Source organism: Tympanuchus pallidicinctus, unplaced genomic scaffold (genome assembly GCF_026119805.1).
Source record: "Tympanuchus pallidicinctus isolate F22 unplaced genomic scaffold, pur_lepc_1.0 scaffold31, whole genome shotgun sequence".
In the NCBI taxonomy this organism is placed as follows: Eukaryota; Metazoa; Chordata; class Aves; order Galliformes; family Phasianidae; genus Tympanuchus; species Tympanuchus pallidicinctus.
Window position 1 is genome coordinate 74,915 of NW_026294749.1, and position 72,089 is coordinate 147,003.

General features: G+C 34.7%; 1 long non-coding RNA gene across 1 annotated transcript; it reads left to right on the forward strand.

Annotated features, from left to right (window-relative positions):
* The first annotated feature begins 19,343 nt into the window (after positions 1–19,343).
* LOC128087715 (uncharacterized) lies at positions 19,344–56,316 on the forward strand. The gene is made up of 4 exons (XR_008209964.1): positions 19,344–19,412; positions 21,843–21,990; positions 52,747–54,471; positions 56,189–56,316. It is a non-coding gene; the product is annotated as an uncharacterized LOC128087715 (long non-coding RNA).
* The last annotated feature ends 15,773 nt before the right edge of the window (positions 56,317–72,089 follow it).

A 72,089-nucleotide genomic window follows, 5' to 3' on the forward strand; every position in this document is an offset into this window, starting at 1 on the left:
ACTTGTACACGTTAATGGCAAAAAGTGATTTAAGTAACACACTTTTAAAAAATATATTATTATTACTTCTAGTTGTTCACTGTTTTGAATAGAATGCATTAGACATGAGAATTTGCTTTTTTTGTTCATTTTTTTTTGTTTGTTTGTTTTGTTTTTCCTTAAAGACAAACTGATATGTGGGCAGTCTGTAAGGAATAAACATGTGCTGTGTACCATGGCCATCTATCTACTCTTGGTGCGTTTGAGACACTGCACTGCATAATAACCAGTGACTTAATTGCAGAGCCAAAAAAGTAGTTGCTCAGGGGAGATTAAATCATTTCAAATTTAAGCTACCTGTGAGAAAAAGCAGATTAAGGTCACTGTGTAATTATAATTTTCAGCTCAGACACTGTAGCACAGCAAACTAATATGTCTGGTGTGTCTTGCTAAAGGCATTCTCTGGACCTCTCAGTAACTGTGGAAAAGGAGTCATTTATAAAATCTCTTTTATTTATTTATTGTTTAGAATTTAAATTCAACAAAATAAAGCTTGTATTGTGGTTAAATGTGTGGCAATTGGTTAAAAAGATGGAACAATTGTGTCTGAAAATGTGTAGTGTGATTACATCCAAACAAGTCTATTTTTACTGAGCTAATTCCTTTCAATATCAGCAAAACTGTTACTTCTGTTAGTGATTAGTGTCAACCAACCTGATGTTGACCGTAACATAAGAGAATGTGTGATGTTCCCCATATAGAGCAGTGTAATTAGCTTTGGAAAGGGTGCTTTTTTAATTTACCTGTTCAATATTTTCTAAAGTTATGTTTGTTCATAACAAGCTAAGATCTTAGGCAGAGAAAGTCTTCTCTTTCTGAAGAAAACCATCAATACAGTCTGTGTTGTAGTGTGCCAGTTTATATTTCCATCACCATTAGTGGATTTTATTGCACTTTGAATGGAATGGAAGCAAATTCTGTCAGTTGCAGTCTTTGTCTATAATATTACATTTACCGTAGTATCTGGATCTCTGAGAGATGTAAATTTAGGGAACAAATTTCATTCAAAACTACTAAGTTAGGATACTTAACATTAATATTAGGGATATTCTGTGTTTAGATAGGACAGAAACAGACTTTCAGAATGTCTTGGTAAACAAGAAAAACCTCAAATTTTCAATAAAAAGACAGGTGCAATATGGTACCCTATGAAAAAGATGTTGGGGAAAACTTTGTTTCACTCCCATTCTCTAAACTTCAAGCATAGATTTCCTTAGATATTTAAGTCACTACTACCTTATAACAGGAAATCTGAGTTTTGAGCTTTCTCCGAGTTAAACTGCTGAGGTGGTATCACTAAGAGAATGAAGCAGGGCAGACTGGAACTGTAAGAAGTGATTGTTACTTGCCTAAAATATGGAATAGAACTGCCACTTTTGGAGAGGATGTTGAGTCTTTACCGTAGATGAGGATCAGATTTCTAAAGTGGTTAGTGTACAGGGCTAAGCTTTCTAGTTAGAATTGCTTTACTGAGTATAAACAGTTTACTGATTTAGAGAGAGAAAGTGAGAGAATCTGTATCTACAGCTCATCTGGTAATTGCATTACTCTTTAAGAATATGAACCCACATTTTCTAACAATAGTAGCTACTTGACTGTTCCTGAGAAAAGAGGATAGTTCCTAAAGGGGAATGAGAGTGGTTCAGATATTACCAAGGAGCAGAGCCTTAAATTCACATTAAGGAACCTTAATCAACCTTAACCTATGTGTTTTTATATGGGGTGACATATTCATAAGTCATCCTATATAACAAAGTGTTCTAGTGTCTAGAACAATTTGATATTAGTGTGTAAATTAAGCAGATGACATATGGTAGTAACAATGACACATGGCACTGGCAGTGACACGTGGAGAGTGGATTGGGCTTTTTATTGCCTTTTCAGGCTGAATGAATCTACCAAACAGAAATGGGAGATATATTATCTTTCTATTGTCATGACATGCACCCAGTGAGTTGTGTAATAGGAGAGGAAGTCTCAGACAAATTCACACAAAGACCTTTTCAGTTTCACTGCTAGTGACTAGCTGAATGTTAGCCTGCAGCAGCACATAGCAGTCTCCTTGTTTTCTTTACCACATTGATTTATGTGTTTACTTTCTTTTTTTTTATTCATTTATTTAAATAAATATACTAGATTACAGTTAAGACAGAGATGTTGTCTCTGGCCTAATTTCAGTCTCATTCTTTTATTGTATTAAGTGCATTTCCAGATTGCAATTATTATTATAAAATATTGTAAAACTTAGGAATGCTCCTTCAAAACAGCAACAACAAAAAAAAGTATGAAGTCCTGGATCCTATACAATAACAATGCCAAGATTTGGGGTATGTTTTATTTCTTTTGGAATTCCTGCTTTCATTTTCTGCAATAGTTGCCTAATTGGAAGTTACTGGTAGTGTTCTTCCTTTTCCCTGCTTTGGATACACCACTGGAAAGCACCAAATTAACATTTAAAGTAGCGACTGAGAGCACTTATTAAACACTGAAAAAAATAAACTTGATAGCTATGCAGCAAACACAAGGATAGGATTATAATTTAATTCCTTTTGTTTGTTTGGTTGGGTTTTTTTTGGTGGTGATGCAGTTGTTGTGTCTAGTTCCTCCCTCCCTCCCTCCAAGAAACTGGCTCCACTCCAACATCTCCATGTCTTTCTTGTACTAGGATCCTGCATCTGGATGCAGTACTCCAAATGCAGATTCTTGAGATCAGAGTAGAGAAACAGAATTGCCTCCCTTAACCAGCTAGCTACATTTCTTTTGGTTCAGCCTAGTGTACAATTGACTTTCTGAGCTGCAAGAGCAAATTATTAGCTCATATTATTTTTCAGTCACCAATACCCTCAAACCTTTCTCCACAGGGCTGTTCCCTGTCCACTCATCACCAAGACTGTATTCATGTTTGGGATTTTCCTGACCCAGAACAGGATCTTGCAGTTAAGCTTGTTGAACTGCACATTTTTCACATAGGCCCACCTCTTGAACATGTCAGGGTCCCTCAGGATTTGATCCCTTCCCTCCAGTGTATCTGGGGATTCTTAAACTGAGTATGATACCAGTTTCTATTTCCTGCTCCTGCACTCATACAATGTGCTCTATAATAGACTAACCCTTCCCTGTCTGTTAATGTTTTTACTTTACCTTTCATTCTAGTAGAAACCATATATTGGTTAGAGCCCAGAACAGGAATTCTCAACAGCAGGCAAAAAAAAATTCAAGGAAATTCAAAATTCAGGGAGAAAATTCAAACAGAAAAGGCTAATGGGAGCACTTAAGTTGAGTCACCTTCTTGTCTTTGTTCTTCAGGATGCTAAGCTGACTTGTTTGTTGATGTTCTCTTTCTGATCTGCAAAGTCTAACATCAGAGTTCATGAGCTTTTAATTGCGGCACATTAGGAACAGTAGAGAGCAAGCCACTCAAATATACTTATGCAAGAACATCTCAACAGTGTGCCTAATCCAATGTGACTCTGTGATTGTCAATAGAAAATGATTCCTATTAACTCCAATATTTGAGCTGTATAGAAATAATTAACCCAAATATATTCTCAGTTATACCTCATGGCAGGACATGTTGGTCAGTAATACCAGCAACTAATAAGTTTTTTTATTATGTACTAATTAACAATTTTGTATTATGGAAATTAATGAAATAACTGGGGTTGGCTAGCTTCTGTTCTTAACATTTTGCTTTTATCATTTCTGAGTATTTTGTTTTTTGAGATCTCTTTTTTCACAAGAATCCAGTTTTCTCTCTAGATTCTTCCTAAAAATTTCACTTCAGTTGTTGTCCAGTTTTGGGACGTGTTTGCATTAAACTGCACTACCTAGAGAGTACTTGGAAAATGTAATCATAGAACACCTTTTTGTACTTTGAAGATTCATAGCTAAGACCATTTGCACAAGCAATATGGCATTTAAGTGATAAACATTAAGTAAGGAATACATCTAAATGGTTCTGAATGTGCAGGAGTTATCATGACTAACAGCTGTTAGCACAGTCAGTTTTACAACTGTCACCATCTTATAAACACTGCTGCTTCTGATACACGTGTCCATAAAATCAAAGGCTGAGCCAAGCATTTCAACAGAAGCCAAAATACATGGGCAGGCAATGTGATATATTTTCTATTAAAAAAAAAAAAAAGAACAAAAAAGAAAAATGGAAAAAAAAGGGAATAATCTTCTTATAATGGGTACTAATGTCTTTATTTTGAAACTTTTTGTCTATTTTAACTGTAATTAATAATGACTCATAATACTGGGACTCTTTTTAAAAACTTACTGAAAAGCTATTTCATCATACTAATGGTTTTCTATTGATGAAAATAATCAGATATTTAAATATATATATTTAGTTAAATTTATTATTTAATTATCATGTATTATTTATTGAGTTAAATGTATTGAAGTTCATTTTTTAAAATAAAAAATAATTTCCTTTTTTTTGTTCTTCATAGTATGCTTGCTTTTTTCTTTGGAAACATTTCTGTACCTAAAGGTATTTCTACCCTTTTGAAAATACATACAGAAACAGAAATAGACATTTCATTAATAGCTATCCTCCTTCATGTCTCATTTTTTCAAAAAATTTTAGTTCAGATCTTTGTGGTCTTCTAAGTTTTTTGTTGTCTTTAGACTTCAACATGTGAGAGTGCTATTGTTTCTCACAGCTTCTTTTAAAGGAATGAATAAAGTTGGAACTTCAGATTGAATTTATATTTTTAAAATTCCCTACAGAAATGGACTATTAGAAATAGTACACCTCTAAGATGTAACAATATGCTGCATATTGAAAGTTTTCTAAACTTTGAATAAATTTGAGATCAGATTGAGAAGAAGCCATCTCTGTAAAAAGATATCTCAACAGTATAACAACACAGAGGAGAACAAAAATGTAAAGAACACCCACAGCCATGAGAGCAGTGACTTGCTGCAAGCATATATTTGTGAAAAGCTTTCATCTAAAAAGAGCAGAGAAGGAAAGAGCTAGCATCAGCACCAACTACTTCATAATAACATATTTGATAGTTTTAATCTGAAAGTGACATGGTCTCAACACTAGGATAATGAAAATTGATAAGATTACAGCACAAAAGATGGAAAAGTAGAGTCATAGGGAAGGGATGAATATTTTAGAAGTTCAAGACACTGACAAGAAATCCCCAAGCTAATGAATAAATCTATGTTTAGGAGTCACAAGCCCAGATTCTGTGACTGAATTGTATGACTTTTTACAGACTGCTTAATACATTTGGTCTTTGCTCATTTGTATTCAAAATGGAAACAAATGCTTGCCTGTCTTTCATCGGCCTCAGGTTGACAATCTGCGCTTCTGAGCAGTTGCTAAAGGTGTATTATTTTACCAGCAATATGAAAAATGTGTGTAATGTACAAAACAGGAATAATTTTCTATTTTCCTTTGGAACAGGAGGTGAACTTAATATATTCTAGTATGTATTTATGGTTTATATGCCAAGTAGTGTCTGCTTTTCTCTTTGCTGCGGATCGTTTCTCAGAGTATGATACATAAAATGCCCAAAGGAAAGAACAGTACTGGTCGTCAAATTGTTCATTTGTAGTTATGTATATGTAGTTACGCTTGCAGCAATAATTTCACTTATTTTGTGGAAGTTTTACATGGTAATGATGATTTCACTTTTGGTGATTAACATCTGAAAGTTATTTTTGCCGCTACAATACGTAAAGCAGCAAATAGTATAAAAACACTGGTTGTTTCCCTGAAAAAATATGAAAGGAACTTCCTCCCTGCACTAATCACTTCACCAATCATTTCTTGTACACACATTTACTTCTCATTATTACCTAACCAATAATAAAGTAGGATGAAATTGATGTCTTCCTAATACCCAGTTGAATAAAAAAATAATTTGAATAATCCATATAAGAAGTAGCTACATCCCTCCTTGTCCTCAGAATTTATTATCAGTATCACAGGATCTATAATTAAGTGCATTTTTGGGGAGGGATAAATTAGTTAACCGAAAAATAGCACAACTTGGACCAGTGCTAACTGATACTGCCAGTGAAACTTTGAAATTTATGCAGGCAGAGACAACGTGTACCCTCAGCCCTATTCAGAATAGCCCATCATCATATAATTGAATTTACACTACACTGTGAATGCAAAAGAAAGTTTCCTAATGGAATTCCTTACAGAAAACCATGTTGATAAAATCGTTTTGTTTTTTTTTTCTCCTCATTTTTAATTTCCTTTTCATGGTTTTCCTCCCTTTACTGTTGTCAATGGTTTATGGGCTGGTTCAGCTGGTGTGGAATACTGATAACCAAAAATCATAAAACCGTGACAATTGTTAAAATAAGATCATGTGCAAGATTGACAAATACTATGAAAAAGTAAACCTATGTGACATTCATTAATCTTTAAATGTTGTGTTAGCTTTGAAATCCAAATAAAAACATTCTCAAAAAAAAGAAAAAGAAACATTTAAAAGTAATATTTTCCTATAGCTTTGATAGAAAAAAGGGAAGGGAAGGGAAGGGAAGGGAAGGGAAGGGAAGGGAAGGGAAGGGAAGGGAAGGGAAGGGAAGGGAAGGGAAGGGAAGGGAAGGGAAGGGAAGGGAAGGGAAGGGAAAAAGGACGTATCTAGATGTTTCCATTCTTCAGCTCTATAAACACATAATGTGTAGCAAGATGTGCTGTAAATCTTCTCTCTTCTACCCATTTAGGAGGAAAATAGAGACAGAAGACCGTGCATTGACATTTGTAGTTATTAGTGTCTATGACTATGATATGCAGATGAAAATCTATATATACATCCTTACTGAACAATTAGAAGTGCTTTATTTGATGGATAGGATTAGGATTCTAATTTAGGACCAAAATCCTAGATCCCCAAAGCCCGTTCCATCCTTCACCCAGCTAACATGAAAAAGTCTCCTGCATTGATTTTCTTTTTTTCCCCAAACTCTCCAGTCATCTAAATACAATCCACTAAGAGTGCTTTTGATACTTTAATGTCAAAATCACTGATTCCTTTTTTATTTATGGTGAAACCTTCTCCTGTTTCGTATTTCCCTCTGCATCGACCTGGAAGAGTCTAGTCCATTAGGATGCAAGTTGCCCAGGGCAACCTGATCTACTAGTGCCTGATTAAGTGGGGACTAATCTTGGAAACATGATTTTTAAGGTCCATTCTAGCCCAAGATTTTCTATGATTCTATGATTTCATAGAACCACTTTGCTGCACATCCAGTTATTTTTTTACAATGCATAATAAGCATCATCCACGCAGTATTGTTTAAGTTGGACTCTTTTCTAGAGGTTGCCTTTATTTAAGGCTGTCACTGATTTTCTGATATTCTGAAGAAAAAAAGATGCAGCAAGGGAGACAGTCACTGTGCTGAGTTGATGCTTAAGTGATTGATGCAAATAGAGGATGCTCTGACCCACTGGCTCCCACGTTATAACCCATACTGTCATCCTGTCTAGCATTTTATTTTGTATGCTGCATTTCCAAAGCTCATAAAGACTCAACACATAAAGCAGCCATGTGCCCTTCATCACAGTTCAGCTTCTGGGTTAGAAGACTGTCCATTGGGCTTTGACTTGTGGTAACTGATGAAGTAATGAAAGTCAGACATTATGGTTTTAAGTACCTTCACATATATTAAAATGTCACAAGCATGAAGGCTTAGTAACAACATATATTAAAATGTAAAGGATAAGGTTTAAAAAAAGTCCATGCAATAGAATTCAGAGATGGCAGATAACAATTCAGAGGTGGTAGGCAACATACTTTTAACACATATCTGCATTTTACCTGAATTACTAATGGACTCTGAAAATAATTTTGCATGCTCAGGTAGCTTGCAGCATTACAGCATACCTCTGACTGCTCTCTGGTGAGAGCTTGCTCAGGTAGGTCACCCCAAATTTTGTAGCTGTGCCAGCAGCTTTCCAGAAATGCAACATTTATGCCTTGTATTTATATTTAATACTTTGATGTAACTTTTGTATTTGCAGTGTTACTGGTAAGATGTGATGTATGTTATGCTTTCCATCTGAATTTGGTCATTTTTCTCTGTTAAACATCTTTTACAACATTTGTTAGTGTGGTAATCTTCTGGCCAATATCTTAAACTTCTGCGCCTCTTCCTAATAGCAGTTTGCTGTAACTACTTGGGACAATTGCCTTTTACTGGCAGATATTCCTTGCAATATTAACAATTGCAGGCAATTGCACTGTACCATCTCCTGGCCTTCATCACAGCATGATTAGTGCCGAGCTTCTGTAAGAGAACAAGTGATCAGTCTGATAGAAAAGGGAAAGGAGTAGACAGCTGATTTCTAGAGGATTAGCAGAACACAGCATACAAGAGCTGAAATGTGCGTGAAGGATATGAAAAAACAAATACATAGGTTTCTATAGGAATGTTAGTAAACAACAAATAAGAAGAAGCTGCTCCATACTCAGCAACCCCTGAGCAACCCCCTGTCAAAATAATCATGCATTCACAGTAACAATAATTGTGTAGCACAGTGAATATCAAATATCAGATACTTTTTCTAGACTCCAGAAATCATAACTTATCTACTCTTTTACTGGACTTTTATAATAATAATTAAAACAATCACTCTTCAACCACATTTGGAAAGATCAGATAAACATTGCTTTTCTTTTACATATGTAGGAAAGGAGACATGAGTACACTGAGCTGCAAAATGTTAGGGAAATAATTAACAGTATAATTAAGAGTATAATTTAATTTAACTGTCATCTATTTATATGATATTGAGCCAAGGAAAAACAAATATATGTTGATTTTCAGAGCGATTAAAATCTAATATCCCACAATGTGAGTCACCATATTTCGAAGGATAGCAAGCAAATTTAGCTCTCTGCTTCACTGAATAAGAATTCATTTTCAAAAGTGTTTTTGTTCATACATACTTTCTTTGGTTTATAAAGAGCTTAAGTAATGAGCAGTATTCTGAGTAAAAACAGTGATTATAATCACTGTAAAAAGACATGTATTTAATAGTTACTTTTTAATTTAATAAATAGATTTGGAAATAGATCATGTAGGGAGTCATCATTCAGCCAGAGTACCCTGTCAGGCTAATAAAAAATACATTTTCATCCTCTTATTTCTATTAGTAGTTTAGAATTGTTGGTAAAATAATTGCTAGTAAAGCTCACAAATGACAGATCTTGGTAGGATTTTCTAAACCTGGAGTGTAATCTTGATTAAAAACTAACCCAATTCTTCATAAATCTCATATTTGTTTCAGAGTTTACTGAAATACAGCAAAAACTGAAGTACTGTCACATGAAAAATAGAAGGCCATTATTAGAAAAGATTTTACAGTGGGAAGTTCACTTTTATTGTCCTTGTTCTAAAAAGAATGGTTTACAAATAACAAGTGCTCTCAAAATGAAAGTAAATAAGTAAATCACATTGCTTGGGCTGTAGAATTAGATTTCTTTTTGGCCTCCTGGGATCAGAAATAATGACAATAGAGTAGCCAGAAATCTGGAACAGTTCTTATAGATCATTTCAGACGTCTGATTTCTAAAATTTTAAAGGTAAAAATTTAGAAAAATAAACCCTATAACCAAGTTTGGAACTGGTTATATGTAACTGGATACACTTAACATTTCCATAAATCAGGTTTGCTGATTTAACCAAGTTCTAAGGTCAGCTTAATGTTACATTTATTTTTCCAGAAAATTCATTTAGTTGGGTTCATAGCAGGGAATAGGATAGAGAGCTTTATCTTTCTGGAGTGCATTATCTAGGCAATCCTGTTTGCCAGATTGATATCTGGCAATCCTAATACAAAATCCTAATACAAAACGCACCAAATTTGGAAAAAAATTAATTGCATAGGTGGACACTGCATGTTCTTCAAACAAATACTGCCTTGGGAGACTTGGTCATGGATAATTTCCCAAAATAGATCTATCATCTTAGCAGGTCTGCATTACCCCTGTTTGTTTGTTTGTTTGTTTGTTTGTTAATAATTTGACAGAAGATCTTGAAATATTACTTCCTTTCAGACGGTGTGGGATTAAATGTTATCCAAACACAAAACTTACATCTTGAAAAACTAAGCTATTCCAGACAGTAAAAGAAAATTCACAGATAACTGATACTCTAAATCTACATAATGTCACTCAGTTAAAGCACGGTGGTACTCTATAGCACCAAATAAATAAATAATTGTATATTTAAAAATATGTTATATATTTATATATATTTTATATATTTCTAAATTTCACATATCATTCTTTACCTGTTCCTACGGTCTTTAAATTTCTTCCTGTAACCATGAGTAAATACTGACGAGGTTGTTATTTGCATAGCAGAATTAAGAGGCACAGAAGATAGACGATTCCTTTAACCCTCAAAGTCTTCCTGTTTACTTCTTTGTTGTATCAGTTTATGAAGTCCTAACTTAAGGAATCTTTGGGATAATAGGCTTAATAAATGCAATAAGAAATAGCCTTTTTTTCATTTCCACCATTGTACTATTGATCCACGTTATTTGCTGTGGGTTTTTTGATAAAACTGTAGAACGACACAAAAGTTTTCCCTGATTAAAATTTTACTGAGTTAGTTTTTTAAATATTCAGCATGATAAACAAGATTTCTCCATGAAGTGCTTAGTTTCCCCTTGTCAATGCTGTAATCAATAAAGGATTTCCTATAATCCTCCAGGATTTATTCATGGTACTGTTTCTTTGTTATTTCAGTTATTTTACATAGCTAGCAATAATTTGCATTTTCACTGTACGTGTGAATGTGCATAATATGCTGCATCAGATGAAAAGTTGTTCTAGTCCTGTACCTTCTCTCCATCAGTTACATGGAGTGTTTCTGTGCTCACTGGCAGATGCTGGAGGAAAGAGCACGAGAAACTAAGCAAATAGAATATAGTAGAAATTATTAATGAACAAACAGAACAAAACAGGAGATACTCCACTCTTTGCTCACATCTTTAATATTGACAGTAATTCTGTTTTCTTCCCCGTGTGGAAAAAAAGAATGCTTTTAAAACTGGAAGATTCAGAGTAGAAGATGAGGATTATCACCCTAATGAGCCATCAGAAGGTAGACTAAGTCTCTCAATTCTTGCATGCTTTTCAGTATGTAGGAAAATAACTAAGTCAATTTGAAGAAAAAATTGAAAGTAAACTGAAAAAGTGGAATACTAAACTCTGAACAAGAGCTTTCTCTGTATGATCCAATGGGATATAGGAAGAACTCTCAGACGTGTGCATATTTGGATTATGATTATGACAGTTCTACTATCTATAACTAGTCAGTAGTGGAAGTAAGGAAAAGGGAAGAAAGGGAATTACTGGCTGTCTTTCAAGCATGCAAAACAAAAATATTCTCTTGATATTGTGATAACCCCATCATACCAGTTGCTCCAGAGTTTGACTTCAAGAATAGTATAGTACAAACAGACAGAGATATTCAACAGATATGACTATCCATACCAATATACTATTTGTTCATGATATTGGTATTATGTGCATTTTAATATTTGTGAGAAAAAATATATATATTAAGGATGAAATCTTCTCTGCATTCTTTGTTATTGAACATACACCGACAATTTATACAACATTTACAAAAATACTGAATATGAAACTTGCACTTTCTCAAACAATTATGTACTTTATCCAACAGAGGAAAAAAAAGATAAAGTATTTAACAATATCATTTTGTACTTTTAGCTGTGTAAACTGCAGTCTGCTACACATAAGTTGAGATCAATCTCAATAACCTATGACACATATGTTGCAGTTTTATTTTAAGTGATTTTGCAAGTTTTATTGTAAGTGATAAATGAATATGACACTAACTGATCAATTTAGAAAGCTTTCTGGTTAGTCATCTCTTTTAATTAAAAATATAAACAACAGTATTTTATGCATGCACTGTCCCTTTTTATTCATGGTTAAATATTAATGATTGAATAATTGATACATTGTCAGCCAGAACTACAGAGACCCTTTGGTATCTGCCTTTTTTTTTTTTTTTAATATTAATAGACTGAAGTATATAATAGATCATGAAAATTGATAACAGTTTACAGATAGACATATAATCGCATTGCCATGCTATAACTTTCTTATAATTTGAACTGCTAGCAGATTTCTGGTACAGTAGACAATAGAGGTTAAATTTAAACTTGGTTAATTGAAAGTAAATTGCTCTGTGGGTTCTGCAGGTTGAAAATGAAAACAACAAACCTGAGATTGTATCTTTGACATAAAGCAAGATAGAAGCATAGGAACGTGCCAGAACTTTTAGTAAAAACAACAGCAAGAACAACAAATGATGAGAATAAGCAGTATTTATAGATACTGATAACAAAGCTAATTCATTATCAGGGTTACCAATACTGAATCAGCAGAGCCTCACTTTCTCGTAAGTTGACCGTAAACAAATAAATTCAGTAATCTAATAAACTAATGAAGAATTAAATCTTTATGCTTAAACAATTTACTTGTCATTTTGCAAATAAATTTATTTTAAGAAGTTTCAGAGTGACAATACACATAATATTTTTCCACTTTTAAAACCCCTACGAAACCAAAATTACCACTTGAGTCTTTTTATTACTTAGAACATGTCATCGGGGAAAGTGATGCTACGGTATAGAAAATATGTCTAGAAACGCAGTGTAGCAGAATAGAAATTTTGACAATGGAAAAAAAAAAATACAATGAATGGAATAAAATGCTGTATTTAATGGCAGTGTTGTGGTTACATCTTTGACCACTGCAGATGATAGATAGATGTCAACAATTTTTGATATATTAGGAGAGGATGGTTCGAGGTCACTTTCTTTTTTAGGTAATATTTTCAAGAGTTGACATTTTCTCTGAAAAAGAACAAAAAAATCTTTGTTTAATGTATTGAGCTCAGGAAGAGTGTTAAAGGACTTCAAAGAGATTTTTAGATGGTGGGCCTTTTCTTCTCTGAATTAAAATTTTCTACACAATACTAGTTTGACTTTTTAAGTTTTTCCTGATTTAAAGGAAAAATGAATTTCATTGTACCAGAACTACAAAACTTCTAATGAAATCAGGAGTTTTCTTGCTTTGTATCAGAATAACAGCTTATTCCTAGAAAAAGAATGTGTCAAAGAATATATAACTTGTATAGTGAGAAGATTTCAAACAAAATTTGGTGAAAAAATTAAAATCCATTTTCACCCTTTTGTTCTGCCTCCCCTCTGAGAAGGCAATATTTCTGTTGTTGATGTGGTCAGCTTCAGGACAGGGCTTGCTCCAGAGATTAATCTATCCAATATGAATTCAGTTTAGTTTCACAAAGGGAATACATTATTATTTTTATTCACAGGGGCTCAGAGGTGGCAAAATTAGGATTATATACATGGTATTGGATAGCAAACAAGATGGGAATGGTTGTGTTTCTTCACCAAGTCTTGTGAGTGACAATTAAGTCTTTTCAGCCCATCTAGGATAACAAATGAGTGACAAGACCTGAAAGAGAGATGCAGGAAAACTTTCATGTTCCAGATAGAAACTCATTAAAATATCAATGCTTGAGTACTTATTTGGCACCCTCAAGAAATCTTTTCAATTCCAGTCCTGCAGATCCATTTTCTCTGGCTGCCACATATAATGGCACTAACAACGATGTTTTGACATGACCAAATATGTACTCATGATTAAGGAAAATATTGTCTACTTTCACCTGTGAAATATCTGGATAATTCTAAATAGAGCATTTTTCCACAGAAGAATTTTAAGGTCCTTTCCTCACTCACCATTCCAGAGTTTCTCCTTTACAAGTCTTGCTTCCATCTGTTCTGAACATTTGTTAGAAGAGTATTACAGTTAGACCATTTTTTTAGATTATTGCATTTTGGCAATGCAATGTTTTTAATTTCATTCTCAAGCAAACAAGCATTAAAGTACAATTTTGTTTAGATTAAATTATTATTATACATATTTATTCTACTGTTGCATTCCTGAGTTCAAAACCGTAATTTAGCATATGTCAGTGGTAAATCTGACCATTTTTCAAATTTGAGGTAGACTGAGATTATTTCTTTCTTTAACAATAATTGAATCCCCAGTGCACAATACTAAAATAATAATTTCAGACAATGAACAGCAGCTTGTTATTCCATTATAACTGCTTCAGTTTTTTCCTTTTTTTTTTTGTGTGTGTGTGTGTGTGTTTTTATTGTTTGTTTTTTTTGTTTGTTTTTTTGGTTTTTTTTTGTTTTAGAAACAGGAGATAATTTTTCTGTATCACGCAGGAGTGTCATTTGTGTAGATAATCTATACTACTGTGAAATAGATTTCTTGTAACTGATTCTAGCAGTTCCATCTCAACTGTATTTCAACGTTATTTTAGGTTCATTTTTGTAATTACTCCTGAACTTTTAATTCCATCTTTCCAGATGTAGGAAAACACTTGTCTGAAAGTTTTAAAAAATTAGCATATTTTGTTTTTTTTTATTGCCCACTGTTTACTTCTCTGCTCCCTCTGCAGAGTACCACCACCTTTCTTTAACATAGCATGTAGCTTAGTAATTACCTCAGTAAAGTTGCCTAAAGGACAAATGGAAGTCCCATTAACTCTGAAGTATATTATGTGTTTGACAGGTACTCATAAAATAACTTCTTTTTTTCTTTTCCTTTTTTTTTTTTTTTTTTTCTCTATATTGACTTTGTCTATATAAAGGATTAATTACAGTGTAGCCTACAGTCTCATTGAGCAAAACACTGGAAATACAAGATTTTCCTTCCACACTTTGCACATTCAAAAGAAAAAGAGATTGTATTCTTAACAGGAAGACCCTAGTATGGATCTTGTTATTGTAAATGAGACTAAACAGATGGGTCCAAAATCAGAAGTAGTACATAAAACAATATCAACTAGGCTCATATTTGCTTATATTCCCTTAAAAATTCTATGTACTTTGTAGCAATAAATCTAAAACTACTTGAATATATGTCCTGAAAATAGCATGGCAATAAATCTATTGGAACTTGGCTGCTAGTGACATTGATATTAAACATTTACCTGCAATTTTACAAAATTGGGAAGAATGATGAGGGCAGCAGTAGAAATGTAGACAGGAAGCATGGATTAAATGCTGGAAATATATCTTGAATTCAGATTCTAAACTATCGAATGCAGAATAGGGAAAATGGAGGGAGTAAACTACAGTTCCATTTCTTGCTGAGATTGGAAAATATATCTGTGGCCAGGGTTCTACTAATTAGACAGTCACTTCTTGAGTAGTCACTACTCTCTTGGCTCTTTTCTAATCCTGTCTTCAGAGTATCAGTTGCATTATTTTTAATTTTTTCCACTGTAAGAATAAAAGTCAGTTTAAATTTGTCATCCATTTCATTTTAAAAACATAAATTAACAGAGATAAATATATATATGAGCAATAATTTCCACTAAGTTATCAAGCAATCTTCTTCAATATTCAGACATTTGAAAAATTAATTAATGAATGAGTAGCATTTTATTTCCTATCAGGCATAGTTATTCCATTAGGTGTAACTTCAAGCCATTCTGGGAATAATTTTAGTCCAGTTGCCACCAGTTCAAGGAAGAGACAGCTTATTCTGCTCAAGGTGAACTATAAAGTTTGTAGGATTTCACTGGAGCAACTAGTTAAAATTTTCTATCCTGTTATGGAGCTGACACAGCAGTGGGATTGTACACTCTTTGGGACTCAAAAATGAAGGTCTGTCAAAAGTAAAATGAGGTTTTTGAATTTCTTGAGAAATAAATTAGAAATTCAGAAAGTTTGGTATGAGATGAAGATGAAAAGGCCTACTGGGCTTAAGAACACTGAAGCTGGGGAATGGAAAGCTAGCATTCTGAAGCATGGATGGATAGGGACAGAAAAGAGAAACAGAAGGGAAATCAAATAAGCAAGAGAAAAGTAATAGGACTCTCATACAAGTTTCATGAGTTTTAAATAAATGTAATAACAACTTAAAAATTCATATGGTTTTAGTCCAATGAAAATGAAACTTGTGCAGCTCAGAGCTGCACTAGACATAAAACATTATGGTATGACAAAAAAAGAAAACAATTCTCACCCTTATTTCCCATATTTATAATACAAAAATAACAGATTTCTCATGACAGCGTGTATCTGTCTTGACAATGAAATACTTGACATGCCTTGCTCTTGGTAAATACACTGTTTCTCATAATGCAGTTTGTTCTGCAACTCTTCTCTGATTGTATTTGACATAAGTATTCCTTCTCTCACTGTCTCTTGCAATGCTGAAATTCTAACTGTGAGGGGAAAAAAAGAACAAAGCAAAGAAATTCTTTTCTCAATTTAGTATTATCGGGTTTTTTTGAGAACACCTTCTCTTTCTGATCTTGAAAGCAGTACAGTTGAATTGACCTTCTAAGCCAGAGTACTGACGCTACTTACAATTCTGCTCTAGAAAGCTCCAGTACCCATGTAGTGCTTCTTGCAGAATTTCACTCCAAACAAGGAGGTCATCAAAACCTCATCCATTCAGATTGGATTGCTTCCTCTGTAAATATATAGAGAAATAAAATATTTTGGTCTGAACATGAGAAGTATTCTGAAGAACAGACTGTTGTATTCACTTGCAAAATGAAATAGTTATGCATGTTAAAAAAAATAGAATCTGGGAGTCAATACAGAAGCAAGCTTGATTTCGTAATCCCTACCTTCTAGAGAAGGAAGGAGAATTAGAATTCATTTCTTTTTTTCTTTTTCTTCTTTCCAAAGGAAGGAAAATCTGAGAAAAACAGCCACACTAAACCAAAATAAAAAAAAAAAACACCCATCCTGATTGAAAAGAAGGTTGCGTATATTTATATGTTGTGCACAAACATAATGCCAGTGCAAATATTCATAACAGCATTGATCAGGTATCCCACACCCTTTTCGTCCTGAGATTTGAACACGTTTACTCATAAAGCTGTTTTTGTAGTTGCATAAATACATATTGTTTCTGAAAAGGATAAAGTAATGGAGAGAAAATCGTGAATAACAAAAAACCTTGCATATTCACCCACTTTGATATTGAATAGCCATGGTTTCAGATTAGATAGTGTTAATAGCATGCTGATGTTTTAATTGTTGCTGAGTGATGGGAACCAACACAGGACTAGGCCAGGCTGCTGGGTGAGGCAGAGACACTGCCATGATTGCTGTGGGACAGGGAGGAGCCAGAACAGGGTCTGAATGAAAATGGGGGTTATTCATGACACCACACTGCAGGCTGTGATGTTGCAGGCAGTTGGCTGAGGATGGCTGCTGCTGGGAGATGGCTGGGTGTCAGTAAACTGGTGGTGAGATGCTGAGGTACTACTGGGCTGTAGGTCAATGGGTAGTTGTATTGTTAGCAGTGCATTTATCATCAAGAGGTAAGTAATTGCACTGTGATTATGTATATACTGTTATCATTGCATTTTTGCTGCCATTTTTCCTTTTCTGTCTTAGTAAAGAGTTTTTATCTCAATCCACAAGTTCTATTTTATCTCCAGTTTACTCCCTTACCCGCTTGATGGGGAGTGAGCTAACAGGTGTCTGGCGCTGAGCTGCTCCTGGGTTACACCACAATGTAAATTCTAACTTTTATGTACCTTGCAGAATGAAAAATATTTTATCTCATTTCACATGTTGTGAAAAGTAATCTTCAAAGTGGTTGGAATTTCCATTTAAATACAGTGTGATAACATGATGATTATCCAAACTATCTACATCACTTTATGTGGGATCTAAAACTCACAGGAACATAGGGGCTAATGAAATTGCTGGGACTTGCTTTCTCAGAGGTCAGAACTACCATAGTAATGCTTCATCATTACATTTCATATTTCTATTCCAATTGGATCAGAATTTATAGTTGAAACTTGAAAAGCTATGTAAAAGGAAAATTTAAAAAAAAAAAAATGACCCTAACTTTTTTAAGCATCAAAGAAGCTCTCGTCAAGTTCAGGTAATTCTCATTTTTATTGGAACATGTTTAATTATTTTTTCTCAAACAGAGGATTATGAATTCTTACACTTTTTAATCACTCATGACAGATGTTTTAGGAGCTGTGAGAAAATTAGATCAGCAACCTTGAAAAATGTTTACAAAGATGTTGCCTGGCAAGCCACTGTCACCTTTCGTCATATCAGAAACTCTCTTCAGGTAATGAGATGCCTCAAAAAAATGTGAAGAAATTGTAAGTATGCTATATGTTTTTCTTATATAAATATTTTTCCTTTAAAAAAAAAAATTGTTAGAAATCCAAAGCAAAAGCCATATTAAAAAAAAAAAAAAAAAAAACATCAAAAAAGAAAAACCCACAAAAAAAAAAAAAAAAAAAAAAAAAAAAAAAAAAAAAACTCTTAGCTCTAAAAGCATCACTATTTTGTTCCCATGTCTTTAAAGTATTTTTCTTCTATTCACAAAGGCTGTTAGTGGAGTCAGTGTATCAATCTATTTTGATACTGATGATTAAAAACTTTTGTCTTTTCAGTTGTATTGTTTTATATATGACTAATATATTAGACTTACATCCTCTACTACAGAGAAAAATCAGTCTTGCAAATACTCTTTGAATTATATTGGAGACTTCAGAAGAAGTCTGGTAAAAGTCGTAATGATCTGGAACAAAATTTTGAAGGGTAATTTTCTTTTGAAAAATAATGAAAGATGCCATAAAAATGATGACTGTTTAAGTTATTTTCTGCTGCATTCCATGCAAGATATTTTCATGCAGTGGATAACTAGTGTACTGCTGTGTACTGTGTATTGTAAAGAAGCTGAACTCAGACTAATTTATAAAGTAAACAAACAAAAAAAAAAAAAAATCAGCTTTATCTCTAGAAAACATTACATTGTTTCATTAATGACTTCTAGCTATTAGCATCCTTCCATCTGCTATCTGTAACTGAAGCTAGTGAACTACTCCATTGTACACTTAACTGGCAAGAAGTAGGAAGGCATCTAAATATGTGCTTAAGGACTGGGTGACCTGAGGTTTGTTCTACATTCAAAGGATGCAGTGTTATGGCTAGTCAAATGTCATAATTGCATCAAGATGGCGTTCTTATAACACTGCACAATTGCTTAGTCTGCCAAATGTATTCTATGTGGCACAGTGGAATTGCCAGATCACAGCCTGAACCAGTGGCTGATCACCAAGTGAGAAAGGGTGGCTAACTAGGGAACTCAGGTGGAAGCAATGCAGCTGAGTGTTTGGAAGGGGTGGAGCCAGGATCCACCTCTCCTCACCCTCATTTAAGGGTTAGCAGCTAAGGGTTCCTTGCTTCTATCTGAATGGTAATTTCACTCTTCTTGAGTTGTCACTCACCACTGGAAGGGGTGAGCTAATTTACCTTATTTTTTTACCTGCTACTTTTCTATATGGTTTGTATCCCATTTGCAAATACTGTTATTGCCTTCTTTTGTACTCCAAATATGGAGCTGCCCTCATAAAGCTTATAGTTAAAGTATAGAAAGTTACTAAACATTTTAATTTTAATGCTTTAAGTTAAAACATATAAAGAGAGCAAGAAAAAAAACCCATACAACTAGTAGGATTCTTGTCCTTGCTTTTGGGAAACTAATGCATCAGGCTGGTTTGATAACAGTATTTGCAATTCTTAATTCTTGAGGTGTTCAGCAGATATTTTTCATGCAGTTTTACTGTCTGTACTTCATCCTTCAAAATAGTTGTTTACAAATATATATAGTACCAAAAGGTGTAATGCAAACAAGGTGTGACTGTGAATTGAGGAATATTTCTCTCTAGTAAGAGGGCTTATAGAAGTTTGGTTAAGAGTCATAATTAAACTTTCAATTGCAGCTGTGTAATTCCTATCTGAAAATTCACTAGTAGTGTATTTATGTCACCTGAAAATGAAGTTCTAAATAAACAACAACAACAAAATTTTACTGGTAGACTCAAAGCCTCTTCTCAAAATTGGTTATCAAAGCAGAAAGCTTGACTGCATATTTTTTTCTGTTCACTGGGCTATGCATATCTGGTGTATCAAAACAAGTGAAATTATTTGCCATAACTTGAGTCAGTATTGCATTATGTTTCATGCCCTGGTTTCAGCCCAGGTGAATTTAATAGTTCACTGACATTCAGTGGAGCTGAGCAGCTGGGCTAGGCTGCTTGGCAGGCCTTAGCTGCTGCTATGATGATGTGGCAGCAGGGTGCAGGCTGCACTGTGAGTTGTGCTGGGCCCCATGTGCTCTGCTAGTGAGGGGTAGATCATTCCTGCCCTAGCATCTGTTCTAAGAGGAAAGAGTGGTTATAAAGGAAAGAACTGCTATTGTGTATCTCCAGTGTTAGCACATTTGTGAAGGTAAATCAATGTAGCTTGAATTGGGAAAAAAAAAAAAAAAAAAAAAAAAAAAAAAAAAAAAAAAGAGAGAGACAATGAGAAACTGACAGGAAAAATCTGAGGCAATGACATGCTCATAAAGAAAGGGTTTTAGTATATATTTGAAACATCTAGTTTGCCTTCAGGAAGGGTTTTATTAACCTTAAATGGGTGTGATTCCTGAGAAGAGGATGGTATTTCACTGAGTACACAGTAACACTGTACCTTTTAGAATTTTAAGGAGATGGATATGTGACAGTGAGTGGCTTATTTTCATTTACTGTGAAAGATAGGTGCTCTGGATATAGTTCTGAAGATGAAGACAGAGTGGAAAGAGATTTAAAATAAGTGAATTGCATTTTTCATTGTAATTAGAGATAGCCACGAAGAAAATAAGAAAAGTTAGATGCAGCTGTACTTACACACTGACTGCTTAACAAATGTATTATTGTTAAAGAAGGAAATATTTCACCTGAGTACCTAGAAACATATAAAATGAAACTATGTTGTACTTATTATGCATTCATAATTTGTTAAACAGCTGAGCCTATGCTCAAACTTCTGATGTTGTATTTTAAATGAATATAAACACAAAAAGCTATAAGGTTACTTTTATATTTTAAAATGGAAGGCAGTCTATAGAGTTATGTCAAAAAAAAAAAAAAAAAGCCATACGCTCTCTTCTAACTCTTAAGGGTCAAAAATATTGGATATGAGCATGTTGGGAAACAGCTAAGAATAATTGCTTCACCTTAAAGAAAAGTGGTTATGTTGTGGATTTTCCTATCAGTGAAGAGCACTTTAGTACCTCTTTCTTACGTTATTTTACACTTCTTTTTTTCTTGTTCTTAAGGGATGGAAATACTAGCACAAAACTGGTAACTAGGTTTTGTTTCTGGTTTTCAAATGAATTGTACATCTTAAATAATTTTTGTTGCAATTGAGGAAGGCGACTTAGCAGAGGTTCTTTGTGTAAATGTTAGCATAAGACAGGTTCTTTTCAGGAAAGTGACATAATTATATTCACTTGTTGAGTATCCTACTGAGGCAATCCTTCTAGAAATAAGTCATATAAAAGGCTCATGGCAGCATACACGAAGGATAAAAATGCTTGATCAATTTAAAATACTCTAAGATACTTGTTGTTCATTTATGGTTCTTTAATAGATTAAACTCCGAAAGTAATGTATGCAAGGCAAAACAAAACTCAAAGAAAAATTTCATGTGTTTCTATACAATGAATGTTACTGAAAATGTTTCAGTCTTGATTGTACGGCATTATGTCTAGCATTGTTTAATGTTTATATTTGAGGTTGCTAAAAAACTTCAGAGGATATATAATCTATTCAAAGAGATTGGGAATTTTTTTGTTTTAGTCATATGTGAGCTTGTATTTCTGTTCGGGTTCTATTCTTTCTAGTCCACGCTTCTTGATATGGCTGTAGATCCAGGTCACAGCTAGTGCTAGGATGCTTATATCTGATGTGTGGAATGAGCTGAGCCATACTGTCTGCCTGTGATTGACGGGCAAGTCAAAGCGGCTGGAGCTGGTGATAAAGATCAGTCTGGTATGTAAATAAATATGGTTGAAGATCTAGTTGATGGTGCTACTTTAAATAAAGCTTACTTTCCCATTATTGCCTTTATTTCCCATTTTGTGTTGAAATGGTTCAAATATATCAAAATTAATAGAATCTAGTTCTCTTGTAACTTCAGTGTTTTGAGGTCTGCAGCTTGGAGACGGAAATTAAAACACTGATGGTCTTAAGTGCAAGCCTAAACTGTAGCACGTTCTTTATACTGATCTGATGAGTTAAGTGCCTTTTTAGAGCTATCTGACAGAGCAGCATCCACGATACCAATGCTGCAGAAGGATTTCCAGAGTCCTCTCCACTGTGTACACAATACTTTCCACAGGGACTCTTCCTTATCTTACAGCAGAGAAGTAAAGTGGTCTGAAGATCGAAATGGTCTTTTCTTCAAAGGTTTAACTATGCAGGGGTTGAAACTTCATTTCAAATGATTGAACATGCATTTATTTGTAATATGTACTTTAATAAAGGTATTTCAGGATTGATTCTCTCTTAAAGCTTCTGATGCCAAAATTCAGTGGCCAGTATACAGGGTAGGTTTTCCCATTAGTATACCTGGTTTAAAGTGTTAAGTGATAACAAGCATATATTCACAAAATTGAGTTATGCATTTTATATATATATATACTTATATATATATATCTTTTATATATAAATAAATATATCATAATTATATATTATAATATATAAAAATTATATATATTATATAAAAGATATATATATATATATCTCTTTTCAACTGAAAAGTCTAGATAAGAAAAATATTTTGCTCCCTCCCCTGACTTGAGACTACTCATTGCTGCAGCTGTTAGAGTTCACCATCCCACAGTTTTTCCCCAAAGCAGTCATTTGTGGGATGACTGCAAGACAGATAATGGAAATGGAGCATGTTACAGGCAAATCTACAAAATGTGTTAAGCAGTATGTATGTTTGTGTGCATGTGTCTGTCTTCAACGTAGCTGTTAAAAAGAAAGTGTTTAAAGGCTGACCTGCAAGCTTGTGCTGGGAATGCTGCTTGGATGGCACCCTGACATGCAGGCAAAAGTGGAGTGCAGGATGCTTTCATGTAGTTCTGCTGAAAGCCAAGTTTAACTGTCCTGCTGCTTACAAACAGGGAATTAGTATTGTGTGTCCTTTTTATTCTACTTGCATTTCTTCTCATGTTAAAAATATTTTTGAAATTTCTCCTAGGGTTTTCCCTTAGTTTCCAGCCACAGTCTCTGTATCCATACACTTGATTGGCCAGAATTTTCATTTCTCTGATGCCCTTTTTTGACAAAATGTTTTTCTAGCCCTAGTCTAACTTGAACATAATGTCAAAAGAATAGCCCTGAACATATAAATCTCCATGTGAATTACATGGGGTAGGGAAGGGAGTGTCAAATTTTGCTTTGTTTTACAAACTCCTAAAAATGTCAGTGGTTACCAGATTGAACTCACATGTGTGTTCATTTTTTTAATTGTTTTCCTTTTCCAATCTTATGCATCAGAAGGAGAACTTAATGTATAGTGAATCATTTCTTAGTCATTTTAATTAGCGTGTGGTATCTGAACTTTGCAAGTGTTGACAGCTAGTTCTTGTCACATACCATGTGGGACCTTGCTATGATGATACTTCATTCTTCTAATGCTTACTGATGCAGGCTTCTATGTCTGCGACTGTTCTGTTACTGTACAACATTATCCTTTGACCCCTTGCTGTTGATTGCAGCTCTGCCAACTTGACCCTCCTAGCTGTTGCACTTCCAGCCACCCACACTTGTCATCCTAGGCATGAAAGAGATGAAGTGCAATGCAGTGTTGGAACATGCAGTGATTGCAATCACAGGCACAGTGCGCACCTGAAGTGTCACTGCTGGTCTCTCATCTGCTATGAACTAGTAAAACTTGGTGCCTAATATTTCTGTAGTATTTACTATCAAATTAAGATGGCGTGTATATGCATATTAAGATAAATATCAGTAGTATGCTTGTACATACTAATTTTAACTTTAGAAAAAGACATCAGAAGATATGGGCAGCATTATAGAAGAGTTTTCATATTAAATACTCTAGAACTTCAGAACTTTAAAATTGTATTGTAGTTTTAATTCTAGAAAGCGCTGCATGTTGTAGAAAGGATCTAGCTTTGGAAGGATTTTTCAAGATTTTTTTTGGAAGCTTAAACCAATGGTAATCCAAAACACTTACAGGTTATGTACTGCTGTTCTTGGTGGTTTTAGTTTTTTACATTAACCATCTTGTATGGCTTGTCTTTTTAGGGAACAGAAATTCTGGTTTGTAGATTGGTTTTATTTTGATACAATGCCCACCTTCTAGCTTCTCTTGCTACTTGAAAGTTTTCATATTGACTAGAAGCATGCACAGCTGAAGAAAGAAGCAGTGCAGAACTAGATGGGATTAAATACGTTTTCTAGAATATGGAATTCTTGTGAGTTCTGTGTGCATTAAATTATTTTATTTAACTTATGTACCCTTCCTCTGAACTGTTATGGTCTAGCAGTCTTTTAAGAGTGGGAAAGGGGGGAAAAAAGTTGGAATTCAGGCTCTATCATTGTTCATTTTGTTAAATATGAAAAATCTGTAGTAAAAGAAGCTCCTCTACCGGATCAACCACATTAAACAAATATCCTAGTATTTAACTCATGGGTAACAAAGTGTAGAAAAACCAGTGGATTCAAGTTATTCAGTATAGAAAGGAAGTTAAGCTCTGCAACATATTTAGCTAATCTATACTTCCTTGTTCTTTTGTCCTTTAAATGTTCATTATCTTCATAGTAGATAAGAAAGGATTTATAATCACCTGAGCTTTGTGAAGGTGTCCAAACATACTTAGCCTATGTTACTTTCCATTAAAAAGGATAAAAATCCAGAATTTGTCACATGGGGAAAAAAGTGAGTGTATACATTAGAACATATTTCATCTTTCTAGTTTATTAAAAGATAGCCATAATATAGTGTCGTGACCCTTTCAGTATATTAGTCTTTAAGCTGATTTGGTCTCAGCTTTTATATTAGAGGTAACAAATACATTTCTTCTGAAGAATTTCCATTCTTACTACATGCAAGATACTTCACTAACAGCTTTCATACATGCAAACAGTTATCTAATTTTATATTAAAAATAGTTTTATACTTCTATTCAAACCCCTCAGGACTCACAAAAATACAAAATTACTTCAAAGATTGTAATCAGCTGGTATGATATATTTTTATATATACCTGAACTTTAACTTGCACAGCATAAGAATAGTAGCTTATATTGTCCTTTTAAACAGTCAAGGTTTCTTCCCTTCTCAAAATATACACACAAGCACACTGTTATTTATTTTTTTACTTTTCTGCCCAATTTGTACACTTCATAACAAAATATCATCTTTAGCCTGCCACACAGTCATTTCTCTGCTGTGACAGCACAGAGGAAAGAGCAAAGGGGTAGCTAGCAAGGGAAATCCCTGACACCAGTCAACTGGCTCAATAGAGTTCTGCTTGCAAACTGCATGGGATAAGATGAATTGTTTGAACAGAAAGAATAGACAGAGAAGGTCAGAGAAGCTGTGGAAAACTTAGTTGACTTTTTTCTCTCAGTGAGGGATGGGAAGCTGCTATGCAGATCTTTCAGGACATAAATCTGTAAGGTAGCCCAGCAACAGCTTTCAGAGGCAGACTAAGCCATAAATTTTACAGGACCCCTTATCTATCAAACACTGGGGTAGGAAAAATGTTGGAGAACGCGAATGTGTGTTCTGCAGAAACAGCATGTGTGGTCTGGTGTGTACTCTGTTTTGTTTTGTTTTTTTCAAATGCATGAGAGAATATGGCCTTTGGACACTCCTCTTTGCAAGGCAAAGCTATAACAAGTTATGGGGAAAAATAATATTTGAGCTCCTTCCTACAAAAATAAATATCAAATTTTTGTTTAATGCTTTGTCTTTAGTTGTTTGTTTTTCCTATGGATTATATATTTTTTTAATTTTATTTTTATAAAATGTCTTTCTCAAATTTATTTAATGTCTTTTCACAGTGTAGAGTTAAATATAATATTTTTAAACTGGTTTAGTTTCTGTGTATTATTATGATCTTAGAAGCTCCATCAGTCACAGTATCATTTAGAAAACATGATAAATTTAAACTTGCAGATTCAGTGTAAATTTGCTGTTGCATTTTTGTCTTTTAGTGGGCTCTTTTCTATCTCTTTGCTCTTCGGTGATGTGATTTAAGTCAAAAAAAGAAAAAAAAAAAATCATCTCAACATTTAACAAAAATGATTTTAATTGTAAATGAAGTGAAACTAGTGAAGATGAGGAAAAAAACTTTATAATATCCTGAAACTGAATACCATCCACATTGTGCATTTTAGAGCATTATCATCTTTGCAAGATGCTTATGCATGTAGTACATGTGTAAATGTAAGATCTGTATTCTGGCTTAATGTTTTATTATCTATTGATATTATTCAAAGATCTAGAGCACGTAAAATAAGTGAGAATGGAGAGATCTGCCTGTTTGCAGTGAACTTTAGTATAAAATGTATTATTTCTTGTAGTTTCTTGATGTAAACAAAACTATAACAATAGGGTTATCTTTATTCCTAATCAAACTAGAAAATAACCTTTCACATCACGGTGATAAGGGAGGCTCTTGGTGTCCCCAAGTGTACATATGTTCTGTTAGATGCAAATAGCTGTAGTCCTGTCCAAAGCCTCACTTCCAGGTCACCATCTGAAACTGTGCTTTATGCCCACCATACTGAAAGTGGATGTGGAGCTAGCTTGTTCTTTCCTATGTATGGGCAAATGCACTCATGAAGTTTTTACATTTCCTTGCTTCCATTAGAAGTATATGCTATCATGTTTAAACTTTTTAAGGTTAAAAAAGGCCAAACTAAATATTTTCAGTAATTCTCACACCTACAGCAGCTATGTGACTTACTCATATAAGTAGAGAATAAGGTTTGCTCATGTATTAAGCAAGTAGAATGTTTGGGGGGGGAGAAAAAAAATGAACATCATGTACTTAGAGTGGAATACAATCTTTGCTTACACTTAGGGATATTATTTAATGCACTCTCCATTTCTTTTGAAACCTTATCTTTTATTCCTTTTAGTAACTGTAATAGTAATTATTTTTGAATTGTATTCTCCTTTTCACTATGGAGAATTGTGCATGTTTAAGCTTACTAAGTACTGGTGCAAGTGTTGTTAGGCCATCTCAGATGTCAAGTTACTGTGATAAGGATTAACTCAATAACCAACATTGAAGAATTAATAATAAATACTGTAATGACGGCAAATTATCTTTAAAAACAAAATGTAACACAGTTATGTGATTATTAATTGGAATTTTCTAGCCATGTTTTGCCTGTTGTACTTACTGAAGGCCTTATATTTGTGTCTTTTTCCACAAGGTAGTTTGTAATATTTCAACATATTCTAAGCAAACACCGGTCTTCCACCAAATTACAGGAGACTAGAATACTAGGCTTCTCTCCTGAAAATGTATTTCCTTCCTAGTAGGTGCTCTTCCTATTGAACTTTACTTTGCCTTATGTGCATCTTGTTGCTTAATGACAGACAGTTGCTATTTACAGTCCCTGTTAGTTTAGCATTTAAGAATGCAGTCATTAAAGATGTGCATAAAGCTAAGCTGACTTTCTGAGTAGTCTGTTTCCAAGGAAAGTAAGAAAACTGCAGAGGGAAGAATAAAATTTTCTTGGTTCTTATGTGGGATAGGAAATAAGATAAGACACAAAAGTGAGGAAAACCCCAGTGACATTCAATAGATCTGTCTACACTCATTGACTTTATGGAACTGTGACTAATTACACATGAGAAGTGTTGTGGAATTTTACATTCGTTGTCTCACTCTAAAGTCTGTTTCAGTTATTGGGTTGTGTGTTTAACACACAAATAGTCCAAGATTGGAAACAAACCTGCTACTTAGTGTAATCCTGTGCAGAACGTGAAACCACTGCACCAAGCGAGAGCATGGAGACCAAGTGCCATTCTCATATTCCAGTCCTTAGCTCTTACCTTCAGGTATTGGAAATCATCTGCTTCAAGTGGAAGCATTTTGTTCATTGTGTAGTTGTTTTCCATGGAAATGGGTTAGCACTTGTTTTTTGGGGCCAGCATTTATCAATACATTGTTAATGACACTTGAAAGAATCTGAATTTTACCATCAGCGCATGCAAGCCTATTAGTTATAATAATTTTTAGGATACTTCTAATTTTTTTTATATTCTGTATTGCTCACATACTTTGCTTTATTGCAAGATGCTCTTGCACAAGAGGTCCTGGGACACAAAAGACTGATAAGTAAAGAAATTGGAAGTCCATTCAGAGGGCTGTCTATTGTGAAATAATCATATCGGCACTTCAAGGCAGCTTCTGTCAAGGGCAGAAGAAGGGTGATTGTCAGAGGAGGCTTCCTTCTGACGAGTGCTGAGGGCCTGATCTGCCTAGTGGATCCTACTCAAAGAGGGGTCTGCTACATCTCTGGAGCTCCAGTCACTGACATTTGTAGGAAACTCCCTTGTCTGGTGTGGCTGTCTGACCCTTGCCTGCTCCTGGTACTTCGGTTCCTCAACAATGAGGTTGTGGGGAGAAGCTGAAGGGCTATCAAGAGAGACTTCTCATTGACAAGGGAGAAGAACTGGAAGGTCTTTAAAAATACTTTCTTTAAGGCAGAAGAGCTCTCCTTTCTGACTTCTGTAGGAAGTCAAGAAAGAAAGGCAACAGACTGGCATGGCTGATCTGGATCCTGCTGGTCAAACTGGATGGTGAGAAGAGAATGCACAGGTAGTAGAAGCAGGAACAGGAAACCTGGGAGAAGATGCTGCTAGGTTATGTAGAGATGTAGTCAGGAAGGTCAAGGCCCAAATGGAACTGGACTTGGTAAAGTGTGCAAAAAAGAAAAAGAGAGAATTCTATAGGTACAACAATAGAGAAGGAAAGTCCAGAAGGGTACACTCTCCCTAGTGAGCGTATTGCAAGGAAGGCTACTAAAAATGGATAAGGAGAAGGCTGAGGTATGCGATTCAGTATGTCATTTAGTTTCTTATTAGTGGATGCTTAAGTTCTCTACAGGAGAACATTAGTTTTTCTGGCTTTATTTCAGCTGTAGTTTCTCACTTGTTAATTAAACATTAAATAATTCTCAGCATATTTTTTACTCTAAAAGAGGGCAAAAATCTTTATTTGTTGTTCCAGTGTTTTGAGCATTGCTGCTGGCAAAAATGTCTTATTCTTATATTTCTCAAAAGGCATTCCCAATGTTTGTCCTATTTCTCCATGTTGTCAGCTTTTTCCAAACCTTAGCTGTCTGAAATGTAAACATTGAGGGGGGGAAAAAAAACCCACCTGTATCTGCTAGTGTTACAATGATTACCTCAATGAATAGGATTACAGCCTCAAAGGACTTTTAATGGGATTAGGGAGCATGCACTTGGACAGTTAATACAGCATACAGAATCTGCTTTGTATTTGCTCTTTGACACTTGTCTTGGCACTAGGCTTAGCCCTATCTGTAGGTAAGTAATGGAGGTACATAACTGAGGGGCACTCCCTGAGGAGGTGAGAAATTTGAATTTCAGCTTATTTTGAAAGAGGAGGGCATTGACTTTGGTTTCCTTAGAAACTGTTGTAATCTCTAGTCTATTTTAACATTCCTTTTTTCTCCTCCTTTGACAGACAGGCTTTCAGTGAGAATGAACCAATTTTCCAGTGTCAAGTGCAGATGGGATTCCAGACTGTGAATCCCACTTTCACATAAGCACATTATTTAGATTGCAGTTGGACACTTAAAAGCAATGTCACCAATCATCACTTTCTATGATGTTTTTGCTTTCTATCTTGTGGATTTTCCTACTTAAGAAGCTGAATCCTTTTGGGCATCCATCTCTGGACATTTTACATTGTACTAAGGCATCTATCTTGGCTCAAGAGCATCATTCACAGCACTGGAAAGAGCAGGAAGAAAAATATTTTGACCAATCCTCACTATATTCCCTTTGAGGATCTGAGAATTTAGATGTCTTGATAAAAGTACAGCAAAGATTTTGTATAGGAATGAATAAGGATGGGAGGGGGGTGGGAGGGGGAATCTGACTGCCTCTGATCAAAGTAGTAGGTATAGTACATAGAAAATCTTTAAAAAAAAAAAAAAAAGTCAAACTTCACCAATCTATGTATTAGAAGCTGTTTTCACAGTTGTGTTCAGTTCTCATTTCACTCTTATGCTCCTGGAATGCTTGTAAAACACAAAAACAACATCCTCATTTTGACCCTTCTCTCTCATATTTGAAGATGTTTGAAATATGACTTCCCTCTCCTCAGAACAAGCTCGTGGTCATCAAGGAAATCTTCTATGATCTCTCTCTCATAAGTGAAATGGGAAATCCAACCAGTGCAATCCCAATGGTTGGGAAATTAATTGGTGACCTATCTTCACCCCACGTGGTTGTTTTCTCATCTGCAGTTCTAGGTAGAATGTTCTGAAGCACCCCAGAAATATAGACACCTATGTCCAAATTTTCAGATTGGAGCAGACACTTAATCTCAGTCCTTTCAATCCCTAAGCATAAAAGAGAATTTACAATTCGTCCCCTGTTTATCTAGTTTCTTCCATGAAGTCTTTGAAGTAAGATTATCATGTATTTATAACTATTTGGCATAATGATGAGCAGACTTTAATTGGGGCCTCAGGCACTATCGTTATACAGGTAATAAGCAGTAATTACAGTAACAGATGTCTCCAGTTTTTAATTCCATTCTCAAGGAAACTTAAACTCCTTTATTTGAGAATGCAACTCTTCAGCAAGAAATTATATTTATCTGTTTTTAATGAGCAATGGGCTTCTTTTTGAAAGCAGACATTCCCTCCACTATTTTATTATCCTTTTGTTTCAGTTTCATTGCATTGTGTTTTAATCACTTTATCTTTTTTATTTCTACATACTATTTTCTTTTCAAGCCAGGAAACCCCAGTCACCTTCATCCTAGCATGTTCTCAGAAATTTGCTCTCTCCCTCTTGTGGCCCCTCCACATCTGACAAATGCAGCAATAGCAAATCCTTTGAAAACTTCCACTAATTAATTGTCCTTATCTATTGAATATATTCAGTTGTTTCATATTTCTGAAGACTTCTTTTTCAAATTCCATTGAAATTACCTAGCTTTCTCTTTGAACTTTCTTAAACTAGCTCTTTAATGTCACACTTATTAGTTTAATTTCTTGTAATGCCCCCCCCAACCCCGTCCTCAGATACATGCTCCATGTTGATATTAAAGCTGTGGCAATGTATGCTGCCTTGTGGAATGAACTGTTACATCTCAGTTTAAACTTCTCAGTGCATACATGCTTCTGCTTCTCCCTGTGTTTCCTTTGCCCTTGTATTTTGCATCGGAGTGTTATGAATTTTGTATTATTTCTTGAGCTTTGATAGTTTCTTAGAGCAGATGATTAAGAGAGCAAATATCTGCCCCACATTTTCCCCTGGATATACAAATGTAACACTTGGATGCTGTATCAGGAATTGCAAAGAAGTTAGAGAGGAGAGAATCTGATTATTTTGATGAATGTTGCTATTCAAATCACGCCTTTGATAACAGCTGTGCATGGGAGGACAAGCAGATGATTACCATAAGATGTGATATTTGGGATTTGCTTTGTTTGTTTTCTGTTTTAAGAATGGTGAGAAACAATTTCCTCTGTCAGTGATTCACGTGTGTGGATTCCTGAAAGCTCAGAGAATAAGTGGGTTGTGTTAAAAGAATGTAAGAAAGACTGTCAGGATGGTTAACAGTAGATAAAGGAAGAAGCTGAATGAGCAGATATTTTTGCCAGTGTAAGCTTTCAGAGATTTTTGAGTCGATTTGCAATGCAACTCTTACACTAATTCACTGTACATTCCATAAATTTTCATTTAGTAAAGAATTGGTGTTTTGAACTCTTTAACTAGTAATGAGAAGAGAAAATGAACTGGCATTGGACAAGAAATGTTTGACAAAACATCAAGTTTTGATGATGAAAAACAGTGTTTTAGATATACTAGATGGATTTTTAGTATTATGGTTTTGTTTTCAAGGTTTGTTCTACCAGGAGATGTTGTTCTTTCATATTTAAATAGAAAGCTAAACCTCTGCTATATTTTCTGAAGAGCAGTTTTAAAAGAGATTATGTGGTGTTTAGGTAGGATGTTGCAGGATTAGTGATTTGACCTAATACAAATTGTAACAATTCATACTGCTCTTGCAAAACCAAAGTCAGGCTTCTAAATGATTAATTATGTTATAAAATACTAGAGGCTTTTTTTTTTTTTTTACTTTGAGAATCCAATCTACAGATTCTCTATTGCTTTCTAATTGATCTGTCTTTACCAGTAATTTGTGCCAGAGAATTACCACATTCCTTTAGAAGGAATCCAAATCCAAATTTTGTCAAGTAAAATTTGTCAGACCATGTATACAGCCATGTATTACGTTTTTCTTCTTCTTCTGTTTAATATACTTTCATCTGAAGTACCACTAATGGTAAAAATTGGATTTATAAAACCAGCATTTTTCTGATTTTTTTTTTTTTTTTTTTTTGAGCCTTTCTTTGTATTCACCATAGGATAGATATCTCCTTGAGTTACACTGCAAATACTTGTTTGATACAGTGAGAGTGATGGATGTGTAAGAAATTCATAAGGATAAGAGTGTAGCAGTTTAAAAATACTGACATAACATTTATAAAGTGAAATGTAAATTTACACTTTTCGCTTGAAGCAGTTCGGTAAATGAAGGAGGTGGAATTAAGGAAATTCTTCTAGTCTGGTTTTATTTTCACATTACCATGTCAGGTGAAATATGTAGCAAGAGTGTATTTGTGGCTTAATGTATTTATTCATGTGCTGACTAGAGAGGCAGCTGAAACTATATTTGACAGAGCAGAATTTACATTTCACAAGGAACTACTATCTGCTGTTAATTTAGCTATAGTTCTTTCACTTTTATTTTCAGTTTATTCTTGCTTTGTATCTGAAATACAATCTAATTCACTCAAGTTATAGTATTCATAAATAGCAGAGGTGATAAATCTGTTCATGCTCTCAGTAAGTAAGCTATAGTCACTTCAAATTGTGCACTGGATTGCTGGTTCTAGAAACCATCCAATCTGTAAATTCCTCAAGTATGTTGCCTTGTAGGAATTGTGTGGCACAGGCACAGCAGGCTTAGCTCCAGTCATTGATTAAGTTAAATTCTTGATTGTGTCCTAGTTCTAGGAGGGTTTTCATATGTGTAGTCTTAAATGTATGAGAGTTGATCTAAAATCATGCCTCCTATTTTATTATACTGGCCTTTAATGTCAGAGGCAGATGTTGGTGGTACAGCAGTAGAAGTTGAACCTTCACACCAATATTCAGTCACATTTTGTCACCGTGTGACAGATTACAGCAGAGAGGCAGTCTGGTAGAATGGCGTCTGACATGAAAGTGTGTATGAAACAAAGATTTGTCATTGAATTCTTCCATGCAGAAAAAAATGCATTCATTGACATTAATTTATGCTTGCTGAACATTTATTTGGTTCAAACAGTGGATATGAACGTGGTGAGGCAATGGGTGGTGGTCCAGAGTTAGCAACAGCAACATGAAATATAAGCCATGCTTCAGATGGCTGCACAGATTTTTACAAATGCAGCATGCAGGCTCTTAATGTGTTACTGGTGAAAACGCATAGGTAATGATGATGAGTGTTGAAAAGTAGTGTTCTGTGACTGAGAATTTGCTCTATCAAAATGTTATTGTGCTCTTTGTATCGAGTATAGTTTCCATGGAAATAAATAAGAGGCATTACTTTTGGAGCAATATGTACAACTAGGAATCTATCACTAAGATTCTCATAAATCTCTAGGCGCTTGCCAGAGATGTGTATTTCAGGCATAGCTGTTATTCATGTATGAATTATTTCCCTTGAAAATAGATGAAACAAAGTACCTTGTGAATAGCTTACTGAGAAACTTTGTAATTTGAAGCAGTCCTTAGGTCCCCTGAAATTCACATGCATGACAGCACACAGCTGTTTGCATTGTAATTGGCTCCATTTAATTAGAGCATTTACATCCTTATTCATTATATTCATAGAAAATTCCTGCACCCACTTATTTACATTCAGGCTGTGATTGGTCATGGACATACTATTTAAATTTCCAATGAATAGAGTTATTTTGGAGCAGAAGAAAGCCTTGGGAGAACCTCTCTGTTCTTAGTGTCATTGCATTTTATCTTTAGGGGATGTGATTAAGAAACAAAGTTTATATCCTTCCTTCTCCGTTTTCCATCAACTGTCTATAATATCAGCTTTTAAGGAGGGACAAAAGAAGAAATTCTTGGCTTCAACACTGAATTGAAATCCTGCTTGGAAGACAGTACAAAACACCACAAAATTCTAAGTCTAGATCTGTGAGGAAGTATGTATTCAAGGTTATTTCTTTCTGAAGTAGTCACCACTTCCTCTGGGAAAGTATAATGCAGCTGTCTAAACTAATGCTCTAGAATTTTTCATTAATATTGCTTGATTTGCATATTACTCCATATTTGATTGGAGAAAATTATCTGATACTGCATCTGTTTCAAAGAGTTAAATTTCTGTAATGTTATAGAAACATTCATTCACCTAGTGGTAAATTGTTACTTGATTCAGTCAAAAGTGTGAATTGTACCATGTGTTCTTTTGAAGAACCAAAAAAAAAAAAAAATTATCTCTGCTGTATTAGTGTCACTGAGAGTGATGAGCAATGCCAAATGCACGGTGTCATTGTCATCCTTCATTTCTCACTAGTTTTTATGAATTCAGAAAGTACCAACTGCATAGATGATTGCATGTAGAAATTCTGTACAAACTATGAAAGCAGAGGAAGGCAAATAAAATCAACAGACTTGGATTGAAATATATATTTCTACTAGTAAAAGCCCCAAGACTACAGGCAGCTTGAAAGATGTTTATGTTCAGTTTATAGATTTATGACTTGCTCTTTCCAATATTAATGAATGTGGAGTATTTGCCTTAGGCATGTTATAGTAGCAAAGCCTTGAAACTGGTGATAATTGCTTAACAGTCCAAACAACATAATTGTATATTTCTGAGCATTTTAGCAATTGATTTAAGGATGTGTATGTACACTTTTTTAAAGTATGATCTGTTCAAGGAATAAAATTGTTCTTTAATCATTTTACATCTGAAAGCTAGTTTACCTCAAAACAAACCACTCTGCCCTTTTTTTACATGCGTATATGTTTTACAAGTCTTATCGTTAGTGAGTCCCACACAGTATGGGCTTAAAAGTTTAATCAGACTAAAAACCATGGTCCACTGATGTTCTATAGACCTGCTGGGTTCAGAGCTGTTATGAGAAGAAATGTTCCTTTCACAGACACTGAAATCCAAATAAATTACCATGCAGTGATGTCTTCTGAATAACAGAATTGCTTGAATGGACTTTAAGTATACATGTAACTGGAGTGTCTGCACTGCATGGCTTATTCCTTTTTTCTTAATTGCCTTTCTCTGCTCTTTGTCAGGACTCCGAATATTTTATTAAATTATTAAAGCATTTGATTTGATTTGAGCATTAAAAAAATGGATATTTGTGTAAATAAAATAATTATGTTTCAATGTAAATTTAACTTCTATTTATGTACTTCACATGAATGGAAAGTGATCACTGAAAGGTTTGAAAATGACTGACAATAATAACCTACTGTGAAACTCGTAGATATTTAAGAAAAGCTTGACGACAATTTGGTCTATCTTATGATGGCTCAGTTCTTCCTCAGTACAAACGTAAGTGGGAATAGAGTGTAGTCCTGCTAATACATAAATAGTGGAGTAAGCAATTGGGTAGTTAGCATGCTAGTTCATGCTAATTGGCAGAAGAGGATGGAAGGAGGGCTCTAAAAAATATTACTAGTGTGGGGATGTTAAAAATGTGTGGCTATTATAACTTTTCTTTCTTTTTTATTTACCTGAGGCTAAATATTTAGAAATCATAGGGGAGGGCAATAGATGCATATTTTTCACTGTCTGTGAAGGTTTATGTTGTTAAGTGATATAGTCTATGGTCTAGCAAGAAGGTGGGTGGTAAAAAGAATGATGTTTTAGTGCTAGGTGTCACAGAAAAGGAAAGATTTGTTTTTCTTTATGGGTAACTTTTCAATAGCTGTAACTTCAACATCTCTAGAAATTGTGAATTATTACAAGAGTTCCTGCTTTGGCAGGTTGACCTCTCACCTCTTACAGGTATACTCATGCATGCATGTGCACAGATATATAAAGTCAGGGGCCTAGAAAACCCTATCCATGTGCTCTGTCTTCTTGAAAGCTTCATGGATACAGAATCCTCTCAAATAGATGACATCTGTAAATATTTCTGTAAAAAGTGCAACAAAAAAAAAAATTCAGAACCAAAATATACTGTTCTTAATAGACTCTGAAATTGACAGTCTTTTCCTTTGGATACTGGTAATAGTGAAAATGTCCCATTCTTAGCTCCCTTGCATCTTAACTGTGTTTATTAAAGCTGAGAATTGAATCTTGTGTCTCCCATAGCCACTTTGGCAAACTCTCATGTGAAAGGGTTGAATAAGAATGTAGGTCATAACAGCTGCTACAGTCAGTGCTCTTTCTAACTTCAGATGATTTATTGTTGAAGACTCATTTCTAAAGACCTCTAGTTAATTGCTATATGTGCCTTAATTGGGTTCCAGGTTTGTTCATCTTTTGATCACAATGCAGCACTGAACCATGCTTGGATAAATCTTGAGGGTTCCTGCAGCATGATGGATTGTTCATGTGATTGTGTCATCCTGTAGTCACACAGGAGGCAGGTTCAGTTATTCATTAGGACAGTGCAAATTGCAAGCAAATCACAGAGCCTAACATTTCTACTAGGAGATCCATGCTCTGTGGTAACATAGGCATGGCTTTAGAACAGTGGAGAGGAATAACAGCTCCGCTGTCCTGATAACATTTACTTGTTATTCCTTTAGGTAAGCACTAGAGCTGAGAAACAATGGTGCTGAAGTTAATTTCCATTCTAAAATGCCACATAATTATATCCAGTTATCCAATGTGTTTTCTGAAGATTAGATGGTCTCTTCTCATGTGTCTGTTTTCAAACTCATAATCAAACTGGAAAATTCTCCTGTCCTCTAGCTCTCATTAATACAAATAGGTTCCATTAATCTTTTATAACCATTATGATGATAGTCATTCAATTTATTAGTAAACACTATACTAACAATTTTGTTTAATGTTTCAAATATTTTAAAATAAGCTCCATGTAGATACGTTATTTCTGAAAGAATGTAAAGCTTTCAGTGCACTTCCGAAAATCAGTATTATTAAATATAATCACCTATTATAGGGCTGCTTGTCCATAGCAAGAATCTACTTTTAAACCTATGAGTAACTCTTGCCTTAGTGGTTTATATAACGTTTGTGGTTATTCCCCAAAATAAAATGCTTTACAAGGGGAAGGGAGGTCATTCTTTAGTTTTCTATTCTTGTTATTATTGTACACTCTTCTGCCATCTTCTTTTGTGTATTTTCTTTAAATGTAGACAATTAAAATCTTTTCACACCTCAACTCAAGTGACCCCATATGTATGATTATTTTTTTGTTATCATTACTTGAAGTTTCTAATCTTGTTAGTATTTTGAATTAACTTTTTCTAATTTGGTAAAAGTATTTCAGAAAGATGCACTTGCAGGTACATAAACACATACACTGTATAAGCACAGAAGTACATATATGCAAACTTTATATTTACATTGACATACATGAATATATGAATGCAAGTATATATGTGTATGCATGCATGGTATGTGTATGTATACACAAATACATAATGTACGCACAAATAAAATGGTGCTATATATTATAGTGGTGTAGATAGTTTGACAATTTTTTATTTTTTTTTTTTACTTTAAAGGTTTTTCTCCTAGAATTTATTTTCCTTGAAACATAAGCCTTTTTTTAAAGAAAGGTGGTATACGTAAGGAATATACTGGGAAGTGATATATCTTTGATATCACAGAAAATGTCTTTAGTGTTTCTAAAAAATAAATAAAATTTTCACTTATCTTCAGTTTAATCACTGCAACTTATATAAGCCCATAAGTTTACTTAGCCATATCAGAGGTGAACATAACATTGAGATTATTTAAATTATGTTAAACTTGAAATTTGTAAGAGATATGAAATAAGGATTACTTTATTTAGGAAAAACAGACTGTCTTGTAACAATTTTCCATGAGAATTTTCTCAATGAAGTGAGCTGTGACTTATGGAAATTAGGCAAAATCAGAAGCAGTTTAATATTAGAAGAGCAATGCTTGACCAGTAAGAGCAAAACTTCATTTCTGGTTCATTTATAACACAGCATTTACGTTGTTATATTGTACCTAGGTGTAATCTTGAAGTTATTCTTTCAAAGATAGTCAGAACTTTTTCAGTGAAAAAAAGAGTCATGTTAAAAGAAAGCTCTCATTTTATCTTCTACATGTGTTACTGGAGAAAGATTCTTAAAGCATTTAAACACTCTATTAACTAGCACAGATTTAAAAAATCTGAGTATGAATATTTTTTATTATTAATTTTACTGTAAGGTTAGAGGTTTTTACGTGTTGAAATTACGGTGAAAATGCAGCAGTTATGTTTACTAGTTAATATAATCATGTGACAAAAGGCAAATAGTTTTTTAATTCTAACTTTAAAAAAAAAAAATTAAAGTCATTTGTTATTTTAATTTTGTCAACATGTACATTATTCATAAATTATGTATTTCTTTGTTATTTAAAACTGTTGGAGAATTGGAATATATTCGAGCATATATGGATGCAAATGAGCATATAATTATGTATCTGTATGATAATACTTTATGGAAACTGTCAAATAGTTTACTTCAATTGTGATTTTCCTGTCTTCAAAGCATGTAATGTCTCCTGAGCACTGCTACTAAGTGCTTTGTTAAGTTCAGTTAGTTCAATTCAGTTCATTCCCTATCATTGTATACACTAAGGCCTTGTCCCTACTCCTAATCTTCAATTCATTCTCTGACCACTTTAAAATGCAAAAAAACGCAGGTTGGTCTTTCTAACAACCTGAAATGCTAATTGGGAAACTAGAAGATACCAAAGTTACTGGAATAGGTTCCCTTATCAAGGAGAATATCAGTACAGAGTATCTCAGTTGTTCTAGGAATACATAAAGCGTTTACAGTCAGAGATTGCATTAAAATTGATTTGCTTTATAAATGTGAAATTCTGTAAATGTATCAGAATAAAGGTAAGGATACAGTCCACATGGTGTGGATAAACGTGAAGAAAATGTTTCTTTGTAGCCACACTTTCTGCTATAAATTTTTATAATTTATATGTAAATATGAACTTTATACTATATATTCATTTATTGAAGAGATGTTCTTATGAATCTTGGTATTTCTACTAGGAATTTTGAAGCAAGTCTCTAGATACTTGTGCAAAGTGAAACAAAACAGTGAAGCTTTGAAAAATGGTCTGTCTGCACAACCCCAGCAGCAGATTAACATGTAGCTCATAGCAATTTCAAGCTATTGCAATTTGTCCTTAATGAAGTCTTCTATTTGTCTCCTTTTGTGCTTTTTCCCCTTTGAATACATGTTTTTTTTCTTACTACCATGATGGAATTTTTCTGTTCCATGATGGAACAAAGAGATTCATCTCCTATCACATAGCCAAAATTCTGCTATGTATAGTAGCAGCCCCTGTCACCTTCTTAAGACTTGCCCTCAGATTTGGACTTTTCAGTTACTATTACTGCATTACCAAAATAAAGAAATTCTATATAGATCATACATTTAAGATTGGACTAAAAGATGAGAATTTTTTGTTGTTCCTTTAGCTTAGTTTGCACTATAAGAATATCATCTATACAATAGAAAGCCTCCTTGCTTTGCTTTTACTATGAGCCTGCAAAAGTCAAAGTGATTTGTCTGATTCCTTGAAAAATAGTATGGCTTTTTACAAAAAATAACAGTAAAAAAGAGCATTTTTGTTTTATCTGTTTTTGTTGCTTGCAGTTGGTTACATATTGTTTTGTGAGGTAAGATTAATGCTACTCACTCCAAATTCAGTAATGTCATTCACATTATTCTCCAAAGCCTAAAGCTTCCATCGTTACTGAAAAAAATGGAACAAAAATCCCGTCTTGGCATTAAATCACAGTTTTATAATGTTCTGATCAGCAGCTCTGTACCTGTTTAGCTTTATTCCTTGGGATCTGAAAGCTAAAGACTCAATTGCTCCTCTTAACCACACACATGAAGAATCAGATCTGAATGCAGCAGATTGCTGTGAATGGGGAGAAATGTGATCCCTTCACCTGTCCTTTTTTGGGAAATAAAAAATGCAAGAGTTCAGTCCAGGCATTTCTGAACATGGTTCAAAACCTATTCATGGTTAATGACTGTATATTCAGAACAATTCCTATAAGTGGTCTTCCTCAAAATACATTTTGCATGGACCAAATGAAATGGTGGCTTGTTTTTTGTTCCTTGCCTCTTATCTGACATTATAAATAACAGAAAGTCAATTAGTACAAGTTTTAGTGGCAGTTCTTGCCACTTTGATAAATGTCACTATAAATGAAAAATGAATTATTGCAACCTTATATGTAGCTTGAAAAATTAACCTCATGCCCTCGATATGGAGCTGAATAAGAAGTTATTTGAAAACATGCAGCTGGAAATTAATCCAATGGGGCAAACATTTCCCTTTAGGTGGGAGAAAAAAAGCCTGATAGCTCAGTTACTTTTGGTGGTTTTTTTTTCTAGCTGCTTTGGTCTTACCTCTCTCTTTGAAATGAGTGGTAGAAACTACCTACTTGCATTCAAACTGGGGAGCATACACCTCATGGATTTATTTCTGCTTTTTTCCAATCACCATACCTCCCTTAAAAATGAGACACTACTGGCATCAGACTGCTGCCTCCGTGTTGAGCCTATCTCACTTGCATCAGGTGTTCCCCCTCTTAGCTGCCTCAGATTGAGGTGACATTTCTGCCAGCTGTATTAGTTTGTTTAATGCTAAAGGTGCTTAAATTACTGTTTAGCTTTCCCTCCCCCTCCCTGCTCTTTTTTTCTCCTCCTTCTTACCTAACAAAAGATGGTCGCTAAAAACTGTTCATGGTGATTGATACAGAATGTTTCTTTATGCTGGAAACATATCCTGTAATTACACTGTTCAGACATGAAGATTGTATTACCTCAAATTGCCTGGAATGATGTCAATTTATCAAACTTCTTGCGAGAAGTTCATCTCTGCTGTAAAGTGATCACTTCTCTCTCTGTTAGCTTTCTTTATCTAACACATAGGGTCCAGAGGGGATTTATCCACTCTCTCTTTCAACCTCGTCCTCCTTTGGATTCTACTAGACCAATGGGGAAAAGAATGAGAGTGTGTTTTGTGACTGCCTTGTTTATTTTATCATCTTTCAGTGCTGTGGAGGGAGAGGATGTATAATTTGATTTGAAAACCCAAGACAGTTATACAACAGTGCTTCAACAGAGCAGCAGTAATCATGTCTGCTTACTGAGGTAAAACATGGTCTGTTTGTATTCCAGACAGAAGATTTCAATTATGCTTGTTTAAGACGATAAGATTAAAAAGCATACAGATTCATTTCCTATTAAGCACTCTTTTGGTGAGCCTTAAATCACAGTATCAGTGTGCTTCCTGGATGCTTTCTTTTCTGTTGAATGCCACCAGAAGGAAGAGAACATGTTTGCAGCACTTGTCTCCCTGTTAACCATTACAAGATGTCCTACAAAATAATTTTTACCCTTGGGACTTCCAACAACAGGATGAGTTACTTAGCATAGAAAGCCAAAATCTCTAAATGTGCTCAAGAAGAAAAAAATATGCCTAAAATTGGGTGAGCAGAAGTAGCTTCTTAGGCATTTTTTTCCTTGGTGCCAATCTACTGCTTTCTGATTAGGTCAATTAAGATAAATCATAGAATATCCTGAGTTGGAAGGTACCCATAAGGATCACTGAGTCCACTCCTGGAATCTTGCAGCACCACCCAACATTCAATCCATGTTTCTGAGAGCACAGTCTAGATGATCCTTAAACTCCATGTGTTTGCTTTTAGTTTTCTGATAAGGATGTATATATTTTTTTTCCGGGATGTTTTTTCCTGACAGATCTAAGTTCTGTGTGGTTTCCCAGTGTAGTCTGTTTATTAATAACATATGAAGAAAAAAGAAGAGCTTTTAATCTTCTTGTTTGTTCTCTGTTGTTACTGAAATACTAAGTGCTTTTAAGACTGCCATGGTCACACAGACTGACAAATATAACCTGAGCAACAGTAAGTGCAAACTAAAAAGTTCTAATTTTTATCTATTCACCTATTTTCATCTAAGTTCATCTATTTACATGGTTCTCATTAGCCAAAAGAATGCAGACAGTGAATTCACCATCTCTATTCTCTTAATGCAACACAAGCTTCAAAGGAGAAGCATGAACAGGGCTGCTCCAGTGCCTCAAGAACTCCATTTTACCCTCTCATGAGTGTAAGCAAGCTCTCTTTAAAATTTTGAGCTTATCTAGACTTAGCTGCTTCTGATATTTCAGCTCAAAGAGGATATTCCAGCTGGGAGGCTAAAAAAGCCTTTGGGGACTTTATTAACTTTACTAAGAATAAAAGCAATGCCTCTTGGCTTTGTATTTTACAAAGACTGCCCAGCACATAATCCTTGAGGTAGTGGGCTCCTGTATTTCTGTGATTTAACTAATTAAGTAACCCCTATGGTATACTTCTGGGTTGGTGTGGCAAAACCTCCTACCAAGGAGAAGACCAGAGCTCTATTGAAATAACACAGTGAGTACACTCATCAAAGATCCTGTTAATAGGGAAAGAAATAGTTGCTAAATGAAATTCAAGCCAGAGTTGATATTCTTCAATAGAAATTCATCTTGTCATTCTCTTACTACTTGTCTGCTGCTCCTATATCCTATATTTTTGAGGCTATCTGGCTTACATTCTTGGTAGGAATTATTTCTTATAACATTTCTTCAGGGGATAACTGAGGGAATTCCTGGATTGCTGTAAAAATGTGCATAATTCATTCATAGGCTTGACTTTTTTAGTGATTACTACATGTGTTTTCAGAGCTCTGTCTCAGAAAGCACTGTGATTGAAGCCAAGTATAATTTTTAAACTGACAACAGTGAATCATTTTCTTTTATATTTCCACAGACAGCTACAATTGTCTCATGTCTTCCTCTCTTAGGAGTCACTAGTTCATAGTTTTACCTGTTGTTTTCTTCCTCGCTAAGCAGCTTAAGGAATAGTTCAATTTCTCAAGGTCTGGAAATTTTTTAACATTTGCTTTTATGAGGGCTGCTTCATAAGTAAAACCTCCTAGTTTATTACATTGGTTCATGAGGTCAGAGAGAGATGTTGGTATGGCAGCAGAGGTTGAACCTTCCCACCAATATTCTGTTACATTTTGTCTCCATGTGACAGATGGCAGCAAAGGAGCAGTCTGACAGAATGGTGTGTGACATGGAAGTGTGTATGAAATAAAGGTGTGACATTGAATTCCTCCATGTGGAAAAAATGGCACTCACTGACGCTTGCTGAGCATTTATAGAGACCGAAGAGTGGATGTGAGTGCACTGAGGCAGTGGGTGGTTTGTTTCAGCAATGACATCACGCCAACTATGAAACTGTGAATGACCTCAATTGATACAGATTTTTATGTACATGACATACAGGCTCTTGCTTATGGCTGGAGAAAATGCACAGCTTGTAGTAGTGACTCCGAAAAATATTGTTGTGTAGACAAGAATTTGCTCTATCGAGTAGTAGTATTGTTCTCTTTGCATCTCTTGTAGTTTCCATGGAAATAAATAGAAGGCATTACCTTCAGGGTGGCCTATGTGCTATTTTTTTTTTTTTTTTTTTATGACCTAGTGGACTACTTCAAGCATCCACAGTAAAAGGTGTCTCATAGTCCCCATGCCAGAAGAGAAACCTGCTGTTGCTGTTCTTACTGTCGCTGTTTGATTACATAGCATAAACATCACTGTCCAGTAGGCAAGAGCACACCATCAGCACTGTCTGCCAAAATGACATGGAGCAACTTTGATCCCATCTCCCGCTGTGCTATACTCCAGGACGGCACTCACAGAAAACAAAATGACCATAGCTTGCTGTCAAGCTTAAGATTCTGTACTATAAATATGTTGTGGATAATATTCTTCTATACCATTTCCTTAGAAAATAAAGGCTCCTAACGAAACATATAATTTGAGAAGAGTTTTGCTGTTGTGAAAAATAGAATAATTTTAACTTTGTTATCAATTTTGTTGATTTATATCTGTTAATGTTTTGGTTTTTTGGTAAGTACAGGCAAAACCTCAGTCCTTAATCAAAGAAAAAAAGCAGTTGAAATCAAGGCTTTCTTGTATATAATATCTCTTTTCCCCATGCTATTTGTAACTGAAATTGTTTTCTGATGTTGTATAGTTAAAAGAGATTAGATCTGTTCTTGGACATGATGCTGATTTGCAGAAAAAGTACACATGCAATTAATTTTATGCATACAGGTACAGACCAGTCACCAGCGAAATTTATCATATGACATGAAGTGGTAATATGATAGGTAATATATCCCAAGCTTCTTTTAAATATGCTACGTCTAAGCGAGGTACAGTCTTTAGTTTTCTTATTGCAGTTTCCGCTGTGGTTAATAACATAACACTCAGAATCAGATTTTAATGTTCTTGGTTGGAATCTCCCAATGTATTTCAGGCTGAAGCTTGTTTCAGTTGAATGGATGTATTTATTCCTGGGAGAGGTTTTGTGAGGAGCAAGTATAATTGCAAGGTAGATTTGATGCTGCAGTTGGAAACATGACATTTCTATCTTGTGGGAATTCTTTTCTTCTTTCCTCTGTGTTGTGTCACTTCCCCCGTCAGAAGGTTTCAGCAGAGTTCAGACCAAAGAGCACCACTAGTTCTCCACATACACAGTGCAAAAAACTCAGAGGACCTTAAACTCCTCAGCAATACGAACTTGTTTGAGTGGAAGTAGTTTTTGTTCTGGTGAAATATTAGTTAAGACTGACTTTTCTCTTGCTTTCTCAGCACAGCGTAATTCATATTCCTTTTACACGTACATAGACTTGTTTGTACAGCCTTCCAGAATAAAGGTTATCAAGATAAAATGTAAGCTCCCAGATAAGGTTGGGATAGGGCAAGAAATGACGTAAACGATACTGTGAACCCTCTTGTAGTAAGGATAGGTGACAGCAACAGACAAACTGCTTCTGCATTTGACATAGGATTTAAAGCCTCTTTCACCATGGTAGATCCCTAAAGAGGCATCACAGGGCTTTCCGCAGTGTGTAGAAAATAAGTATAACAGCAGTGGAATATAGCAGTAAAGGAGTGGTAGAAGACTCTAAGGTTAGTAGGGTGAGGGTTGGGGAGTTGAGAAAAGTATCAGGCATTGGTGGAGGCTGGAAGAAAGGGGTGGGAATCAAGTGACCAAGGGGAAATTTAGAAGGGCACAATGTCTTATTTTTCCCCTCTTTCTAAGGTAGCTTGCAACCCCTTTCATTAATCTTATCTTGAAAGTTCAGTACAAGTTTAAACAAATTTCAATTTCAGAGCTGTTCTCTTTTCACTTCTGTTCTTGATTGAACCTGTTCAGGTCCCTGAGCCTCCTGTGATGCTTTTGCATGAGAGGGAGGGAGGGGAAAGGGTGTGCAAGGGATGGAGCTGGGAAGGAAGAAATGGATGAAGAAAAAGAGAAAAGAAGTTGGGGGGGGGGGGGAACAAAACAAAACAAAACAAAAAAACAGAAGGAAAGAAGGAGGGAAGAAAGGGAAGAAGAAAGATAGAGAAGAAGGAAGGAAAATAGTCTTTGACATTGCAGAAAAAAGATGGGAATAGACAAGGATGGAGAGAGGAAAGGTGAAGGGAATTGCATGTGGAAGGTTATCAGTCATTGGCTATTGGTGCTGCTCTGCGAAAAGAGTTCTTTTTCCCTTTCACCCCAATCCCTGCAGCTATCTTTGTAGTTTGTTCTATGATGGAACTGTACTATGGTTGCTCTAAATCCATATCCTGTTATCTCTACCACTGTGAAAGTATTCTCCTTGTATTTAACATTAATGCAAGGGGTTAGAATTGCTGTAATGTAGTTGGGTACAGTAAATTGATCTGCTTGAAATATCTGGGCAAATCTGAAAAAATTTTGATCTTCTATCCTCTTACTATAAAAGCTGAATTGGCAAACAAATGAAAAAGTGCATAATCTCCTTATCGTAGCTTTTTTTAATCAAACATTTTCAAACTATGTACAGAAAGAAGGGAGGAAATAGAGGCATGAAAAGTTTGTTTTGTTTTTGTTTTTCTCTTTTTCTTTTAGTATAAAACACATCAATGGCAAATGTGGAAAAGACTTTGCAGTGCATGAACGTTTGTCAAGGAAAAGAAAAATCATTTTTAACAACAATATTCTACAGTTCTAGACACCCAGCATCATTGCCTGTTTAGTATCTGACATACAGTGAGGCCCACTAATAGCTAAATAGTTCCTACGGAAGGAAAGAAAGGGTGAGATAAATGAATAAACATCTTTGTGGTGACATTCTCATCATAAGAGCTGGAAACTGGAAGTTTGAAACAGTCCTTGCATGTTAAGTCATCAGTAATTTTCAAACATCACCCTCAATAAAAGATATGGGTCTGATAGATTGTGGTGGAATGTTGATTCTCTCTCTTCTCTGCATTGCTTGATGGTATTGGTACACAAAAGTGACATGTCCTCTGCATCCCTACCCATTTTTTTTTTTTAACCAGTAAGTATTCTAGCATGAAGTTTTAAATATTTTATACCTAGAGTGCCTTTTTCATTAAGAATACACTTTTATTTCCTGACATTGAGAAAATGGATCAGGATCATCACTTTAAAAAATTCTGTTTAAATGCTGATTCTGAATGGCTGCCAGGACTGAATAAAAACTCCCTGCTGAACAAACACTATAAAAATCAATAGCATTCTTTCCAGGGAGGTATATTTATCTGGTCATGTCTCTTTGCATTTCACTGTAGTGCTCTTTTTGTTTTAAAACCTTTTTTCTTTCATAAAAGTGATGCCTTGTACCTATTTAAGCTAAAAAGAACTGTTGCACTCCATGAGCCTTGAATAAATAACTGATGATCATAATTAAACAGGTGCTTCTTGAGGATCTTTCTAACTTTAATTTTCCAATATTGCAAGGAAAAGTTTGCAATTCTCTCTAACTCTATTATTTAACATATTACTGGCTTGCAAATATTTATATGTATACGAATAGAACCTCTTGTCCATAACTTCATGTTTCATTGCATTCTCCTTATACTCCTCTTTCCTTGATTTTTTTTTATTTTTATTTTTATTTTTTTTTATTTTGCTTTTTGGTTGTTTTTTTGTTTTTCTTTGTTTTGCGGGTTTAGTCTTTGCTGAGAATTGACTTCTTTCTGCTGTTTCTTGGGAGATCCCTGCGTCTAACCAGACCTAAATTCAACCTGTTTACTGTGACAGTACAGTAAAGTCTTTCATTTGAGCTGCCCTTCTGATCACTTATTTACTTGTGGACGGAGATACAATTAAGCATTTTAAATTAACTCAACACATTTGCACTGAAAGAAGTTAATAAACACGTTCACAATACCAAGGAGATAGCATCTTACACCAGGACAGTAACAAACAAGATGCTGTATAGCATTAATTTCTCAAGCCAGAAGGACACATGGGAAAAATCCACAATGACTTTACATCCACAGACAACTGACATTCTTGAATACTGTTGTTTTTAAAATGTAAAACATCATATCCAAGGTATGAATAAATGGCAGCAATTAAAAAAAAAAAAATTGGAACTTGTACTGTGTAAATGTATAGCTCTGTTTATAGATTCCTTTATTTTATTTTTTAATTTAATTTCAAATTGTGGCAGGATGCTATGTTTTGGACCAGATAAAAATCAGATATCAGGCTTGTTATTATGTAATCAAATGTTTATAGTCTGTAACAAAACTGAAGGGATGCAGAGCTATCACACAAAATGGAAACAACTCAGAAATTTTGGAACTTTGCTTTATGATCTGAGAGCAAATTCTGACGTAGCTGGTGTCCTACCTAACTGAAGTGAACTCTACAGTAACAGAGCAAGACATAATGTTGCCTAAAACTTACAGGGAATTACACCTTTTTTCTCTTTTATCCTGCACAAGATATCACCATGTATATATTGTGAAGTACGTTCAAGTAAAATTGTGAGAGACTGAGCAGAGCGCACCATGGCCCTACAAATGTTTCTTCTGATACAAAATTAGGTTAAAGAGTTTTACCTTGCTCTGTTGTGCACGTTACTCTTCACAGGATGTGCAATGGACTGGATCAGTGAAGAACAAAAAAAGTTATTCTTAACAAAAAATCACTTCAATATTCTTGCGTGTTGGCTAGATACCAGCAGCTGCAGTGGCACAGCCAAGGCAATGTAACAAAGGCAAAACATGGTGCAGACACTTTATCATGTTTTGTTTACAGATTAATATATTACTAGTACAGCTTTGCTTTACTTCCAAGGAATTCTTACTCATGTATTTCTGTTGTGTAAGAAAATAAATGTTTGGGATTATAAATTTCATGTTGTTGTAACACTGAGAAGAAAATATTTTTACAAAAGTTGGTCAGGTTGCAGTTAGGGGAGTGTTGGTGTCTTTTCTCAGGTGACAAGTGAAAGTCTGAGAGGAAACAGTCTCAACTTGTGACGAAAGAGGCTTAAATTGGCTATTGAGAGATTGGCTATTTCTTAATGAAGAGGTTGGTTAGACTGTCCAGGTTACTGGTGCAGCCCCTGTCTCTGAAAATGGTTGTGACATGTGAGTGTAGCACTAAGGGACATGTTTTGTTTTTTTTTTTTTAATAGGTCTTTATGGGACAGAATGGTGATCAGTCTTGATAATTTTGGTGGTCTTCTCCAGCTGAGATGATTTTGTGTTTCTATTAGGGATCATTCACAGAGAAGATCTGACTGATCTGAAGTGACTGTAAAATAGTTAGGAACTATATGGAACCTCCAACAAATCTCCAATATATAAAAGCATATTTCTCCACTGTTCTAGTGGAAAACACATTCTTGTACTAATGTTGACCTATGTAGCTATGTTAGCAAGGAAAACTAATGCTTTCTGATTTGCTCAAGTGAACTTGAGTCACAAAGTTCTGACTCCAACTTGAACACACTAAGCAAATGAATGTTCTGGTCTAGGGAATAAAGTCATGACTTTAATTCAAAATGAACTGCAGAATTATTAAAAAAAAAAAAAAAAAAAAAAAAAAAAATTAACCTTTACATATTTTTAGAGAAACCTAATTCTGAATATATCAGATATTTACAATATTTTGAAAAAGTATTTTCATTAGTCAAGATAGTATTACTGGTTATAAAAGCACCTGCTTACTTTTCAATGACTTCAGAGAGATGTAAGTATGTAAGAAAACACTTAAGCTCATACTTGAATAGTTTTTTGCTCATATGAGAAATTTAATTAATAAGTGCTAGATATATTCATGAATAAATTTAGACGTTTCTAAATTTTTAATGAATAAGTTAATTGTTCTTTGATATAGCAAAATGATCCATTACTGAAACTAGTCCCATGAGTACTTTGAAGATTTATATTTCAGCCTCTCACAATATCAGAGCATTCTAAACATTGAGTACTGTTAGTACAACATTTTCCCTTTTGTTAGTGGAAGTTATTTCTATGAATTTGTGAGAAAAGATCCAATGTAAGAATGCCCCTTTTATCTTCCTACCAAATTATTCTTTCATAAATAAAACAAATAGAATTTTTCAGCACAAAATTTTTCAGGCATAATTCACACTTTTTTCTTTTGAAATTAAAGATATCTCAGCAAGCACTTCCTTGTTTAATGCTCAAAGCTATGAATGCAACATAAAAGGTAAACAATAGCTTTTATTTTCTGTATCTATAAGCAGGCACTCAATCTGAGTTATTGATTAGGAATTATTATGAAACAATAAGCACAGATAGGCTAACAAGAAAGTAAAAAAAAACGTGGAAAAATCCACTGATTTAAGTTCTGTTTGTGTAGTATTAAGAACTCAGACAAACAGTAGCTAAATTGAGAAAATAAAGGGCTTTTTTTTATTATTTTCACTTTTTTTTTTTTTTAACTTGAAATTTCCTTGTAGAACTTGTGTCACGGGAAAGTGTTTAAACAGCTCTGTAAAATTCAAAGACTGCATAAAGCCACATGAACAGAGTAACACTTGAGGCTGTACTACCTAATTCAAAGCAGCCATTCTTACTGCTTCAGGGAAAAAATTCCTTGACAGCTGGGATCAAGGGAAAATCACTGTCCATGGAATACCAAACATAAAAAGCACTATGTAGAGGTAATGCTTTACAGGGTTATGTATTGCTACAAATACTGTATTGGATGATATAGACCACTGCTTTGTTCTGATCTAGAAATCATTGTGGTCTCTGTAACAGTTACCTCAGCTGCTCAGAAATGTGTAGGGATAAATGTTCCGGTGGGTTCTCTGCTCCTCTGCCAACCAAACTGTAGAAGGGCATTTACTCTTAAAGAAAGTCCTTAATGAAATAATCAAACCTGTAAGGTGTTTGACTCCAGGAACACAGGCACATAAAAATTTGCTTGGATGGTGATTATTTTTTTATTTTATTTATTTATTTATTTTTCAGTGAAATTGCTTAATGTTTTTTGTTCAGCTTGTTCTTACTGACTCTCTAAGCCAAATGCTGGTTATCAACATACTCATAAATCAAATATTTGAGGAACAGGCTTCCAAACATTTCAAACACAGGACAAATATGATGGGAGCGTCAGTCCCAACCAAAACTGAAAATCACTGTTAACTTATCTTTTGAATACAGGTTTATTTAGAAAATTCTGATGAAGGAAAAAAAAAAAAAAAGAAAAAAAAAAAGAAAAGGCACTTGCTAAAAAAAATAAGAGAGAAAGAGAAGAAAGGAAAAGGATGTGGGGGACTCCATCATGGCAGACTTTTCAGAGAAAAAAAAATCTTGAAAGTGTCTCCGACAACTCCAGTAGTAATCCTAACTGCCAGCACAGTAGTGGTGAACCCCTGTGTTCCCACCAAAAACATCTTTTCAGATGTGCTGCCATGGGAATTTGAGCTGTAAAAATGCATCCGTTGTGATGGCACTGTTCTCATAGGGTTCATCCCTGTGTAAAAACAAAGTCAATGGTCCTGGATAAACACTAAAGAAGCAGTGATGCTAATGAATGCTAATGTGTGCATTTTGTATGTGGAAGTCCAACCTGCAGTTTCAAGCTCAGTTATTTGCCTTGGAAAAACAGTGAATTTTTCTATGACAAACGTTTTCAGTTAATTTCTGTTGAAATGGTTTGTTTCCCCTTACCGTCTTTGGTGATGCTTATGTTTCATTATTTTGAAGGTTAAGGAAGTCCAGACTTGCTTTTGTGTAATAAATTAAAGACATCTGTATACATTCATGGCTCTGGTTTCACGTAGTGGAGAAAAAAGAAAGGATTCTGTCGTTGTTGCTGTCCTTTGCAGGCTGGAGTTGTTGTGTAACAGCAGGTGCCTTTGAAAGAAATGCTGTTGGCACTTGTGAAGGCAGACTGCCCAAAGCTGCATCTTTTTTGTTTTTTCTTTTTACTTAGGTAAAGGCCATTGTTTTGTGTTTTTTGCTGTTGTTTGTTTGTTTGTTTGTTTTGTTATGAGTAAATCCCTGGAAATCTCTGAAGAAAATCTCAGGCAGATTAAAAGACACAATAGGCTTAAGAAACATGACAATAGTGGATGCTACAGGTCATTGGTTGCATTTAAGTATATACTTATACTTAATATTGTCCCAATGGTTGTCTAAACCCAGCAATCCTAAAATTGCACTGTACTGTTTTTGTAGTATTATTATTATTATTATTACTATTTCTTACATGTTATAATGAAGCCGACAGAACTGAAAAAGAATTAGGAGCTAAGACCAGAAATCTGCACTGCCTAATTTCTCAGATTACTCACTTTATTTCAAGATTAAAATTTTGGAAATGAAATAATACACAGCACTAGTTAAAATTTCTACCATTGTGTACAGTGATAGGTCTCACATTTTGTATGCCAGTTCATGTAAGGCTGATTTACACCTTTACATTATAAGGTGTAAATCAGAAATCTAGGCCAGTTCACAGATAAATTTAAAAGTATCAGATGATGCATTTTTTTTTGAAATTTGGATACCATTTCTGTGTTGAAGATGATGTCACTAACTAAAATTCAAGGTAATTATTACTTTTGCTTGCTAAGTCTGCAAGATGAATCAATTAGAGGGAAGTCTGCACGCAACATTTGAAATCATTAGTAGTGAAACTACACTGATGTTGATATTTTGTACCGGTGTCAAAGCATTTTCTTCCTATTAAACCCTTTAATTTATTCTGAAATTTTCCAGTACATAAAAATATAACATTGAATTAAAACAAGAATCAAGTGAAAAAAAAAGTTATGAATAATATTAAATATTTCTATCTTAAAATTAAATGCTGTAATACTTGCATAAAATGAGAGATATTTAATTTTTTCCTATTGTTTTTTTCTTTGTAGGTAACATATTTTGACAAAAAAAAAAAAATGTTGCAAGAAGGATGTAGCACATAGGATTTTTCTTCTGGATTCTTCTGAATATTTCAAGAAACTGCATTATAATATAATAATGCATTATGATTGGTACAAAACTTCATTCATCTTATCCTACTGAGGAGCTGCTTCTAACAAAATATGAAACAACATTCTCATCTTTCCCATGATTGTGTCAAAAATCAAAGGTTCAGAGATAAAATACTTATTGGAAAATAAATTGTCAGAATTTTTTTTACATCTCTATTTTAACAGCACTTAAATGACTTGGGAAAGCATTTCAGGAAAAAATTTTTTTTTTTTAGAAAATAAACAAGCAGGAAAAAAAAAACCACCCTCAACATCTGAAGGGTTAGAACTTTAACATTAGAAGAAGGGATAATTGCAACAAATATTTATTTTTCTGTTGATTTGCTTGACTAACTCTAACCCTCAACAGTAAGTGCTTTGTGCTTTCATTCAGTATTTTATTTGTTAGCAAATATTCTAAGGGAAGTGTAGTCCCCTGTGCTTTGCAGATGACCTCAGGAAGTATAGTTACGTAGAATAAAATCATAGACAAAAACTGGCTCTTTTCTTAACAGTGAATATCTTCATTATGTAGCTATGGGGATGATTTCAATTAAAAAAAATATATATATATCTGATTGGCAACTAATTTCTTGCTTAGCCAAATAAAGAAAATCCAGATCTGATTTTATTTTTTTACTAGAACTGTGACTTATTTGACTTAAAAAAAAAAACTTTAGTATGAAGAAGAAAGCTTTGTTTGCCTCTGTCTTTCATTATCAGTACTTCAAAATTTGAACCGTCACCTGTTTCACTCTGCTTTTCTTTCTGAATAATTTTTTTTCCATAACATACAAGCTGGTGTGAAAATCTATCCACTTTACAAAGTGGTTAGTATTCATTTTTTTGTTTTCTAGGTTGTAAGAAAGGCAGGGCACTGAGAGATAAAACTGGAGGAGGAAGGCTGATGATGAGATGTTCTCAATTGCATAGCATAGCATAACTATATTCTAACAGAGCAAATTTTTGTCATCTTGAAGGCCGTGGTAAATACAATGCAACACTGAAAATGATGCACAAAAATACAGCTTATTTATTAAAAAAGTATATTCAAATGTGTATAATGTAGAGACAGATATTTAAATATGGATAATATAAAGACGGACAGAAACAAAGGGCATTTGTCTGTTACTCCTTTTATCAAAAATCAGGAAGCTGTTCCTCCTGCGCTCTATCCCAAAGACATTTTCTCCTTGGTTTTTAGTGTATGTTCAGAGCAAGTGATTTATGTAAGCCCTGCATATTTGTGTGTTTTGTCATTGAAGAGGACACTGATTTAGCTATACTTTTGCTTGCTTGCAGTCAAAATACTTATTTTGAATACAAAGAGTTTTTACTCAAGTTAAACATCCTCTTTACCCACATGTTGGGATTTCTTTTTTGTTATCAATTTAATTAGAACATTGTAATACTATTTCTTCATACAGCATTTCAGCTTTCTTGATGAGCTGTTTTGAGGCAAAATAGCATTTTATGCCTTCTAGAATGATACTGGAACTTGTACAGCTCTCATCTGACACAGATCCTTGTATTTCTCTTAAATGACAGGCTGATCACTCATTGTTCAGCAGTGTAAATGGAATTCAAACAGAGTTTTTAACTACATGCCAGCTGAGACCAAAGGTACAGTACTTTTGACAAACGGCAATTTTGGTGTATCTAGTTTGTAGAATAGCCTTTGGGAATTACCTGTGTGATAACATTGCTCTGTTGGTCAATTTACTGAACTTTTTTTAATCATATGCATTGATTTTCTTAAACATACAAAAGGAAGGTAAAACGAAACAAACTGTACTTAAGCAAAAATTTCACAATATGCCATTTAAGAAAACCAACTCTAATTACCAGTCATGCCAAATTATCAAATTCTGTTGTGGAATGTAGCAACCACATTTCTTCATAGTCAATTCAATATTTTTGCTCAAGTTTGAATTGACTACTTGGAAAATGAATGAAAAACATATTTCAAACTGAATTTCAAGGCAGCTGGCTGCTTAACAGGAAAGTTGAGTAGCAGACTAGTAATGCTTGAGAGGTTCTCCAGAATCTTGAAAGCATCCAAAAGTATGATGATTATAAATTTTTACAAGTTTTATGTAATTATGTATGACATTTAATAGAAACCTTCCAAAGTGGCTGCTTGAAGCATATCTGAACTCAAGTGAAATTAACTGTTAATTGTACACTTCAAAAAGAAATCCTTTGTTTTGTACATCTGATGTTACAACAGTAATTTTAACAAAATAATCAAACTGTAATTAAAATAAGCTGTGAAATATTACCTATTTTTAAATTAGTTATTTGGAATTTGGTCTTGTTCAACTTTAATCCTAATTTTACATTGCCACATTATTCATCTCTAATGCAAATACTTGGTACTTTGATGTCATTTTCTTGCTGCCAAATCTTTGATATAGTAAAAAATGTTTCAATTGCATCACTAAAAAAATGAGATTTTGTGCTCCGTCTTCATTAGTTTGGTGTCTTAATGACAATGGGACAGTATAAGAATCTGTGGAAACAAGTTTTATATTCACTGTGCTTAGCTATCAGAATCAGAATGTTGTGGCTTTATGAACATATCTTTTTCATCCCTAACCCAACCATCTATTTTAAAACAGAACTGTCTTAATCACAAAAATAAATCTTCTATCTTCAGACAGGGCCTATTATTCAATGATACAATGATTCTGTGTATGTCTATACAAAATACAGAAGACATGAATCAATAAGAACTTTGTATCATTGTTTAATCACCTTGAAGCAAAGACTATGCACAAGAAAACATGAAACTCGCATGGGACACTTTCTTGAAGATTATGCATAGCCTTCATTTCTGTTACAATACAGCAAGCTAATCTATTGAAAGTTTACCCAAACCTTTTCATGTAATATTCCCACAGCAAAGTCTAAACCTAATTACACATTGTAAATTGTTTATTACAGCTTTCAATTCTTCTTGCTTTTGAAAAGTAAAAAGAAAAAAAAAAAAAAAAAAAAACAATGAGGAATTTAAATAATGTAACTTTTCTATTAGAAAGCATACTACTTTTTTCCTTTTAATATCAGCACTAAAGTTACTGTTAACAGATGAAAAATGTTTGAGTACTAATAGTGAAAGAGGTTTCAAGGCTCACAGAATGGTTTACTGAAGAAAATCTGAGTAAATTTAATAAAATAATGGCTAGAAACAGAATATGGAAAATACTATCGTTGAATGCTTTGATGTGGATCAATCATAGAAGAGATTTTTGGTAATTATAAATCTGCATGAGCAGAGAGAGCAATTTTGCAATTAAAATAGTTCTTATGTGCGTAATCCATTTTCTTTTCTTTTCAGGCCTATTAATAGCAATGTTAGTGGCAACAGACCTAGGTAGGTTTTCATGTGAAGTGGTGAGGCAGTTTATGCTTGTGTGGGCATGCACACAATCTGCGTGTTCGTCAGCTAAGGAACTGCAAGTGTGCGCAAGTGTCATGGGGCTAGAACGTAAGATTCTCTTCATAACCCTCTAATTTTGGAGGATCTTTCTTCTTCTTCTTACACTTCTCTCAGCTGCTTGTTATTCTCACTTAGTCTATCATGAGAATTTATTTTGCAAATTACAATCCTGAGTGCTACTTCTTGAAGTTGTGATTTTCTGTAGCAGCAACAGTGCGTAAGAACAAAAGTTTATCTGGAGCCTATAAAAAAAAGTGTGCAATTCTCATTTTTTTCAAGAAATCTAAAGCCCATGAAGAAAACATTAATCTATAATTCATCATTATCTTGGCTTCCCAGTCCCTTCCAACAGTGAAGCATGCAGGAAATGTGGCCATTTTCCTATATTGAGAAATCATTCTTCTGCACTTCCAGGACTAAGTGACTGAGAATATCAGTCAGTGCCTTGGCCTCTGTCGGTAAATAAATGTTTCCAAGATGGTTTGTTCAGGGCTTTTTTAAGCCTTTTATGGACTGAAGAACAAAATCTGGAGAGATTAATTACTGCTGCATGTATATGAAAACATTGAAGTTCACAAGTACCTCACATGAAGCCTTTTTGCTTTCATTTAAAGTCATGCAAATTATTCAGCTTTAACAGCTGCTATTAGTAAATAATAAACCATTTGACTTAAATCCTTTCTGAAATACACTGGCACAAGACTAGGTTATTTTATTTGGGCTATGCCTGTGTTGTGGTGGAGGTTAGCTTCCTAGCTTATCATTCCAGTCATTATCTGCTTCTCCAGCTGTGGCAAGTGTCTTGGTTGGTGGGTAATTTTTCCAGAAGGAGTCAAATGTTTTAAGTATGTGTGATGCTATAGACACACTATAAATTCGTTCTATGGGGAGGCTATTATTCTCTTTAAAAAGTATGTGTAAAGATAAAATCTAAAATAAGTTTCTTATTTTACAGTCACATTTACCTACTTTGTGTGGATGTTTGATTAGACTTAAGCCTGAAAGAAGACACTAAATAAAAGAAACAATAGTGACATTTTAATGCAGCTGTTATACAGTGTGTTACAGCTAACTCCAATTGGAAAAAGCAGCTCTTACCATATTTCATTGAGTCAACTGAAAAACTGATAGCTTTATAAATGTCAAACTTTAAAATTCAAAATTAGTGTCCAGACTGGTGTATGCACACTCTAAGACTGTGTGTGTGTCAGCAGGGGGGGCTGACAGTAAGTGCGGAAAGAGGGTTTGAAAACTGAAGGGTCTAATTCTGTAACGATCAGCTTCACATTTAAAACATGCTTCTCTCACTCATTTGGTGATTATAAAAAATATTCTAATGTCTGTATTCAGTGTATTCATTTCATTCTTTTGAATGAATATAGTGATTTAACATATGCCATCTCAGCACTGGATTTTATGTTAATCAATCCAGCACCTTTTGTGTCTCTGCTCCTGCGACCCTTATTGTCACTCATCTCTGTCCCTGTTCAAGGTTGAGTTTAGGCAACATTGTGAACAGTGCCTGCAGTCCAGCGATCTGATTCAGCCCATTTCAGAACTTCGAATCCATTAAGGAAAAGAGGAGGAGGATTCAGTGAGTAACTTACACCTCCTAGCTGACACCAGTGCTTGACTGGGGATTTCACAGCAGTGTTAAGTAGGGCTGCTGGCGATGAACTTGAGTTTAAAGATTCAGTACAAATATAACTGAGATTCAATACATCTTCCTTGAACATGATAGGCTTGCATTATATGCAGCATTCCAGTTGATATATTAGGAGTGCTTGCTCCAATGACATTAATACTTCCATATTTCTTTTTGAAATACCTTGCCTGAAAAATCCTAAGATTGCTTTTGACATTTTCATGGCTACTTCACAGTGATGGTTCATAGTAATCTTATAATTGACTAATACACCTAGATCTTGCTCTTCCTCTGACATTTCCAACTAATGACTTCCCATGTGAAGGAGGAAATTCTTGTCATTAATCCCCGAAAGCATGACCTTGCACTTGACTATGAAATCTCATAACATTTTCCTGTTCCAGTCCAAAAGGTCTTTTATTTTTATTTTTTCTAGAGTGTAATATTCTCATCATTTCCTGTATTGAGAGTCTCTCTACTTCACATAATCAACAGAATTAGCAAGGTAAATTTAATACCAAGGTCCTGAATAAGTCAGAACCTAAGACCAACTCTTCAGAAACTTTGTTAGAAACTGTCTTTGAGCCTAATATGTCACTTCTTAATATGAGCTATTTTATTTAATCTAATTTAGATTCTTCCTTTCCTATTTTAAACAGATTTTCCTACTCTTTTTAAAAGAAAGATATTGGATAAATTTCACAAACTACATGTGCTAAAACCATTCATGTTTTTGCTCTACTTGTCATTTACTGACTCCCCCTTCCAATAATTCTTTTGTAGTTCTGAATGCTCAAGAAATAGATCTGCAGCATCCTCCATAATTTATTCTACCCCTTCTAAGAAATTTCTTTTCTGAGTGTAAGATAACATCCTCAGCATGATTTGTTCTTTAAAAATCATTGCTATACATAAGGACCCAAACCTTCCTGCAGGTTTCCTGCACCAAAAACTGTTTTTGAGCAGAAGACAGACTGGCCCAGTATCTCATTCTAACAGGAAAACAACCTTCTCAGATAGTTTTATCTTTTTATGAGCACTTGGGGGTGGCCTAAGCAAACCGATCTGCTCTCCAAATTGCTTTTGCTTCCAGTAGGGATAATTGAATTAATCCCTTTTCTTAGGATGTTTTGGACACTCCTCTCCCCCCTTTCCCCCACCTCCTGTTACAAAAGCAATTTCTTCCCTACAAAATGAAGTCTTATTAAAAGCCAATAAAATGTTTAGCTCTTGTGTTGCAAGTTAGCAACACAACACAGGGTTCTGGTTCAGGAAAGATTTCTTTATTGCTATCTCTCTATATCATCTTTTTCTTTCCTAAACAAGTATTTCATATTCTAACAAGCATATTCAGTACATTTCCACTAAGAATCTATTGGCTAGAAAGCAAGTAAGTTCCATAATGTCTTCATAACAGCAGACAACTTATCTCATGCTTAGCTACGAAACATCCCTGCTTATACTGTTCATCTCTCTTTCCCAGCACTGTATTATCAGCAAGGTAATATTCAACGAGGTTGAGCTGACCTCTCCTTCTCCCACACTCTTGTAAGATTCATAAAATGTTTTGGGTTGAAAAGGACCCTAAGGATCACCCAGTTCCAACCCCCCTGCCACAGGCAGGGCCACCAACCTCCAGATCTGGTACTAGACCAGGTTGTCCAGAAGCTCATCTAACCTGGACTTGAACATCTCCAGGGACAGAACATCCACTGCTTCTCTGGGCAGCCTCTTCCAGCACCTCACTACTCTCTCTGTGAAGAACTCCCTTCCGACATCCAATCTAAACCTTTCCTCCTTCAGCTTGAAATCATCCCCCTTTGTCCTGTCTATGCAAGTAAAAATTGTGTTCCCCTCCTTACTTAAAATCCCTTTTTAAATACTGGAAGGCTGCAATGAGGTCTCCTCACAGCCTTCTCTTATCCAGGCTGAACATGTCCAGCTTCCTCAGCCTGTTTGCATAGGAGAGGTACTCCAGCCTTCTGATCATCCTCTTGGCCCTCCTCTGGACCCTTTCCAAAAGCTCAACATCTTTTATGGACTCAGACGTGGACTCAGTATTCCAGAGAGGGCCTTGTGAGCAGAGAGGAACAATCACCTTCTCTGTCCCTGCTGGCCATACCTTTTGTGATGGAGCCCAGGATACTATTGGCCTTTCAAGCTGCAAGAGTGCACTGCTGGATCACATTCAATTTTTCATTCACCAAAACCCCCATGTCATTCTCTGCAGAGCTACTCCCTAGGAGTTCTCCCAGTCTGCATATGTATCTGAGACTACTCCAACCCAAGTACAAAACCTTGCACTTTGCTATGTGGAATTTAATGCTTAGATGCATATGGATGCACCTTTCAAGTTTCCTGAGGTCCCTCTGGGTGGCTTCCTTTCCTTATAATGTGCCAACTGCACTGCTCAGCTTGATGTCAACTGCAAACTGATGGAGAATGCACGTGAGCCTGTCATCAGTGTCACATAAGACTCTTGGATATTCTTTACAACAGTATTCATTATACACAGAGCTCCTGTGTGTATATATATGTATATATATGTATATATATGTATATATATATATATATATGTATGTATGGCCAAAAAATAAATCTTCATGGCGACAAGATTCTTGACCATTCACATCTTTATCTCACATTCAAAAGAAAGGGAAAATCCAGTCTTAGTGTTACCACATAGAGGTCATTTTAATTTGTCCCCAGATGATATTACTTTATTCAAGACAAAATGGAAATTGTTTTCACTGTAGTTCGTCTGATATTATAGTATCTATATGAAGTGAACCTGAAAACCTACCTCAGTTGCACAGGTAAGTACAATTACTACAAGTACTAAGTAGTATGCTTTTACAAAGTTTACATTAGTTCTGGTTATAGTAGAATTTCTGAACAGACTTGAATTCTCTCTAAGTATAGCTTTGTATCTGAAATGCTAGACATCTCAACCATCTCTTGTAGTTTAAAATGACTGGTAGAAATATGTTTTTTCTTTGCCTGCTTCTAATGCTTCTTAAATGCCAGGTTTTAACATAATAAATATAATGGGAGAATGTTTCACTGCTATATTTTCTTTAGGATATTAGGAAACAATAAATCTGTCTATGTTCATAGAATGAAAAAAAAGCACTTGCTTTATATTGGACTTTCACTGAGTAACTTGGAAAGATTTTATGTTATTTTTTTATTACTCCTGGTTATGAAGTTTTTGTTAAATATCTCAAAAATGTAAATGTACAGCTTTTCTCCCCTCTCCCCCTCACCTCAAGGCGTCTATAGTTGGTTTTTTTGGGGGGGAACTATTAGGATTATGGAGAACGACTAGGAAAATTAATTAAAAAATGAATATACACCAAGGGCTGTAATTTACAGCCCATCAAGTTCAAAATATTTTCCTTAGCTCAGAACGTGTTCCACATGTGTGTTAAAACTCAAGAAAATTAAATTCAACCCTATATATCATATTCCCCTTTTTCATTAAAATGTTATTTAAATGCTTTCATTAAGTGGAGCGTTTATTTAGACATTAAATGAAATTATGTTGAAAATGTAAATGATCTATTTGACACCAAAAGAGGAAAGAGGCGGTAACAGTTTTAATTAAAAATTCAATCCTAGCAGAGTTTGCCCTCATCAACTTAGAAATATAGCACAGACACTTTATTAAATTACAAAGTATCTGGTTAAAAGCTATCACTGTGTTATGTGCTAAATGATCTGTTTCCATGCTAGATCCAGTTTCTACACCAATTGGTGGAAAAACTCTGACTCCAGAAGGTATCAGTTCTGATTTATCACTTCAGTTTTCTCAAAGGGATAAAGTCATTCAGATGGGCTTGCTTACTGGTCTGGCTACATGGATCTACAAGGAATAAAGCTGAACATGGCATACACAGGTACACCTGTTGTCCTCTGTCCTGCTCTTTGACTTTCCTCACCAACAACATGCATGGGAGACACCTGCTTCCCTCCCTTCTCTAGAGCACATAGAGGAGTAGCTAAACTGCTTGCATTACTTCCCATTTATGTTGTAAGGTGTTTGTTTTACCTACCTTAATTTAAAGGAAGGGTAATATTAATAAGAAGAAGCCATCAGGAGTACCTAACTTGGTGACAGCTGAGGAAGACAGTAAAACAAAAAACTTGTGAGCATGTTTGAAGGTGTTTGAGATTTCAGAATCTGAACATAACTCATGGTTGAGGCAGGAAGATTATCTCTGTTTCCGTGTATATCCATGTATGTACTTGTTGTGCTCAGTATGAATCTGAAATGTTCTGGGCATTAAAAAAGCATCCAGTTTTTCCTCCCAGTTTCTGCTGTTCTTCTTGGTGTATGATCTGCTGTAAGTCCTCATACATTTTAGTGTTTTTTTCCTTCTTTTCTCAGATTTTATCCTTCTGTTTGAAGTCTAATGCTGAGGAGAAGGAGTTTCTCATGGCATTTGTAGTTGCAGTTGCACGGTGAAAAAGTTTTATTAGCCTGGATCTATAAATGGAGATGTAATAATATCTATAATTAATAATAAGAAACCCTGATTCATGAACCATTACTGATTCATTAGAACTAAAATGTGTACCAACTTTAACTGGATTCTGACTTCCCCAAAGACAGGCTGTACAAACCTACTTACAGCCCTACCAGCACTTAGACTGCTTCATATTATCATTTCATTTAGTCTTTCCAGAAGTAAGTGACCTTGTGCACATCAGCAGAAGAAATAAATTGACATCAGCAAAAACTAGGGCAGTATGAGTTGTACCTTAGCTGGTAAAATATTGTCCAAGGAATTCTTAATTCCTGTAGCAGTTCGTAGTGCAGTACAAATCAAATAATACTGTCAGAGGACATGGAAGTGACCCTTTTTTTTATACTTTAAGGGATGAACCATTTCTTCTCCATTCAGACAAACAAAGCACAAAGCTCTATTTTCTTCTTGACTAAACTTCTTAGCTGTAAATCCAACAGCTGGAAATAGTAGAACTGAAGTAGAATTTAGATGCACGAATACAAACCTCCTGCCTGATCCCAGTCCTCCAGGACTTAGCCATCTGTGTAACTTGCTAATGAAAAATAGACTTGAACTGGGGACAATTAATTTAATTTATTGCCAATTAAAATAAGTTAACTGGTGAGAAACAAAGAGAAATACTAAATCGACACCTTCCCCCGCCTCTTCCTAGTGACAGAGGGCTGGGGAATGGGGCTAGGGTCAGTCTCTGACAGCCTCTCTGCAGTCTCTCTGCTGCTTCTTCCTCCTCAAACCATGCCCTTCCCCAGCTTGGGCCTTCCCAGGGGCTGAGAGACATCTGAGAGCCTTGCTGTTGTTGTTTCCTCAGAGATATAGCATATAAGCAAAGCATAAAACATATTAAAAAATATTATAAAAGCCTGCTTCCTTGCACCATGTTTCGGGCACTGATTTACATAAATACAATGCAGATTTAATTTCTGGAACTTTAAAGCAACAAGGGCCGTTTTAAGTATCTGCAGTTCTTTGCCATGGAATTTTTGAAATCAGACAGATTGTCATAAGCCAAAATGCTGTATGTTTACTTTGTATTACTTTTCTTGGGCTACGCGTGCAGCTATTACCAATCAAAGATCACCAGGGCTCCTGTTAGCTTAACTCAGTGACTGAGTAAAGTGTTATTGCTACCATTCTTTTGCTCTTCAAATTCAGTTAAATTTCATTATGAAGATAGCTTTCAAGTTTACTAAAATTCAGACCAGGAGAAATAAAAGAGAAGGAAAACTGTATTAAGTAAAACTTAAAAAGTTTGTCATCTTATATCATAGTATGAAAACATGTAATCTAGTATTTATATTATTATTAGCTAGTTGAAATAAATAATAAGATGCTAAGAAAATACGCTTAGTCCTGTTATATTTCTTTGTAGAAACGGGAATTCTTGAAAGCTCAAATACGTTTGTAACTACTGTTCCTCATGGAAACACTGCTGAAATTCTGTTCATTTAGAGATCTTCCTGGGTCTGCTTATTATAGCTGGTCAGACATTTGATAAGATGTGAAATAGCAAAAAGTGTTAATGCAGTACAGTTGTTCAGCTGTTGTTCAATCTTTCTATATCCCCTATTTCAGTACTTTAAAATAGATTTGCATTATGAAGTAGAGTGAAAAAAGCAGAATTCTGAAATTTCTTATAAATAAAATTTCAGAAAAAAACTTCTTCCAAAAGCATGAAAAATTTCCTTCTCCATCATGCCCAGAACTTCTCATTTCTTAATGAAATTTATGGTGTATTAGTACATTTAACTTTTATTATGATAATAGTTAACATATAAGTAATAAAAATTATAGGGTTAACACAACTGTTATTGTTCTAATAAATAAAATAAATCATACTTATTCATTTTGAATCCTTTCCACAAAAGGCTATGTCAAAACTGATGATCCCAGAAGCACTTCCATGTGCTGTTCAACTGTTCCTTCAAGAATATTTCAAGCTGTATGAGTGCACAGGCAGCACTTGAGGATGAAAATGCCTTAGCTTGTGGCAAACACCTTGTCTTATATTATTGAAGCAACGGTGGAAAATTAATGTCTCTCTTAGTAGTCAGCAATATGTTCTCTGAATGAAGTAGAAGGAGGAAGAGATTATATGCCATATAGCATATTGATTGCACTTTGATGTTATGACTGACTTCAACCTCTGTGCTGAAACCAACATATATGAAAATCTACCAATACTAAAATGAGCTTTTTTTAAACTAAAATATAATTACACTGAGTCTGATATTATAATTGCCACAGTTCAACTCCATTAAAAAAGCTTTCATTTTAACATCAATGGGAAGTTAAACTGATTTAACATACAAAGATTCAAAAAGGAGAGTAGAGAAGGCTGATAGGAAATGTTGATGTCAGAGGGGCATTTAGGAGTGCTTACAGTTTATTCTGTCATCAACAATTAAGAACCTTAAGCTTGCTTAGGACTAAATAACCAGTGCATTTATTGTTGAGGAACACTCAGTAAATTCAGTAAATTGGATTTAAAAAATTATTGTTATGTTGCTGTTACAGGAAAAGATTTTTTTAAGACTTTTTTTTAATGTCCTATGGGCTTGAACATGTTTTAGTTACAAATGGTCATTGCTGCCTTCCTCTCTCTTTTCTGGGAAGAGGGCAGGAGGATGATTAGAGAAATGAGAGAGGGATGAAAACCCTCTCTGTTCTCTTAAGGGACTAGAGAAGGATAGGGAAAGTGAGCACTGTTTTTTCCCTGCTATCCATTGGAACAGCCTGAAGAAAATGATTCCTCCCTGATGCCTCCACAAAGACAAGTCTGCTATAGCCCACTCTTGGACCGACCGTGACTCTAAACCTAGTCAATTTTGGAATGTTTTGGAGATTTCACCAGCCAGATATGAATATCATAAAATAAAATAAATAAAATAAACCCTACAAGGTGTAACAAGGTTCAAAGTGCATTGCATTAAGGAAAAGGGTTTGGGTTTTCTTTCCATTTGAGAAGAAGCCTAAGATTTGTATCATGAAATTCCCTCTTCATGAGATGTTAAGTACATGTTAACTGAGGAATGCAGCATTGTGTTTGCTTTTTACTTTAGTGACTGCAACATTAAACAAGTAGAGATGACATCTAGTATCTCCTAGCAGCTAGACAGGTACTATACTGTGCTCTTACTTATACTGTAACACCAAACCACTTCAAATATGCAAAGATATCCATGTATTGAACTCAGGACAGCAATAAAAGGGACACATACAAGAGCAGTTCAAACCATTTAATTCTCCTTCCCTGGGCTGTATTTCTGGTGCTGGAAAATGTTGTAGAATCAGAGCCACAGTGTTAATATCACAGTAGGTGATCTTTAACTGCTTGAGGTGCTAAAAATAAATACATTGTAAAAAACAGCTCTGTTGAGAAATTGAGTTCCTAGAAAGATATTTCAAGTCTTTCTTCAGTTTTGCTAATGATCATAAATGTTAGGCATGCTAATGTTGCTTAATGTAATTTAAAAGAATAAATGTGTATAATCATAGTATTTTTATGCCAGTAGAGTCTTTGGTTGTGCTTTTAATCATCAGCATCTTTTCCCCCCATTGAGAATATGAGTGAAAAGTTTGAAAGGCTCTTATTTTTATGTTATGTTTACATGATTTTAAAGCAGAACATTAGGAATGTATATCTTCATGGGCAGTAGGCACATCGATTTTATTGTCTTCAGAGTATGCCAATTCTGTCATCATGTGACTGTTTTACTTCATATTTCTTCCTTTTAGTCTGGTGAAAGTTTGTGCTTAACTGTGTCTCAGTATTTAGTTCTCTATTGTTTTTCTCCATCAAGAAACATATCAGCTCTTTAACCTTCACTATCATTCAAGTTTTTATTTTATACTTTCTGGATTTACTTCTGGGCTTTTATCTGCCTGGTGACTTTGCTGCTCTTTCTGTTTTCTTTATTACCCTCAGCCTTTTTCATATGTGTACATCTCTAGTGCTCTTGAAAAATGTTCATCTGCAACATCCTTAAAACTTACATTAATGCAGCACTTCCTCTATTTATTTACTTATTCTTAATTTTAGAAGAATCAGAATTTCTAAGACTTTTTAAAACATTTTCTCTGACTATTTTTTTCCATCATTATTTCAAAGTGTGATTGACTTCTTTTTACAGAATAAAGCTTAATTCTTGTTATTATAAAAGCAGTGGACATGGAACTCTTATATTTATCTGTAGGCTGACCGCAAGTGGCAGAGAGGTTCTGAACATCTTTATCCTATTCATGATTCAAACCTAACCTATAGGGATTGTCTCTTCTTTCTAAGTGAGAGATAATTCAGTTTGCAGAATTGAACTTGACAGAAAAAAATTTTTGTCAATTATGTATGAAGTTTTGAGGGATGGAATTCTATCCACTAGAGAACATGGATAAAAACCACAAAATTCAGTTGCTATAGGGTCCTGTAAGACCTCAAAAATTGGACTGAATTCTTTTCTGTTGAAAGTGTAAAGCTTCATCCAATAAGATAGCTCAATTCACATTTATATAACATATGATATACTGTGGTAAAATAAATATATTTATTTTAATAAAAGGAAAGGGATCAAATCTTCTTACTTCTGGAGCTATAACCACTCAATCCAGAAGGACGTTGATTATTTGGATTCCTTTCTTCATTTTATTCATTTATTTATTTATTTTGCATCAGAATCTTTTCATTATCCTTTACTCTGTGTAGGAAGATGCCAGCGATCAAGAATGCATTTAATGTATGGTCTGTGTCTGTAATGTTGTCAGAAGTTTTAGGTTTCTGTTTGGATTATGGGTCTGTTCAGCTTTGAGAAAAGAAGACTGAGAGGGGACCTGATCCAGGTCTATAAGTATCTAAGGTGTAGGGGGCAGAATGGCAAGGATGGACTCTTTTCAGTGGTGAATGGAGACAGGACAAGGGGAAACGGCCAGAAACTGCAGCATAGGAAGTTCCACACAAACATGCGCAAGAACTTCTTTACAGTGAGGTGACGGAGCACTGGAACAGGCTGCCCAGGGAGGTGGTGGAGTCTCCTTCTCTGGAGATGTTCAAGACCTGCCTGGATGCCTACCTGTGTGACCTTGTGTAGGGAACCTGCTTTGGCAGGGGGGTTGGACTCGATGATCTCTGGAGGTCCCTTGCAACCCCTACAATTCTGTGATTCTGTGATTCTTAGGAAGGCATCAATCTCTAGTGTGAATACAGTCACGGACATGGAAAAACTGAAGTAAAATCCAGATTCTTTGATACGTGTAGTTCAGAGCCCATGAATACTACTGTTCTCACTGTAGGAACTGTGCAGGGACTGTGTTTCCATATATTATCTTTTATTGAAAAGTAGATGAATCTAAACATATTTTCCCCATAGTTATGTTTCAATAATACAAAGAAAGCCAAAAATAAGGATCCCTGTTTTAGGTAAGAAATACTAGCAATTGAAAACTCTTTATGTATGATCAGAGTGGTGGGAAAAGTGCAAACAAAACAAAGGATATGAAAAACCCTATATTTTCTGGGCTTCTAAATCAGTCATAAAGAGACAGTTACAACTGGTAGATTAAAGTAAATGCAGAACAACAACTCTGACCTTTCATACAAAACCTTTGGATTAAAGAGATGTACAGTTCAAGTGTATGCTTTGTAGCCCTGGCTTCTTTAATTACTGCAGTGTCAGTTACATGGCTTTTTGAATATTTTTTTCCTTTTTTAATATTTCCCAAGTTAAGGCATATATCATATTCCTTGGTCTCAGCAGCAATAAATAAATAAATAAAATTCTGAAGTCTTCATACATGAAGTGTGTGACATTTTGATATTTTGATCTGATTGCTTTACACACACAGATTGTTAGGTAAAAAGAAAGAACTCTTGAATGCAGTGTTCCAATAAAATAATGCTTATTGTATCTTCAAATATTTGTATTCGAAAGTAAATGGACATACACAGAGATGTATACATATTTTTCTGGTTTCCCTTTTAACATTTCAACAACTTTTATTTTTCTTTTACTCCTCGTACCTTAAGACCACCGCATACATTTCAGACATTGTCCATCAAGTCAAGTCTGCTTGTGTGGCACATTGTTGTATCTTGGATTTTCACTAGGAGGAGTTTTTAAAATGATATATGAGTTTTTAGAGCCACTCAAGGCTGGTGCACAAATGCTGCACTTCAACACTTCTGATTTATCATTTTTATACAATCTGTGCAGGTTACTACCCGGTGTTTAAACTTGATCCTGAATGAAAACCTCTGTGTAGAAAGTTAACGATAAATAGAGAAGTTATGAGAACATCTTATTCCACTGAATACAATTGGGGCGAAAGCAACTGATGATATTTTTTCTCTCACCGCAGTGCCTGTTCCCTTGCTTCAAGACTGGTGATACTTGAGTCTTCCTAACAACCGTGCAAAAATGTAGGAGCTTGGAAGAGAATAGTCATGATATGTGTGGTTTTTTTCAACTGCAATTGATTTATGGTCAATACGAAGTTCAAAAATAGACTACAAACATTTGGAATTATACATGTTTAAATTAAAGTAAGCCTACAAAAGAGACCAACATAAACTCTTAGATTAAATCTGAGTATGAAAGATGACAGTGATGGTCTGTTTAAAACACAGCTTTCATCTCCAAAGTGGTAGACTTTTATAATCTTGGGCTTGATCTCTAAACAGAAGTGTTCTGCTATGCATAAATATCTATTAATAACATGATAAGTATCCTAGACAGTCATTAAATCATTTATGTGGGTAAATATATTTAAGAATAAGTTAACACATAGCTTGCAAATAAGCCTATTTAGGTTATCATTATGCAATGTTTTCATAGAAAATATTTCATTTTTAAATGAATCTTTAATTCTAAAAATTAAATAACGTCACAGCAGATGCTTTAAATCTTTACATATATGTGTTTAACTTAAATGTAAAATGTAAAGCAAGTGCAAATATTGTAGCCATCATCAACATAAGACATAATTAGAACTCTATGAATAAAGAATAAGAGCAGTTATTTATCTGGTTACAGACATCTTCTAAAATTAACGGGGCAAAAAGTTGCTTTCCATCTGCAATATAATGATTATATGAGGAGTTGAAGAGCAGAATCAATTACTGCAATGATTTGCACTGGCTAATACAGAGTTGCCATTTTCAGGAACTAACCATTATTAATTCATCTTTCTAATTGTTTCCTTTAAATTTGGTGGAGTCACATTGCAGTTACCTTGGAAATGGCTCTTTGCAGTTGACTGCTGTTTTCTGCTTAATAATCTTTCAGATCTCAGTTATGTTTTCTTTCACTTACTCATAAGGAAGATGGTAAATCTAATACCACAAAATGGACAGGTGTATATCTTAGTCTAAGTACTACCATTTATAAGATTTTGTAGAAGTTTAAACTGTGAGATCCTGTTTCCTGTAGGAACAAATGAGTTACTCTGGGCCATTTTAATAGCTTTGTATTATTTTCTGATTGGAGGTCCATTCTGATGTTACAGCTGTAGCTGTGCACTTATAATCTTTTAAAATTCATTTTATGCTTTGATAAGGGGAAGGACATTGGATCAGATGCACCTTCAAGGTATGGGAGGAATTTGTTGTTATTACTAGCACATACACACCATTTCTTTGTCTGCCTGATCTTCAGCCTATTGCGGTCACTAGAAAAACCTCTACTATGTCAACTGGTGCCAGATCAAGGTCTCAGAGAGCTGATAGATATTATCTAGTTCTTGTCAAACGTAAAGAAAAAGAAAAGACAAGAGAGATCTACAGAAACCTGAACTACTTTTGTCCGCATAGAAAATGTCCACTTTGTCTCAAGTTGGGAAAATTTAATGTATGAGAATTGGATTGAAAACAAACTGGGAGATAATAATGCCAACTTTTTCCTGATTATAATTTTTTTTCCTCTTCTTAATTTTTCTCTCTGAACATTTATTGTCGCTTCTTTTCGTTGTCACTTCCAGTCTTTTAAACTAACATTGAAGATCCACAATGGGCTTTTTAATTTATTCATTTATCTATCTATCTATCTATTTATTTATTTATTATCTAAATGATTACATCAGATCTCAGAAGTAAAATATCTTTGGAATAGTTAATTTTTCAAATAATCCTGTGAATGACTTAAAAGTCCTTCAACTTCCACTCACTGCTCAATCTTTTCCTATAAACATTCCTAGACATAATAGACAGCATCCTTTTTTTAGTAGTCCAATGAAAAAGAGATATCTAAGAATGGAGAAAAACTAATACCAAATTCCTTCATGTCTAAAGAAAATTAAAGTATTTGGTGCTGTGGTAATGTATCTGACTTTGCAGTGTAACTATTAACTGTGAAAGTGAACTAACTTGTCTTCTCCCTTTATAGTTTACAATAAAGCATTCTTATGTCCTCTGTTTAATCTAATCTATTTTTTAATAAAAAAAGATTTTACCCTTAGGCTGGAAAAAAATCCTCAGGTTATAATTGTCTTTCGACATCTGCTGAAACATTTGAATTAATATTACAGATTTGTAATTCAAAGATACCATGTATAACAAATGAATCCACAGTGTTTAGCTGTGGTATTCTAGGAATTACTTTGGTGTACACAGATAACTGGCCCCAAGTTAACTTGGAGGATGGTCAGGAGATAACCTAGTGCTATTAACTTTGGGTTCTTGTAGCCACAGGTCACTTGCTTCTGAAGAAAAACAGCAAGGCTTAAAAACATGCCATTACAAGATCAGCATGAAAATCCTATTAAATCTCACAGCGTGTAAAGATTATATGAAGGTTACCAAGGTGCATATTATCATTTTCTACAAACACACAGAGGCAGTTATATACGTTTGTTATGAAGGATTTTTTTTCTATACTAGGGGAAAAGGAGAGGAGGGAAAAAAAAAAGGAAAAGAGAGGAAAGGAAAATCCTATATCACAGACTGTAATTTTCTGCATTACCTGGCATCACAAAATGGCAACAGGGCTGCACACTAAGTGTTGTTATCTAACTTTGCTGTATTTTCTTAGGCAGTTAATTAAACCAAAAGTCTTTAACAGTAAAAGACAGGTCACTCTAATACTGTGTTATCATGGTGCTGAGACACTTCACAGTTGTTAATTTATCTATCTTAACCAGGTATTAACACCCTCAAATTGGTGTCTATGAGCAGGAAAATTAAGGTTAGTCTTATGTTAAATGCTAGGTTTGTACTATTGCCTAGGTAGGAAGCTTGGCTCCCACAGAATCTTGTCTGGGATGCTGTCAGAGCACACTGTGATTGCCTTCCAGGCTTGAGAGCCAATTGTGTTTTCCTGCTTTTGAAACCAAGGTACAGAAACACAGAGGAGGGAGAAAAGTGTGGGGATGTGCATATCAGGGTTCCTTCTTAGATACCATCTCAAATATAATTTTGAGGGTTCAAATCAAATGGCACTGTAAATTTTGAGCATGATGGGAAATAAGATGGTCTCAGTGACACAGGTAGCCTTCCTATTTCTCTGATAGGAGTCTCTGTAACAAAAGAAAGCAGTTTAGCGTTAAGGCACATTCGTAAATAAAACAGGATAGAGAATTTTCGTACCTCATACATATATCATCGTTTTAAGTTCAAGTGCAAAGAATTTCCTACAAAAAAAAA